At 39.7% G+C, this 72,089-nt stretch overlaps 1 long non-coding RNA gene across 1 annotated transcript; it reads left to right on the top strand.

Moving 5' to 3' along the window:
- The first annotated feature begins 19,184 nt into the window (after positions 1–19,184).
- On the top strand, positions 19,185–43,002 carry LOC107816627 (uncharacterized). The gene is made up of 3 exons (XR_012706007.1): positions 19,185–19,368; positions 39,812–39,872; positions 42,723–43,002. It is a non-coding gene; the product is annotated as an uncharacterized LOC107816627 (long non-coding RNA).
- The last annotated feature ends 29,087 nt before the right edge of the window (positions 43,003–72,089 follow it).

Here is a 72,089-nt window from a genome sequence, read left to right as displayed (position 1 = left end):
AAGGGAGTAGGGGTGGGAGAGACATGATATAGCTAATAAATAGCAGTTAGAGCAACTAAGGGTGAATAGGGAAGGGATGTGCATGTTATAACAAATTTAAGCAAATAAAGGTGAAGAAGGGAAGGGATGTGCATGTTATAACGGTTTTAAACAAGTAAAGGTGAACGGGAAAGGGATGTGCATGTAATAGCAAATCTAACAAATAAAGATGGAAAAGGAATGTGTGTTTTATAACAAAGAAAACTAATCAACATAAGCCAAGTTCATTATGGTAAGAGCCTAAGTGTAACTCCCCAGCAGAATCGCCATGCTGTCGCGCCCCGTTTTCTTGTGAAAGCGGGCTTCGACGCGTGACAACTCTTTTAAACAGGTATTAAAAGAGAAGAGTCACCACCTAACGATTTTTAAGGTGCGTTAGGGCACCTATTATGCAGATAACTCTATTTGACTAGTCAACGCCACCAAAGATCGGGTAAGGGCTCAAGTTACCTCAAAGAGGAGGTTCTAGGCACTCCTCGAGGTCCACAACTGTGGGTCCTGACCGAGCTTAAGATTATGTGGATTACGATTAAAATAGGTGATCAAGTAAACAAAGGGAATTCAGAAGTCAAAGAACTTTATTACAATATGATTAATACAGATCTTAGTGCGAATATAGGGATACGACTATTTAGATCTAATAACAACATATAAAGAGGAGTGGGGTCCTATGTTTTTTAGCCTAAAGGATCACCCTATGCAACATAAATAATACTTCATAACTCCCTCAAGATGGGGTGTTACTCATATTATTCAGCGGGCACAGACTATCATCTCATGCTACCCGATTGCTATGTTAAAGTTGTTACCTAAATGCGTTCTAATTCAATTATAGGTCGTACCCTATGCGTGCACTACCCGTCTCATACCTATGGTCCAGGGGGTATTGGACCATTACTTTGGATGGTTCTAGACCTCACTTAGGCTGCTCAGAAATGTCAAAACTAGGAGACATACAAAACACATTGGACTTCACATATAGGCAGTCAAGGCTCAAGTTTGCCTCCACATTTAAGCAACAAATGCACGCAAGACAAATTGTATGTTAAGCAGTTCAGAATTAAGAACTTAGATCCCTATAGACATGATTTCTATGTGACAAGGCATTAAGGCATGCAAGCAGTTTTAGAAACCAAGCGTCGCCTATAAACAGGATTGTACAGTTGTCGCATATTGATTGTTGAAATTGCAGATTTCCAGTTATTAACCTTGTTGTGTCTAGGTGACTTATGCAGTAAAGATTAATGAAAACCATTGGAATAAGCCTAGAATTACTCATGCTTTTGATAGTGGTCTAAGTGAACAATAAACAATATTGAGAGGGGCATCATTAACAGTTATTAAGGTGAACAATGGTATCCTATAGGTAGGATCTTTAATGATTAACACTTGAGAACCTGATTTTATTGTTAAACCTTATAGGCAAGTTTCCTAGGTGAATCATGCGATGCAGTGACAAATGAGGTGATCAAAGTCCTATAGGCATGATCTCTAGTGGATATGCTGCAGCAATGCAAATTAACGAAAAATTCAACGATGTTTATCTCCTATGGGCAGGTTTTCTAACAACATATAGCAACAAAGATATTGAGGCATTTGAGCTCATGCTTTGCTAATAATCAAGTAATGCAAGTGTGTGCTTTTTTCTAATAGCATGATTTCTACAGTGTGCATAGAGAATGAACAACATAAAGCAAATGCATCATTCAATCCTATAGGCATGTTATCCACCCATCGCATATTAACATTAGGATTTACCCCATCCCCTTTTACTAAGAAGCCCAATCGTTTATATAAAGGATATTATTACAGGCCCGATAATGAATAAAGTAACAATACCACATAAAAGTAGAGAGGCCTATAGTAGACCCAAATAAAATAACTAGATACCCAGCCTTACTGGGACTTCATTACTTCTGGCATAACATACTTTAGGCCTTAAATAAAGAACCATACGATCATAGATCCATAGGGGAGTTCAGACCTCTTTCAATGAGCCACAGTACCAAGTGTTGCACCACTTGGAACAACCAATATAGAACACAATACATGGTAGGGAAGTAGAGTATTAGGGATAGTTTTGGAGGTTAAAGGAATTACTAGGACCAAGCCCTATAGTGTCAGAGTTCACAAGGGCCTCAATTGGACCCCGAGCAGCACTCACACTAGGGATGCCAACAACAGAACCTATGTAGCCTTGGCTTTCAGCCGACTAAGTATAGGAATTTAAAATATCAGAGTAACAAGTAAGGAGAGTGGACATAAATCACCAGACTGAGCATACAACACAACTGGTCAAGTAGCCCAGTAAATTTAGCCAGCTTCACATAGCCAAAGTATCACATAGAAAACCATCATAGGAATTAGGAAAAGAAACAGGTTTTCAGACATACATAGGTTGGATGAAGTTGAATTGGTTGAAACCTAAGGGTCTAAATTAAGTTAAGTCTAACCTAATGCCATATTAATCAATACTTAGCCATGACGGAGGGATACACACATTGATAATCACAGAAAGGATAGAATAGCAAATGAACCAAGACATACTGAAAAAGTATTAGCGTGGGAGTAAAGTCCTAGTCAATAGAAAATAGAGTGTTTGTCTTTTAGAAAATCAGGATAGCATGAAATAAGTTTAGAGCATATTTTAGGGCAGCATTTTGTAGAGTTAGGGCTAATACACAAAGAGCATTCCAATATACACAGAACTCAGTACCAAAAGGTTCATTCAAGTAAAGGGTGATTTCCATAGAGTTAGGGTAATATCTAAACACAATATGCAGAAATTGGTAACTTAACAGCATACAATCACAATAGTCAAGCTCATGTTGAAGTGGACTGGTATTGAAGTCCAAAACTAAACATGTTAAGATGCTACAGGGTACATAACCCATCTCAGAAGACAAGAGATCACAGAGTGCAAATCATAGAGAAGCATAACACAAACAGTAGGTTATCTCACGCGTTTAATTAACACAGACTGACATTAAAATATTGAACATTATCATAGTTGAATCATGCTCATGCAAGTCCAAATACATATTGCAAAGGAAGGAGGTAAATTGAATATTGCAAGAGTTTAGACACTAACCAGTAGCAGAATAAAAGAATGAAGAGTGTAATTCAACCCCAAATCCCCAATGCTTCAGAGTTCACAAGAGCCTCGAGAATGGGCTCCGAGCAGTGCTTGCACCGGAGGAGGTTGTTCAATAATTTAGAGAGTGTTAGAGTGTAACAATGAGTGTGTGAGTGAGAGAAGAGAGTAGTGAAAACAGTAGCAGGGATCAGGATATTCAAAAGGTCTGTTCAAGGGGTTTTAGGGGAGAGGTTTATGTAGTAGAAACTTTAACACATAAAATAGGGAAACACGGTAAATTGAACACAGAATAAGGAAAATATGGCATGCCATAATCAATTAGAGTCAATTTAGGGCAAATAATACATAGAATAGGAAGTTCAGTAAATTAAACGGAGAATAAGGAAAAAGAACATGCAAATAACACTTAAAATAAGAGAATACAATAGATTGAACAAAGAATAAGGAAAATAGCATATGAAAATCAATTAAAGTCAGTCCTAGGGCAAATAAAAGTAAAAATAGGGAAATACGGTGGGTTAAAGAGAAATAAGGAAAATATCGGTCAAACACGAAAAAGGGAGGAGTATCAATCGAAAATCAGTAAAGAATAAAGGAAAATCTCGAACCCTAGTTCAAAAGGAAAGCACAGATGGTCGAAAATCTCACTGAATCGGACCATATAGCCTGATAGTGAGTGCATATAGACGAAATATCGTCTAAATCTCAAAGGTTGGAGGCTATGGAATTCGATTTGAGGTCTTGTACTTGCCAAAATTGGGGCAAGTACTATGTAACACCATAGTCTTGCAAATAATACTAAGGTAACACATAAAAGGCAAGAGAATCATGGAAGGAATCCATGATTGAGATGGATTCCGAGAAGATTGAAAGGGCGGCTAGGGTTTCGATGGGAGAGAGGGGAGAGGATTTTAGGGCGGCGGTTCAAGAGAGAATTGAGTTTAGGGTTGGGGGTTAAGATAATAAAAAGGGGGATTGATTGTGCGCCATTGATCTTAGAGATCAACGGCCAGGATTTTAAAAGAGCTGGGTCGGGTTAATGGATGGGTATAGGGTATTGGGTCTCTAGTGTTGAGCTTGGGGTAATTGGGGTGTTGGGCTAATGGTTTGGGCCAAAATTCGGTCCGTTAATTTTCCTGTTTTGGACCAGCTCCTGAAACCCTTGAAAATTAATTAAAAATAAATTATTAAAACTTCTAATAAATGGTAAAAATTTTATTTATTCTGTAAAACTGTTTTAAAAATAATAACTCAACCTCATAAAAATATAAAATGATACTTTGGTATAAATAATATAATAAACATAATTATTTGTAGAATATAGGCCATTATTATAAAATTAGATAAATAGCTTAAAAAATGCTAATGTAGTTATATGGAATGAAATAAAATATTTGAAACATATATTATAGGTTCAAAACAATTATTTTAGGCAACTAAGTCATCACAAAAATAATTTAAAGGATTTTATCTATAATTAGAATATAAGAAAAAAAATTAATTTAAAGCTCTAAAAATTATGGAAAAATTATAGAAAATGCTTGTATAGGTTTATAAATTAAATAATGATGCAAATATGCTATTTTGAAAATATATATGTATTTGAAAACTATGAGGGTAAAATTGGGTGTCAACATAGCCGTTGCTTGGATACTGGGTGCGGTTCCCCATCTCGAGAACTGGGTGAGGAGCCTGGTTTCGACGTCAACATACGCCGAGCGTGCATGGCACGATTTGTCAATGGGTCGGTGGGAGGCTCGTACTCATGGTAGGCCTTCTTCTTGGATTACCGATTTTCCTATCGTGCGAGCATTTTCTCAAGCATGAATTTACTTACTTTCTCCTTTTGTAGTTCTCGGAAAGGATGCGGCTATGAGACCCCCGTCCAATGATGAAGAAGCTTTATCGCCTATCTCAAAACCGGCGAAGGTGATTAAATGAAAAAGGGCCTCGAACACCGATGGTCAAAAATTCAAGAAAAGAGCAGCCCGTAAACCCAATGGGAACACAATCCCACTAACTATGGAGTCAGTCTAAAGACTAAGGGATGAAGAAAAAGAAGAAGAAGAAGAAGGTGATTCAGGGCTGGTGGCCCGTGCACGAGCTAGCACCGATATTCAGAAGACTTTGGAACCAGTGGGATTCGATACTGCTCCGTCTAGGCTCGACGAGGTCGAAGAGGAGTCTCCGGCCCAAGTTCCCGAGCTGAGGGGAACCAAAGATACTTTACCTCGGGGTGAAGAGACCATTGAATAGGTGGTGGATACTGATGCAGAAACCAGACTTGAAGCTCGTCGAGAGGGAGGCGGTGCCTTAATAAACCTACTTGGGGTAATACAGATCGAGGATTCCCCCTCGTTTCCTTAATTTTCCCAGTCGATGATACGTGACGCTCAAGCCGTGGAGACTTGTCACGGGGAGGGGGACCACAAAGAGGAAGATCCTTTCCGCGGTTATTTTGTCGGGGGTAGAAGATGTCACCGGTCGGAGTGATTTGGAGGCTCCGAAGAAGAGCTCGGGCGAGGCGGGAGTTTCTTGTCTTTTCAACGAAGCTCAACAGGCCCTGAATCGAGTAAGTTTATTTTCTCTTTGTCAATTTTCATATTTGTATTTTTCTTTCCTTGTATAATTCCTTCTTTCTATTTTTGTAGGCCTCTATGCTTCATCACGAGGTGTTTCTCCGATCCCGAGGGGAACTGAGCCGGTACGAAGCCAAATTTCGAGGGCTTACTGAGGAGAGAGATGCCTTTAAGCTTCTCAGTGAGCAGAGAGAAGGAGAAGAAGAAGGACTTCGGGCTGAGCTAGAAGCAACTCGGAAAGAACAAGTCGATTTGTCCGAGCGGGTAAAAAGAATTTTTTAAGTTAACGACACTGAATCGGGCGTGATGGCTAACAGTTCGATCCCACAGGTCCAGTAAAAGCTCAATGTGATCAGGCAGCTTCGTGTTGAAGTGGACGTAGTGAAAGCGGAGGCCGAGGAGTGGAAAAAGAACATGGACCGCCTTGCCTCAGAAAAGGAGGCTGCCCAGCCTCAACTAGCCTCGGCTGAGACCCAACTCCGAGTCTTGAAAGAGAAAGCCTTGGTGCAAGCTAAAACAATCGAGGAGATCCAATCTCGGTTGGGCTCAGCAACTTCTGATCGAGAGAGACTGGCCACAGAACTTGCAAAGGCCAAATCGGAGGTCGAAATAGCCACGGCTAATGCTGATGCAATGATGGCTGTCTACTGGTCTGATTCTAAAGCTAGAGGTTGCCGAGGCTATTCAGGCTCGAGCAAACTGGGTTGCTGAGCATGCTAAATGCCAGCCTCAGAGGGAGACTCTCAAGGAGATCCATGCTCGTGGCTTCGATCTTACAGCCGAGATCGAGAATGCTAAGGAGCTTGAAGCCGAAGTCAGAGTGTTGGCCTTTTCTAATGATGATGATACCGGGAGTATGAGTGGATCCGAAGGCAAAGGAGGCCTCGAAGGCGAAGATGCTGCTCCCGAAGAGGACTAAGTCCTTTAGTATTTTTTGTGTTTCTTTTAAGATCATTTCGGTCTTTTGTAGAAAAACTTGATCGGGCCATGCTGCCCTTGTAAATGATTTTTGAAACATATATAAAACACTTTCTTCCTTTCCGCCTTATAAATTTATGAAGTTGTATTCTAAGATCCGAGATTCAAACAATTTGATGGGAACTGAATTAGTATAGCCCTTAGACTTTATGGTCGAGTGAGTGCTTGCTCAAACTTGAAGTAAGGTAACCCTTAGGTTTTTTATCTGAGTGAGGAAGGTATCTCGAACTCGAGACAAAAGACAACCCTTAGGCTTTTGTAAAAAGATTGTTTAAGGCTTTGTCCCCTTTTCGGCTTGAAAGAGTTTCTTTTCATTTGTATTTGCGAAACTTGTAATGCCTTGGCATGAAATAAGGAATTGTTCGAGAGTTCGAACAATTTTGTACTCATTAGAGTTTTTGAGGCTTCGGTATTTATTGAAGCCTTTTATGATTTTGTCGGGGGTAGCCTTTTTAACCGGTTCATGAAAGATTTCGAAGGCCTGTTTTGTTACGAAATTTGAACGTCTCCGATCCGTGTTAATTCTGTCGTAGCATCTTTAATTTGGGATTTGCCTCTTAGGCTTATTTTCCCATTTTACTTCGGGCTTGTCCGAAGTGACAGTCCTCGAGTGGGGTGGCCATGGCCTATAAAATCGAGGGTTGCCTAAGAGGTCTTATGATCTTCGGAGTTTATATAATTCGATCTTGTTGATTTTTCGGACGGCAGTCCCCGAGCGTGGGGGTAATTATCTGAACCCTGATTATAGTTGGCCCTTAAGCCTGTTTACATAATAGGTCGAGAGTATGGGACTGTAAAGGAAAATACTTCTCTTTATAAATGATTACACATGTGTATATGTTTTGTGCCAGGGCTCGAGCAAACTATACGGGCACAGTTCGTTTAACCGTTTGGCCCTTACAATTTTTTCCTATCGAGACCCTTATGCCGTGAAGTAACTTTCCTCATATCAAAGTTGACATTCGAGGGCAATGCCCCCCAGTGTTCGAGGTTGATTGTAAAGAAACCTCATATGCTGTTGAATTATTCTATGTTAGCACGATCAATGGTTGCCTTATTAAAAACCTCGTCAGAAAACCCATTTGGGACAAAATCGGTCTAAGGGAAAAAGAGTGCAACACGTGCTTTCAGACCTAAAGGCTTCGTGTCGAAGAATCCCTTACTGTTCCTGGTCGAACACCTGCAAGGAATAGTTTTAAAATATAAATGAAAACGAAAAGGTCCGTACCTTAGCAGTAGTATCGTTTTAGGTGCGATACGTTCCAATTGTTTGGCAGTTGTTCACCATTTATCGTGCCGAGCTTGTAGGATCCTTTTCCGACAATTTCGAGAACTTGGTACGGTCCTTCCCAGTTCGGACCCAGTTTTCCTTCATCCGAATTTCGGGTGTTGAGGATGACTTTTCTTAGCACCAAGTCCCCGATGTTAAAATGTCGAAGATTAGCTCTTCGATTGTAGTATCTTTCGATCCGCTGTTTTTGGGCGGCCAATCGGACGAGAGCGGCTTCGCGTCTTCTGTCCAACAGTTCTAAGCTCGTATGCATGGCTTCGTTATTTGACTCCTCTGTTGCATATCGAAACCTGATGCTAGGTTCTTTGACCTCGACCGAGATCAGAGCTTCGGCGCCGTAAACTAACGAGAATGATGTTGCTCCGGTACTGGATTTCGATGTTGTGCGGTATGCCCATAGAACCTCGAGTAGTATTTCTCTCCATTTTCCTTTGCCGTTGGTCAATCTCTTCTTAAGATTTTGGATGATGGTTTTGTTGGTCGATTCGGTTTGTCTGTTCCCGCTGGGATGATAAGGTGTTGATAGGATCCTTTTGATCTTGTGATCCTCGAGAAATTTAGCTACTTTGCTGCCGATGAATTGTTTTCCATTATCACATACAATCTCGGAGGGCATCCCGAATCAACATATGATGTGGTCCCAAATGAAGTCTATGACTTATTCTTCTCTGACTTTCTCAAAAGCCTGTGCTTCAACCCATTTAGAGAAATAATCAGTCATAAATAAAATAAACTGAACTTTACCTGGGGCCGACGGGAGAGGGCCAACGATGTCCATTCCCCATTTCATGAAGGGCCATAGGGAGAGGACCAAGTGGAGTAGTTCCCAGGTTGATGAATCATGGGCGCATGCCTTTGGCATTTGTCGCATTTCCGAAAGAACTCCCTTGCATCCTTCTCCATATCGATCCAATAGTACCCTGCTCTGATTACTTTGTGGACCAGTGATTCAGCACCGAAATGATTTCCATAAGTGCCCTCGTGAATTTCTCGTAGGATGTAGTCAGTATCTCTTGGTCCTAAACATATTGCCAACGGTCCATCGAATGTCCTTCTAAACAACATTCCGTCTTCGGAAAAAGTGAACCGTGCTGCCGTTGTGCGCAGAGTTCTCGATTCTTTTGGATCCGATGTAAGTTTCCCATTCTTTAAGTACTCTATGTACTTGTTTCTCCAATCCCAGGTTAAACTCGTGGAGTTTATCTCGGCATGCCCTTCTTCGATTACCAATCTCATGAGTTGTACGACTGTTCCCGAGTTGAGTTCGTTGTCCTCGATCGACGAACCTAAGTTTGCAAGAGTGTCAGCCTCGCTGTTCTACTCTCGAGGTACATGTTGCAAGGTCCATTCCTTAAATTGATGTAGAGTCACCTGTAGTTTATCTAGGTACCTCTGCATTCGGTCTTCTCGGACTTCAAAAGTCCCGTTAACTTGGTTTACCACAAGGAGGGAATCACACTTAGCTTTTATAACCTCTGCTCCCAAGCTTTTAGCTAGTTTGAGACCTGCAATCATGGCCTCATACTCGGCCTCATTGTTAGTCAATTTTGTAGTTTTGATAGACTGTCTTACTACATTACCTATGGGTGATTTTAGCACGATGCCTAGTCCGGACCCCTTCGTGTTTGAAGCACCGTCCGTAAAGAGGGTCCACACTCCCGAAGATGTACCCGATTTTATCAGTAGTTCTTTTTCAACCTCGGGTACAAGGGCGGTGTAAAGTCAGCCACAAAGTCTGCTAAGATTTGAGACTTGATGGCGATTCGGGGTCGATACTCAATATCATACCTGCTGATTTCTACGACCCATTGGGCCAATCGACCGAAAAGCTCGGATTTATGCAAAACATTTCGAAGAGGATAAGTTGTTATAATACATATTGGATGACATTGGAAATACAGTTTTAGTTTCCTAGAGGCGCTTATTAAAGCAAGCGCTAATTTTTCTAAGTGTGGATATCTAGTTTCGGCCTCACCCAAGGTTCGACTAACATAATAGACAGGGAATTGCATACCTTATTCTTCTTGGACCAATACTCCACTTACTGCTATCTCTGAGACTGCCAAGTACAGGTAAAGTTGTTCGTCCACTTTCGGGGTGTGAAGCAGCGGCGGGCTCGATAAATACCGCTTTAGTTCCTCTAAGGCCTACTGGCATTCTGGAGTCCATGCAAAATTGCTCTTCTTCTTAAGTAGCGAGAATAATCGGTGGCTCATATATAAGGATCTTGAAATGAATCGTCCTAGGGCGGCTTTCTGCCCCGTCAGCCTCTGCACAACCTTTATATTATCCACTATCGTGTTATCATCGATAACTTTGATTTTATCGAGGTTGATCTCGATTCCCTAGCTGAACACCATGAAACCAAGAAACTTGACTGAGCCAACTGCGAATGCACAATTTTTGGGGTTGAGCTTCATATTGTACTTCCTTAATAGATCAAAAGTTTCTTGCAAATGCCTTAAATGGTCATCTGCTCGCACGGACTTAATTAACATGTCATCAATATAAACTTCCATTGATTTTCCTATTTGTTCATCGAACATTTGGTTTACTAGGCGTTGATAAGTTGCACCAACATTTTTTAGACCGAATGTCATTACATTATAACAGTAGGTACCGTAATTAGTGGTAAACGAGGTCTTTTCCTGATCCTCCGGGTTCATCTGTATCTGGTTGTACCCGGAGTAGGCATCGAAAAAACTGAGAGTCTCGTGGCCGGCCGTGGCATCGATCATACGATCGATATTTGGCAAAGGAAAAGAATCCTTGGAGCATGCTTTATTCAGGTCTTTATAATCTATACACATTCTAAGTTTGTTTCCCTTCTTAGGGACTATCACTACGTTTGCTAACCATTCAGGATACTTTACTTCCCGAATGGATCCTATTTTGAGAAGTTTTGTTACCTCGTCCTTGATGAAGGCACGTTTGACCTCGGACTGGGGCCTTCTTTTTTGCTTTACCGAGCAGAAATTAGGGTCCAGGCTTAGTTTGTGAGTGGTAATTTTTGGTGGAATCCCTATCATATCGAGATGGGACCAAGCAAAGTAATCCATGTTAGCTTTAAGGAAATGAATAAGTTTTTTCCTGAGCTCGGGGGTTAGCCCCTTGCCCAGGTATACCTTTCGTTCGAGTTGTTGCTTGGCCAATGCAATTTGTTCCAGCTCTTCGACCGTTGACTTGGTGACGTCGGAGTTATCGGGAACTACGAAGGATCGATGGATCCAGTAGTCATCATCTTCGCCGATCCCTTGCTCCTGCAATTGGGTTGAGGCCGGTATCTGTGGTTGCTATTTGGCCTCATATTTTCCCTTCGATCCTTTCGTTGATGAGAGTGCCGATACTGGTATCACTTCATCGACTAAAAACATTTCCTTGGCGGCGGGTTGCTCCACGTACACTGTTTTGATTCCCTCCGACGTTGGGAACTTCAGAACTTAGTGAAGGGTCGAGGGCATTACCTTCATGTTATGGATCCAAGGCCTTCCGAGCAGGGCGTTGTACCTCATGTCACGATCGATCACATGGAACTTTGTTTCTTGGATGGTCCCGGCCACGTTCATTGGCAAAAGTAATTTCATCCTTGGTGGTTTTGCTTGCCATGTTGAAGCCGTTAAGTACTCGGGCTGCAGTCACAATTTGATCTTGTACGCCGAGCTGTTCTATGACCCTCGACCGAATAATATTGGCCGATCTACCTGGATCAATCAAAACACGTTTAACTTGAATTTTATTCATAAGGACAGATATTACCAGTGCGTCGTTGTGGGGTTTTAATATCCCCTTTGCATCCTCGTCAATGAAATATAAGGTCCCCTCCGATACGTAATCTCGAGTCCGCTTTTCCCTCGTGATCGATACCTTGGTGCGTTTGAATACGGGCCCCTGAGGAATATCAGCCTCTCCAACTATCATGTGGATCATGTTCTACATCTCTTCTTGCTCATTCTGTCTGTTTGAATATCTGTTCTTGAAATGGTTTTTAGCCCAATCACTTAAGAATTCTCGAAGATGCCCTTCGTTGAACAAAAGGGCTACCTCCTCCCTCAGCTGTCTGCAATCTTGTGTTCTATGACCATGGGTTCCATGATATTTGCACATTTGATTAGGATTTCTCTGGTCCGGATTTGTCTGTAGAAGTCGGGGCCACCTGGTGTCTTTGATGCGCCCAATGGCCGATACAATAGCTGATGCATTAATGTTGAAGTTGTATTCCGATAGTCGTGGGTGCTTCTTTGGGTTCGAAATTTCTATCGAAACCTCTTTTACTCATGAGCCCTCGAGAGCTCTGTCCTCGACCATTTATTCTATCAGTTCGACAGGGGTTGTGTCCAGGGCCGCTATTTCTCTGATCTCCACCGTAAGGCTGATATCTATCTCTGTTTGACCGTGGTTCCCGATCAATATCCATTTTAACTATGTGGATGATCCTGTTTGGATAAACAGACCTGGAAGGAGTCCCCAACTGGTCATCCTCGACCCTAATCTTTGACTGGTACTGATTATGCACGTCGGCCCAGGTTACGATTCGATATTCGATCAAGTTCTACTTTAACTGTTGTGAGGCTACCGAACTTCATATGTTTAGGCCTTGAGTGAAAGCCTGAACGGACCAATCATCGGCGACTGGGGGCAGATCCATGCACTCCATTTGGAACTGAGATACAAAATCTCTGAGCATCTCGTTGTCTTACTGTTTTACTTTGAATAGGTCATTCTTTCTACTCTCGACCTTTATCGCTCCGGCGTGCACTTTGACGAAGGAATCTACGAGCATGGCAAAAGAATCAATGGAGTTAGGCGGTAAATTATGGTACCATATCATCGTCCCCTTTGATAAAGTTTCTCCGAATTTCTTCAGCAGTATAGACTCAATCTCATCGTCCTCTAGGTCATTCCCCTTTATTACGCATGTGTAAGAAGTGACATGCTCGTTGGGGTTGGTAGTTCCATTATACTTGGGAATTTCTAGCATGCAAAATTTTTTCGGAATAGGCTTAGGAGCTGCGCTCGGGGGGAATGGATTTTGTACGATCTTCTTTGAATTCAAACCCTTCAAAATCAGTGGTGCTCCCGGAATTTGATCAAATCGGGAGTTATATGTTTCCACTTTTTTGTCATTCGCTTCAATCTTCTTCTCCACCGATTCGATTCGCTTTGTCAGCTTCTCGAACATTTTCAAGATAGCGGGGTCGGTTCTTGACTCATTCCTATTTGACCTCCCCAGTGCTGGTTCGACCCTGTGAACAATTTCCTGTGATGGCTCGGGTTCGACCCTACTCGGCGCGTGGTTTTGATTTTGAAGTTGTGTCTATAGCAGCTTGTTGAGCCTGAAGCTTTTCGAATATTATTCGAAGGCTGATTCTGCCTTCTTCGTCGCCCTGTGAGTTCTGACCGGCTGATCGAACGCTTCTACGGACGCTGTTTTCTGGGTCGATGTCTAGATTTGCATTCAGGGCAACATGGGAACAGACGTCGATGGGGTATGCAACTGGTACTCCCTCGGAGTCAATTGGAAGCACTTCATTTCCTGGGGAGGCTACGTTGTCGTTTTCGCCATGAACACCAAGGCCGTTGTCGATGTGTGTGGGTACTGCTTGAGAGTTTGACATGCTGATCATGAAATCAAAAATGCTTACAAGAATAATTGTAAAGTAGTGTGTGTTAAGAAAATTAGCACTAGACAATCACTATTGTCCTTAGCCCCACGGTGGGCGCCAGATTGTTTACCCTAAAAGCAGATAACAATTGAATTTATATGTGGTTTTAAGGACACATGATTTTACTTAGCATAAACTGAGAAAATATGCAAACTGATATTGAAATTGACTGTAAAAAAAAAAAAGCAAACCAAATGAGATATGTAGCTTGGGCCCTCGAACCAAATGAAACAACAAAGGAAATATAAGCGAAGTAACAGAGTATTGAGAACCTTGAGAAAAGTATATTATATTGCTTTTTTACTGTCTGAGGTCCCTTTTACAAATGATCAGACCCCCTTTATATAGTAGGAGAGTCCTACTCTTGATACAATTCTAAATATAGTAAGGACTCTCATGATGGGCTAATTAATCGGTCTCTTCTTGATACGTGCCGTGATTTTCGCCGAGATTCTCTCCCTAATTGCGACTGTAACGGCTTTTTGTTTCTTGGCTCGATCTTGATCCTGGCCGATCTTGATCTTGGCCGATCTCGATCTTGATCGGTCTCTGAGTCTTCGAGCTCAATCTTGACCGACCTCGATCTTGTTCGGTCTCTGGGTCTCGAGCTCAACAACATATTCTTCGTACCATGGCTCGATATTACAATGATGAACCTTGAACCATCATGTTCCAATCTCAATTAATCATACGAAGGGCAAAACTCGGTTTTGACCGTATACAAGCTCCAAAGTTGAAAATGAAATGCCACTCCTGCCAAGAGCTTTAGCTAATTTATCATTGTTATTAAATAGAGTAACAAAATATTTTATGTAAATTATCTTATTAATAATTTTAAATGATTTTCAAATATCTATTGATCGTCTGAAGATAGACTCCAACATAAGAGTATCTTTTAATAATAAAACTAAAATTGCACTCCAACATTTAGCGGAGAACAAATAAATATACATATTGATACGGATTATTCATATATTTAATTTTGATTTACAAAAAAAATAAAATAGAATAGTCGACTGTTGTAAGTAGCTCCTAAAGGCATTAGTCTATACTATATATAAAATCAACATGTTGAATTTAAATACAGAAATGTGACATTTAAAGTAACGTCAACAACAACACTAAATAGTTGTTGGGCCCGGACACAGCTCGGGCATGCCTTCACTAGTATAAAATAAATTGCACTAAACACCCGTAACTCTTAATGACTAGGCGCAAAGATGCCTCCTTGTTGCAAAGACACTTTAGTCCCCTATGTTTATGAAAATCCGACACATATTAATATATAATATTTTTCATTATACAAAGTACTAATTTTTTATAGCTTGTTTAAAAGTTTCATTCACACAATTTTATTGAAAAGGAGATTAACATATTTTGAAGTGGTTCTGCCTATGAGTCAACAGAGTCGTCTAACCCCTTGAAACCAACGAGTTAACTTAAGCAACGCATTTACCAACAAAAATAAAATAAAAATTAAGCAATGCTAAAAAGTTATGATTTTAAATCTATATCTATTTAAATTTATATTTATAAATATCTATATCTATATAATATTAAAAATACGAAGAATCTTAGTGAAATACAGAGGCGGAGCCAGAATTTGAAACTTATGGGTTCGAGATTCTAGTTCTTTTAAGTTACTGGGTTCTATAATAATAATTTATACATATTCCATGAATTTTTCAAGACAAATACAGAGTCTGCACAAAAGCTACTGAGTTCGGCTGAACCCATAAGCAGGAGGCTAGCTCCGCCCCGGTGAAATGCCATTTGTTTTTTTATCCCTTTAAATTTGAGGATATACTCGTACCAAAAATATAAAATAAATTGCACTAAACACCCGTAACTCTTAACGAATAGGTGCAACGATGCCTCCTTATTGCAAAGACACTTTAGTCCCCTGTGTTTATGAAAATCCGACACGTATTAATTTGTGTAATATTTTTCATTATACAAAGTACTGATTTTTTATAGCTTATTTAAAAGTTTCATTTATACAATTTTATTGAAAAGGAGAATAAACATATGTTGAAGTGGTTCTGCCTATCAGTCAACAGAGTCATCTAACCCTTGAAACCAACGAGTTAACTTAAGCAACGCATTTACCAACCAAAAAAATAAATAAATAAAAAATTAGGCAATACTAAAAAATTATGATTTTAAATCTATATCTATTTATATTATATCTATATCTATCAATATCTATATCTATACAATATTAAAAATACGAAGGATCATAGTGAAATGCAGAGGCGGAGCCAGAATTTAAAGCTTATGGGTTCAAGATTCTAGTTCTTTTAAGTTACTGGGTTCTATAATAATAATTTATACATATTCCATGAATTTTTCAAGACAAATACAGAGTTTGCACAAAAACTACTAAGTTCGGCCGAATCCGTAAGCAGAAGGCTAGCTTCACCCCGGTGAAATGCCATTTGTTTTTTTACCCCTTTAAATTTGAGGATATACTTGTACCAAAAATATAAAATAAATTGCACTAAACACCCGTAACTCTAACGAATAGGTGCAACGATGCCTCCTTATCGCAAAGACAGTTTAGTCCCATGTGTTTATGAAAATCCGACACATATTAATTTGTGTAATATTTTTCATTATACAAAGTACTAAGTTTTAAAAAAATAGCGTATTTAAAAGTTTCATTTACACAATTTTATTGAAAAGGAGATTAAACATATTTTGAAGTGGTTCTGCCTATGAGTCAACATAGTCGTCTAACCCCTTGAAACCAACGAGTTAACTTAAGCAACACATTTACCAACCTAAAAATAAATAAAAATAAAATTAGGCAATGCTAAAAAATTATGATTTTAAATCTATATCTATCAATATCTTTATCTATATAACATTAAAAACACGAATGATCTTAGTGAAATGCCGTTTATTTTTTACCCCTTTAAAATAAAATTTATATTGACACAATAGTTATTTTATTATTTTTCTAATATTTATAACTTTAAACCAATTAAAACTTTTCTTATTGAAATTATCCTTATCTGAATTACTACAAAGGAGAATTTTAATATTTATGATATCAAAATCAATGAAAATTTACCTTATACAGACCAAATAATTTGTTTATAATTTGTATTTTTATTTTTTATATGTACATACACATTAGGAATGTGCATATTATAATTTTATAAAGGATTTCAAAATTTCATTCAATATACACTTTTCTCTCAAATTTAATATTTAAACTATTTTATATAAATAATTTATATAATTATTTTCTTGAAAAATATACTTATGTCATCAAAGTGTAATCCATTTTTACTATAATTTCTTTCATGTCAATTTTGCTAATAGTTAGAGATTTAAAATCAACTAAAATTTATTTATTGATTTTTTATATAATATTAATAACTACACTCAATGATTATTTCAACCAGCAAATATCATATACTAGACAAATAATAATATATGTGAGATTATACTGGGGATATTGTTGTTGTTGTTGATGAGTAGAACTTACTCAATAATTGTGAAATATCATACACTTAATAATTATGTTTTATTAACGTTTGCAATCTCGAAGCAATAAGGATGAAACAGTAGAAGTTACAATATATTTTAAATGAATTATGATTAATTAGTTTTTTTTCTTTTTAAAAACATTCCAATAAATGATAGCTCTCCAAATTTTTCTATATATTAAGTTATTTGTTGTAAATTATTAACTCGATAATAGTTATTTTTAAAGTTTATATTAATTATCATTTATCAATTTTAGGAGCTATACGCCAAGCATTCCTAAATCTAAGACCAAAAGATTCAGATTTTTAATTTGTAGTATTTGACAAATCATCGTGATTAAAATATTTTACTTGTTTCGCTATTTGACGATAGTTTTTATAAGATATTCTTATAAAACTCCGAGGACTTTCATCAGAAATAATTTCATCATTTATTTAACTAGCTAAATGAGATTTGTTTTAGAGTTCAAACATATTGTTCAACACTTAAATATTCTTTTAAAAAACTATTTATTCATTGATATGGGGAACACGCACATACCCTAAAACTAGTAATCATTTAAAAGAACAAACTGAGGTGATACTACTAATTAACTCCTCTTTTTTATTTTTTGTTTCTTATTCGGTGTCCGATGATCACTTTGAGACTCGATCAATTTGGATTATTATCGAAAAGTCCCATTTTAAGGATAAAACGTTCTCATACCAGTAATGACTAAATAACTAGAGTTTGAACCTGAGGCATTTAATTAAGATTGAATGAGTATTTGCCATGCCATTACAAACTCTGCCGGTTACTAAATTAACTACTGAAAAGTATATGCATGGACAGAATAACAAATGCCGATGTATGTATTCATAGCTTAAAAGTAGATGATGATGCATGGAATCGTCGAACACTTTTTTTTGGGGGGACTCTAGATTTTGTAGTTTGTATGCCTGCTGAGGAAAGAATAGTTAAGAGTGAAAAAGGTAGTTAAATGACTATCTGGGAAAACTTGGAATGAAGTAGAGACCATATCAATTACACTTCAATTGATTTCGACCTTTAGATCTAACGAAATAATCATATAAAAAAGTCAAAATAAGTGGATATTACCTATTCCTCCTGTTTTAATTTTTTTTGGTTTTAAAAATTCAATTTATTTTTAAATACTCTACTATATTTTAGAAAAATAAAAATTATTTATTTTCTTTGTCTCATTTTCTATTGCAATATTTATTTCATGTTTAGTCTATCTAAAAAACAATGTTACACTTTTATATCTTGAAACTTTTTAACCTTAAACTTTAGATTTATCCTTAGTGACATGCCCTTCTAGTTATAGAAATATTTCAGTTTGCATAATCTAATGATAATTTTGGAGTATACCAAAAACAAACCTTGTTATTAAAGAATGTGCTCAGTCAAACTACACCATATAAAATGAAACAAATACTTTTATTTTTTTAAAAACCATTACTCTTACTGCTCTAATTAGTAGAGTATTATTTACGTGAAATATTTAATAGAGAGATAAATATATAATTTAGATAAATCTTTTCTAATAAAAGGTATTATTTTTCAGTGTCAATTTATACGATGCACTTTTTTTTGTTATGTCCTAAAAATGATACTTAATTATATTTAAAAATCATCAAATTTATTTATTTAATCTTATTTCAATAATTTATAATTACATAAATATTTATAATTAATTTTAAAAAAAAATTCTTTCTTAAATTATGTATCCAATCAAACACCCACATAAATTGGCATGAAAGGAGACTTTTAAAGAACATATAAAGATCTTTAAATTAAAAACACATAGTAATAGGATCCTAAAGGAATGTAGTTATTAAATTCATGGACACGTGACTCCAGACTTTGTAAGTATATAGTGTGTGGGGAAGTTATACTTTAAATGGATAAGAACGAGAGACGTGAAGCTACCCAATAAGTAACAAAAGACAACTTGTCAGTTCCAAGAGCTATCCTTTATTTTCCAAAAAAGAAAAATACACAAAGCAACAAAATACAGCCTTAAATTCTTATAGGTATGGCGACAGGAAAATTTTACAGCGGTGATCATCGAACTTGTTGCTTATCGCCGAACTTGTTGCTTCTGCTATGGCGACTGGAGAATCAGACGATTCATCACTGTTAGTCAATCTATTCTATTCATTTGGTGATGAGGATATGGACTAGGGTCCTTAAAGGTTACGCAACTCCATATATTTTATGGTAATCTTCCAAGTTTCTAATTTTTAATTTTTTTCATTGCCCTTATCTTTTGGCCTGGTGCTTGTTGTATGTGCCGAGTATACATGTTTGATGATTGTGTTCATATGTGCCTATTATGTATTTATAGGATAATGTTGGAAGAATGTGCCTTTTTGTACTGAATATTGTTTGGAAATTGTAAAAGTAGTTCAGACTGATTGTACCAACATAAAATAGATACTAGAATCGTAGTTGTGATCATTGACGAATCCATAACTTAAATTTGTTGGGTTAAATCTTTATGTTCCGCCGTTAAACCCATTGCACTTTAAAGTTATGTGATCAATTTTTTAATATTTAGTGCAATTTTGATGATTTTTTAGATATGTATATCTGAGAACTGTATTAAAATTATTGGGTTCAATTGAACCTATAGCTTGTCACGCATCCAAGGGTGTGGCCTGCTGGTCAATTAAATGCGTTAGAACCATGAGATTTCAGGTTTACTTCCGAATTGAGACAAAAATACTAGATGATTTCTTCCCATTTATTTAAGTCTTGATGGATAGAGTTACCTCGTATATATTGTTGCCGGGAGATAGCAGTTATCCCGTGGAATTAATCGATATGCGTGCAAGCTGGACTGAACTTCACGATTATCAAAAAAAAAAGATTGCACTCAATCCTGGTTGCGGTCAAGACACCACATTTGAGACTAAAAGAGTATAGGAAGGAAATTAGAGAGTGATCTAAAATCGTGATCATGAGACCAATGGACCAAAATCCTAATCATCAGTTAACGGTCCTATTCATTGGGTTCTAGGTTACACTCACGCCCTTAAACAATGACCCTCGAATATGCTATCACAATGGCAAGAAGTGGCACATTATCCCTTGGCATTGGTGTTGGTGGACTTAAAAAGCAATGTGCAAAGTGTGACAATGCAAATGTTTTCTATCTCTAGTGTGTCGGTGTCACGATCCAAAATCCCAACCTGTCGTGATGACGCCTATCTCGATACTAGGCAAGCCGATAAATTCAATAAACCAAAACTTCTCTTTAAGGTTGAAATTATTAGATTTAAATACAATACAAACGCTCCCCAAAACCTGGTGTCACTGAGTACATGAGCATCTAATATGAATACAAGTCTGAAAAATATAGTCTATAATAGTCTGAGACCAAATACAGTAAACAAAGAGATAGAGAAGGAGAGACAAGGTTTGCGGAACACGACAGCTACCTCAAAATCTCCTGAAAATCAACCGTGCGAAAGGATCAACACCCGCTATGTCCGGGAACACCTGGATCTGCACACGAAGTGCAGGGTGTAATTCGAGCTACACAGTTATGGTTCATTTTTAGTAATTCCAGCAAAGAATAGACATGCTATCAAATCTGACAGTTTAATGTCAAATCAATTTTTATACAGTTCCTGTTCATGTAATCCGTATATCAACAATCTTTCAGAGATTTCACAACAATGACAGATAGCAACTAAGTGCAACAACAAATGGAAATCAAGTACAACCTCTTAGGACAACAATCACTCACTGGGCTCCCAGCCCTCATCACTCCCTAGCATCCCAGCCCTCATCACTCACTCTCAATGAGTACTCGCGCTCACTGGGGGTGTACAGACTCTGGAGGGGCTCCTACAGCCCAAGCGCTATAATATGCACGGACAACTCACGTGCCATAATACAAATATCTGGATCCGCACGGCCAACTCACGTGTTGCACGACCAACTCACGTGCTATAGTATAATATAAGGATTCGCACGGCCAACTCACGTGTTGCACGACTAACTCACGTGCTATAGTATAATATAAGAATCTGCACGGTCAACTCACGTGCTATAGTATCAATGTCTCACAATCAGGCCCTCCGCCTCACTCAGTCATAAATCACTCCAGTCTCTCGGGCTCTTAATAATCATGAAATCAGCCCAAACAACAATGATATGATGTATCAATAATAACAACAGAGACTGAGATAAAATGTGCAAGTAAAAGTTGAGGTTGAGTAGCACCCAAGGGTGTGGCCTAGTGGTCAATGAAGTGGGTGAGAACCTTGAGGTCTCAAGTTCAAATCCCAGCGGAGGCAAATACTAGGTGATTTCTTCCGTTCTATCCAAGCCTTGGTGGATAGAGTTACCTGGTACCTGTTGCTGGTGAGAGGTGGCAGATATCCCGTCGAATTAGTCGAGGTGCGCGCAAGCTGGCCCAGACACAACTGTTATCCAAAAACAAAGGTGAGGCTCAGTACATATATCATTTAGCAGGCAATTCAGCATGTACGCGACCTCTGTGGGTCCCAACAGTACTATCACATAGTCTAAGCATGATTTCTAACATGATTTACAGTCAAATTTTATCAACACATAGAGAGCATATAACTAACAACAAATTATTTCAACTTTACAGTTTTTCGAGACAGACCAAGTCACAATCCCCTCGGTGCATGCCCACACTCCCGTCACCTAGCATGTGTGTCACCTCCAAAATAATCACATGATACCAAAATCCGGGGTTTAATACCCTCAGGACCAGATTTAAAACTGTTACTTACCTCAGAGCGTGAAATTCTTTACTCTGCTATGCCTTTGCCTCGCAAATCGGCCTCCGAATACCTCGAATCTAGTCACAAATAATTCGTTTCAGTCAATAAAGTTTATTGGAATTAATTCTATAAGAAAATGCTAATTTTCCTTAAAAATCTGAATTTTAGCTCAAAAATCGCTCGTGGGGCCCACGTCTCGGAACTCGACAAAAGTTATAAAATCCGAAATTCCATTCCACCACGAGTCTACCCATACCAATTTTACCAAAATCTGACCTCAACTCAACCCTCAAATCTACAAATCTTATTTCCAAATTTCTAAGTTCCAATCTCCGATTTACACCTCAAAATCATGTAATCTAGTTGGATTATTCAATGCTAATTCAATATTATGGAGTAGAAATGATCACAAGGGACTTACCTCAAGTTTTCCTTGAAAATATATCAAAAATCTCCTCTCCTCAAGCTCCAATTTGTCAAAAATGGCGAATGGGACGAAGTCCCTATTTTTATAATTCTGCCCAGACAACCTCGGTTTTGCCTCGATGTTGGCCTTCGATCGAGGTCCTCGATCCTAGGCCTCGATCCTGGGCCTCGATCCTGGCCCTCGATCCTGGTCCTCGATCCTAGGCCTCGATCCGGGCTCTCGATCCTGGGCCTCGATCCTAGCCCTCGATCCTGGGCCTCGATCGTGGCTTCGACCCTGCCTTCGACCGTGGCCCTTGACCTTGGGCTCGATCATGGCTTCGATCGTGGCCCTCGACCTTGGGCTCGATTTGGGCTCGATTCTGGCAGGTTCTGGGCTCGATTCTAAGAGATTTCTGGGCTCGAATCTCGCAGAAGCAATTTCCAACAGAAGGAAATTGTAGCAACTGTTGTATTTCAAGTTTTTGATCCGTTAACCATCCGAAACTCACCCAAGGCCCTCGGGACCTCAACCAAATATACCAACAAGTCCCAAAACATCATACGAACTTAGTCGAATCCTCAAATCACCTCAAACAACGCTAAAACAATGAATTACACCCCAATTCAAGCTATTGAACTTTGAAATTTCTAATTTTTACAAATAACGCCGAAACCTATCAAATCACGTCCGATTGACCTCAAATTTTTCACACAAGTCATAAATGACATAACATACCTATTAAAATGTTCAGAATCAGATTTCGACCCCGATATCAAAAAGTCAACCCCTCGGTCAAACTTCCCAAAAATTCAACTTTCGGCATTTCAAGTCTAATTCCTCTATGAACCTCCAAAAATTCTTTCGGACACGCTCCTAAGTCCAAAATCACCATACGGAGCTACTGGAATTATCAGAATTCGAATCCGAGGTCGTTTACACATAGGTCCATATCCGGTCCACTTTTCTAACTTAATTTTTCAATTATGAGACTAAGTGTCTCATTTCACTCCGAGTTCCTTTCGGGCCTGAACCAACTAACCCGATAAGTTATAAATCAATTGCAAGACATAAATTGAGCAGTAAATGGGGGAACGGGGCTGTAATACTCAAAACGACTAGTCGGGTCGTTACATTCTCCCTCACTTAAACATACGTTCGTCCTCGAACGTGCCAAGGGTTATTCTTAACCTTCAAATCTCTATTCCAACTTACCACGCACATACCCGGGGGTTATCTCACGTCCCCTATTCTATATAGGCCTGACCACACAACATAACTGAAAATCATTAATTAACCTTAGCCCAAAAACCATGGAGCCAAATTTCTAACATCCAGAATTCTTTTCAAGACCCGAACCTCACATCTACTCACTGTATAAGACTGAAGAAGCTGTATCCAGCCATAACCATAATTCTCTCTTAAGCCGACTTTCAATATTATCCTCCCGAATATACCATAATCAAGCCTGATAGTACCCATTCTAGGTCCAATGACCTTATGTTATTAAACACAACTATCCCACAGACATGCCACATCAATATAACTCAAGGCACAACTGTGCAATCTGTGTACCCAAATATGGGAGATATCTCAAGGAAGAGAACCGTATTGCAAGTTCAACAAGCACCACCACAACCGCAATGTTACAACCAACTCCTCAAATTTCGTGAAGAGGATAACCGTAGGTACATGTGCACAATTGTAGAGGAAGGAAATTAATAGATCAGATAAATTATTATAGAAATAGAATTCCCACACACGACACAGACAACTCATGTGCCAATAATATGTATCGCCCGGCATGCTCATAGGCCTCTAGTCCCAGCATATCATACAGGAGCAATTAAACAAGTACACTTGTATATGATAATGAAATAAGATTCTCATGCTCCTGGATTGGTAGAAATAGCACGGCATAGTGTAAGCATGTGCAAAGTCTGCTATCACATTTCAAATCGGATTTGTTTTTAACGCAGAATTAGTAACTATCCCGTTTATTTAGAGAATCATCTTCTTTGTAACCTCAAGTATATCCCAGATGGTTCTCAACAAAGGTATGAATACATGAAATGTTATAATTGTACGCTTAACAGTCAACTCTAGGCATATAATAGCCTCCGCATTCTTTCAAGTATGAATACTTGCTCTATTGACCGCACATGGGCTCAAACCTCACATATATGCGCACTCATAGCTATCAAAAATAATTAACGCAACTAGTGCCTCCACCGAGTTTTAAATAAAATAGTCACCTCAAATAGGGTCGCAACCCCGAAACAATATACTTCTGAGAATTCCCAGTCTCCAAATTCATCGAACACATGAATCACCGTAATTGATCCAAACTCCAGCACTAAAATGACTAACACATCTTCCATTCACGATAATCCCATGAGGAATACTTTCATAATTCTTCTGTGCCACATAGCAATAATTTGAATATCAACAGTCTATCAACTAGGTGAGTACTGCAATACCGATGAACATCCATAAGTCAAAACACAACGCGCCTTCTGAAATGCGCACTCTTATCAGGAATTACCGAGCAGTTATAACATTCATCGAAATATTTGAAACTGACCATGTTGTCCAACATTCGTTACCTTCTCTTCAAGACTGAACTGTCACCTTGTACATGTAAATCCTAATCCCGCACAACACACCACATCTATTATGCCATCATGTGACAAGCACAAGAATCCCATTATCAACTCTGAGTCACCAGCAAATTACATACCTGGTTAATTAGAAACCTTCCTCTTACTTCCGTCCAGGAGGAAATCACAATGCACAACACGTTTCCCACACCAGTAGAAAATATCCGCTTCAAACCATGGTAGAAACCATCAAGAACACTTTGAAATCCATTTGCGCAAAGCCAAGCTATTAGAACTAAATTCCTCTAACTTGACCAAACCACGTAGGTCACCAAACCCAAGAATATTGCCACCAAAACATCTGTAGAGTCTCACCACATCATAATTACCCCTATAAATACCACAACCGAAACACCCACTCTGAAAATACCTTATGCGAATTTAAAAATTGTTCCTTTTTCGTTTCTTATACTGAAATGTAGAATCCATAGTCAAACAGAATTACCGCACGTCCCGATACCATCCAATGTAAGTAACTGATTCTAGTGATATACAAATTCGTAAAATTTTCAATTTCCACATATACATTTTGAATCCATTAGAACCCTCTCGATAGTCATCCATTCTGCTCAAATCTAATTTACTCCGCCCCAAACGGGCCGAAAGACATGTGCTCCTTTAACATAGTCAACACTCAAATATGTAACTCTGCCTTAACACGACCAACCAGATTCATACTTCGTATGCACTAGATCCTTCAAAATAGCAACTTAATCATTCCAAACTTTTCATATTCCTATAAAGTGCCTTATAACCCATATTCAGGAATTTCCTTACTCGAGTCATCCTCAATCTCCATCTCTATGACTCATAACTGATCCACAAGTATGCCTCCGACGAAAACAAAAATTTAATACATAACCATGAAATCAAATTGTCAATAGCAGGCTCCCCCACTTAGGCTTAAGCTGCAATTATATAAAATTAGAACCCGCAAGGATTTCTCCTTCTCAATTACCAATATCTCGCACCGTTAACCCGCCAAACTTGTCGAAGTCTTTTGTTAAGCTTTTCATGAACATTCTGAATCACCAGCTACAGTCACACACTCGACCTCTTACCAGGTAGCAAGTAATATTCCTCGCAGAAGTTTCATCAACATCACGCCACCGCTAACCACTCACGGGAGATAACCCACCTGTGGAATTCCTTACCGACATCTTCCAACGATGCTGCACTGGGTGCAACAACTACGTAATCAGCAAATTCTCTTGGGCTAATGCTCACCCACCATTTGTATAAGTCTGCACTTTCCTTTTTGACATCAACTGAAAGTTCAATAATACCTTCCGAACTCAAGTCATATTGCGCCTGAAATGATAATCAGATCTTCACATCCCTCTTTATTTCAAACAAAATCCTTTCTGCCATATTCAATCATTCTTCGTACAGTAACTCTCACTCCAAATAAAGTCCATAGGCCAAATCACATTCTATCACGATTCCAAATCGTTCTACTCTTTCTCAAGGCACGCAACTACCCTACCACATAATTCATATGCTAATCTGCCACTCTTACTTCGGTTAAACCATCTCCTTTAAGCAACTTCTCAACCTCTACTTCTCCTACTTGACCTGCTAGTACTTCAACCACCGTGAAACACTTCCCGTCATGTCTTCCCTCACACTTTGCTGCCCAACTGTTGCATCAAATCAAAATGCATCTCTGTCGCACCTGAACCAATAAATTGTTACCGACTCTAAGCCTCTACGAAGATCATCTTTATCGAGCCATCAATATTAGAAATACCCATTCGATTCTGAACCTCTGCACACAACTATCTCTAGCAACCGCCCCGCATGCACCATTTCATAACACCCTGCCTCGAAGGCAAAATCCAAGAAGACCGTAACACCGGAGGACTATAATGCGTTCAAACAAGGACGTCGATACAACATCACAATGAAAATTCGACCATGCTCGCAAATACCAAGTCTTATAACTTTAACAACCAACTTGGACATCTATAGTCCGACTGCCTTTCCTCAGCTTGAATTAATTGTTGAACCCCTTAATCATGTACTGATAAATCCTCTCTTTGAGCCATTCACCGCCTCAACACATAACGAGCGCCTTACCATTACACCAATATTGTGCGATAACAACGCATAGCCATCGTAGCAACCCGTGCACAGTCTCGAAATCATATACTGAGCTGGAATAAAAGAACATTCAAATCGTCTTAACACATCCCGTAGTTACATCATACTCATCACAAAGCCATTCCACCGCTCATCGAGCCACAAATTCCACTCGTAAGGACATTACCGGACATATGAGTCCAAATGTACAGGTTACAACTGAAGCTACCGAGCCTAAGATGCAGTTTAAACCTGGCCTCAAGTCCTCCAGACTGGCCCATCACCAAAACATGGAATATACATCTCAAACATCGTTCGTAGAATCACACCCTGGCGATGCACAGCTGATACCAAGCGCTCATGTGCGCATACAAAATGCGTGAAAGGAATTCAAAGAGTTATGTTTCTAGTTTAATCGATTCCGCACGATAGAATACAAGAAGGGAAATTTTCCTAAGTGTTCTACAACCTCTCGAAGATTACTACACACGTCTCCGTACCGATCCGCGAGACTCTACTAAACCTGCTCATGACTCGTGAGACCTATGTAACCTAGGCTCTGATACCAACTTGTCACGACCCAATCCCTTAGAGATTTCACAACAATGATAGATAGCAACTAAGTGCAACAATAAATGGAAATCAAGTACAACTTTTTAGGACAACAATCATTCCTCGGGCAACATCTCAGAACAGTACCAGCCCCTCGGGCTCAATCTCACATCAGAATGGGTACCCGCGCTCACTGGGGGTGTACAGACTCCGGAAGGGGCCCCTTACAGCCCAAGCGCTATAATCTGCACGGACAACTCAAGTGCCATAATATAACTATCTGGATCCGCACGGCCAACTCACGTGCTATAGTATAATATAAGGATCCGCACGGCCAACTCACGTGTTGCACGGCCAACTCATGTGCTGCACGACCAATTAACGTGCAATAGTATAATATAAGAATCTGCACGGATAACTCACATGCTATAGTATCAATATCTCACAATCAGGCCCTCGGCTTCACTCAGTCATAAATCCCTCCAGTCTCTCGGGCTCTTAATAATCATGAAATCAGCCCAAACAACAATGATATGATGTATCAATAATAACAACAGAGACTGAGATAAAATGTGTAAGTAAAAGCTGAGGCTGAGTACATATAGCATTTAGCAGGCAATTCAACAAGTACGCGATCTCTGTGGGTCCCAACAGTACTATCACATAGCATAAGCATGATTTCTAACATGATTTACAGTCAAATTTTATCTAACACATAAAGAGCGTATAACTAACTACAAATTATTTCAACTTTACAGTTTCCCGGGACGGACCAAGTCACAATCCCCTCGGTGCACGCCCACACGCCCGTCACCTAACATGTGCGTCACCTCCAAAATAATCACATGATACCAAAATCTAGGGTTTAATACCCTCAGGACCAGGTTTAAAACTGTTACTTACCTCAGAGCGTGAAATTCTTTACTCTACTATGCCTTTGCCTCCCAAATTGGCCTCCGAATGCCTCGAATCTAGTCACAAATAATTCGTTTCGGTCAATAAAGTTTATTGGAATTAATTTCATAAGAAAATGCTAATTTTCTATAAAAATCCGAATTTTAGCTCAAAAATCGCCCGTGGGGCCCACGTCTCGGAACTCGACAAAAGTTATAAAATCTGAAAGTCTATTTAACCACGAGTCTACCCATACCAATTTTACCAAATTCTGACCTCAACTCGACCCTCAAATCTACAAATCTTATTTCCAAATTTCTAAGTTTCAATCTCCGATTTACACCTCAAAATCATGTAATCTAGTTGGATTATTCAATGATAATTCAATATTATGGAGTAGAAATGATCACAAGGGACTTACCTCAAGTTTTCCTTGAAAATATATCTAAAATCTCCTCTCCTCAAGCTCCAATTTTGTCAAAAATGGCGAATGTTGGCCTTTGATCGAGGTCTAGACAACCTCGGTCCTGCCTCGATGTTGGCCTTCGATCGAGGTCCTCGATCCTAGGCCTCGATCCAGGTCCTCGATCCTAGGACTCGATCCAGGTCCTCGATCCTAGGACTCGATCCTGGCCCTCGATCCTGGGCCTCGATCGTGGCTTCGACCTTGCCTTCGACCGTGGCCCTCGACCCCGGGCTCGATCTGGGCTCGATTTTGGCAGGTTCTGGGCTCGATTCTGAGAGATTTCTTGGCTCGAATCTGGCAGAAGAAATTTCCAACAGAAGGAATTTGCAGCAGCTGTTGTAGTTCAATTTTTTGACCCGTTAACCATCTGAAACTCACCCGAGGCCCTCGGGACCTCAACCAAATATACCAACAAGTCCTAAAACATCATACGAACTTAATCGAATCCTCAAATCACCTCAAACAATGCTAAAACCATGAATTACGCCCTAATTCAAGCCTATTGAACTTTGAAATTTCTAATTTCTACAAATAACGTTGAAACCTATCAAATCACGTCCGATTGATCTCAAATTTTGCACACAAGTCATAAATGACATAACATACCTATTGAAATTTTCAGAATCGGATTTCGACCCCGATATCAAAAAGTCAACCCATCAGTCAAACTTCCCAAAAATTCAACTTTCGGCATTTCAAGTCTAATTCCTCTATGGACCTCCAAAAATTCTTCCGGACACGCTTCTAAGTCCAAAATCACCATACGGAGCTATTGGAATTATCAGAATTCGAATCCGAGGTCGTTTACACATAGGTCCATATCCGATCCACTTTTCTAACTTAAATTTTCAATTATGACACTAAATGTCTCATTTCACTCCGAATTCCTTTCGGACCCTAACCAACTAACCCGGTAAGTCTTAAAACGACTGTGAAGTATAAATTGAGCAGTAAATGAGGGAACGAGGCTGTAATACTCAAAATGACCGGTCGAGTCGTTACAGTCGGCTGACAACTTGGATATTGCAGTTAAGACAAACATCTTATTAAGGTTGGCAAGCAAGCAGGCAAAGGCATGTGCCAAGGCAAGTGTGAATTGTGGGTTGTGGCATGTGCGTACAACATATGCGTGCATTGGTGTTCAGCATGTGCAGGGCATGCGCGTGGCATTATTTGAGGCAGACATGTGGCAAAGCGTTGTTGCCACTCTAGGTGTTCTCCCACAATCTAAGGAGACCCTAAAATGTGGCCAAGTAATTGGCGATGTGAGTTGCATGTGATTCTTCTAACGGTTGAATATCGTGTGTCCCTTGCCCTGAATGCATGTTATTTCTTTATATTGTTGCATGTTAGCAAAGCTGACCCGGATACCAAAGTTATCAAAAAACTACAGCCGGTCCTAATTACGGTCAATGCACCATGTTCGAGACTAAAAGAGTAAAGGAAGGAAAATAGAGAGTGCACTAAAATCGTGATCGTGAGACCAATGGACTACAATGTTGATCCTCAGTTAAATGGTCATATTAGTAGGGTTCTAGGCTACCGTCACACCCTTAAACAATGACCCTCGGACATGCTATATACAATGGCAAGGAGTGGAACGTTGTCCCTTGGTTTTGGTGTTGGTGGACTTTAAAAACAATGTGCAAAGTGTAGGCAATGCAAGTATTGTCTATATCAGAGTGTGTCAGCTGAAAACTTAGGTGTTGCGGCTACGAGAAGCATCTTTTCAAGGTTAGCAAGCAAGCAGGCAAAGACATGTGCCAAGGCAAGTGTGAGTTATGGGTCGTGGAATATGTGTGCAGCGTATGCGTGCATTGGTGTTCAGCATGTCCATGGTGTGCACGTGGCATTGTCTGAGTCTGAAATGCGGCAAAGAGTTTCTGCAACTCAAGGTGTTCTACGACGATATAAGGAGGCCCTAAAATGTGGCCAAGCAGTTGGCAATGTCAACTGTATGTGATTTTTCTAATGATTGAATATCGTGTGTCCCTTGACCCTGTTGACATGTTGTTTCTTTATATTGTTACCTGCTAGCTAAGTTGGCTCAGACTCCATAGTTATAAAAAACAAATTACACATGGTCCTGGTTGCGATCAAGTCACCACGTTCGAGACTAAAGGAGTAAAGGAAGGAAACTAGAGAGTGAACTAAAATAGCGATCATAAGACCAATGGACCACAATCCTAATCCTCAGTTAAACAGTCCTTTTAGTTAGGTTCTATCTACCGACACACCCTTAAACAATAACCGTAGGATATTCATATGCAATGACAAGCAATGTGCAAAGTGTCGACAATACAAGTGTTGTCTATCTTATATGTGTCGGCTGACAACTTGGTTATTGCAGCTAAGACAAGCATCTTATCAAGGTTGGCAAGCATGTAGGCAAAGACGTGCCAAGGCAAGTGTGAGTTGTGGGTTGTGGCATTTGTGTGCAGCATACACGTGGCATTGGTGTTCAGTATGTGCAGGGCATGTGCGACGTACATGTCAAGGCTTTGTTCGATGCGCCATGATCGATTGGATGCCAAGGCTAGCAAGTGGAATAGGCATGCCTCACACACGAGACAATAATGCAGTTATAAATCAAATGGTTATTGGCATTGTTTGAGGCCGACATTTGGCAAAGAGTTGCTGCTAGTCAAGGTGTTCTCCCACGATATAAGGAGATCCTAAAATGTGGTCAAGAAATTGGCGATGTCAACTATATGTGAATTTTTTGAAGACAGAATATCGTATGTCCCTTGCCCCTACTGGCATGTTATTTCATTATATTTGTTAAATAGTTTTATGTAAATAATCCTAGTCCCATATGAAGTAGGAGTAGAACATGCATTATATATATGACTCATTGTATCATTGTTAATAAGTCAATAATATAATTTTTCCGTGTATTATTTCTCACATGGTATCAGAGCGGCAATGAGAAAACATCCGAGAAAGAAATCCAGCCAAAACAATCGTTGTGCTTCAATTCCGGCGATCTTTTTAGGGCTGGTTTTCGTCAAAAACTTTCTGGTGGTGTTGTGCAAAAGACAACACAACCACAAGGTCCCTCACCCCTCGGCAACCAAACCCTAAAAAGAATCTCCGGCAATAGAGTCTTCACGCGCTCATTAGAGGTTTTTGTTTCCCTCCCACACGGCGTGTGGGACCTCTTCCAGCCATATTTTGGCCGACCTTCTTTGAGACAGCTTGTTCGCAAGGCTTTATCAACTCTACCCATTCAAGTTTCATCACATTTCGACAACTTTTTTATTTTCCGGCGACTATTTGCAAATTTCGGCGATAGATTCCAGTTCTCGGCGGCTGCAGTGTATTTTTTGTGCTGCTTCTTAACTGTTTCTATGACCTAACATAATTTTGGACCAACTTTGCCACCAATTTTGTGACTTCGTACATATTTGATCCAACCATGTCTCTCGGACTTGATGCTTTTGGTTCCAAAAATAGTGGAGTTGGAAATTCAGCCTTTATGATTACTTTTGAACCCCTACTTGGAAGTTCAAATTATTTATCTCGGGCTTTGTCTGTGGAGTTGTGGTGTAAAGGTCAAGGTGTTCAAGATCACTTAACCAAAAAGGGTAGTGAGGGAGATGAAAAGGCCAAAGCACAGTGGGAAAAAATCGATGCTCATTTATGTAATATTTTGTGGCGATCTATTAATTTCAAGTTGATACCTTTGTTTCGTCCATTCCAGGCATGTCATTTAGTTTGGGAAAAGGCTCGTGCTTTATACACTAAAGATATATCTCATTTCTATGTTGTGATATCGCGGATGACAAATTTGAAGAAATAGGAATTGGAATGTCGACTTACTTGGGACAAGTACAGGCAGTCATGGAGGAGTTTGAGAAGTTGATGTCAGTTTCTGCTAGTGTTGAAAAGCAACAAGAGCAACAACAAAAAATGTTTCTAGTTCTTACACTCGCTGGACTTCCTAATGACCTTGATTCAGTGCGTGACCAGTCACGATTACTTCGCTTTGCTGCAACGCCCAGTCACATAGTGATCTTATCACAGACAGCTGGCTCCTCTGTTCTCGCATCCCAGACTATGGAGAATAGACGAGGTGGAGGTCGTTTTGGAAGGTCTCGGCCTAAGTGTTCCTATTGTAATAGGCTTGGACACGCCCGTGAGTTACTCTTTGCATGGTCGACCACCTAAAAATGCTCATGTTGCTCAAACAGAGACTGCATTGCTTGAAAACATGGCATACGTTTTTGCTGGGAACCAAGTTTTGTGTGCGGGCCAATTATGTGGGTGAAGTTTTCTTTAGCACACAAAGAAAGTTGTCCCAAAATCAAGCTAGATAGAAATTATTCCTGATGCAATATGGCTTTGTGTGAGCACAAGTATAGCAAGTACAATCAAGTGGCGAACGCTCTTAGTCAATTAAGGTATTTGCTACTATCTACCCTATCGCTATAGTAGAATCTAATATGTTGGGTAACATAAAACTATTACAACCAATGATCCTAAGCATGGGAAATTCATGGAATTAGTGAACAATGGCATTGTTAGACAGTATTGAATCGAGGATGATCTACTGTATTTCAAGGGATGGAGAATTTTCTTCACTCAAATGGGTGGTCTGCAGCGTGACTTACTGAAAGAAACGCATGATACTCCATGGCCTAGGCATCCTGGTGTGGAAAATATGTTGGCATTGTTTTCTTGTTCCTAGGCCAAAAATGGAAGATGACATAGAGTCGTATGTCAAACTTGTTTTGTATGCCAACATGACAATATTAAAAGGAGAAAGGAAACTAGTTTGTGACAACCTCTACCTACGTTGGAACAGGCATGGGTGTATGTTTCCATGGACTTCATTGGTGGACTTTGCCGAAAGTTAATGGAATAGCTTCAATCTTGGTTTTAGTAAATTCTCAAAGTATGTTATATCCATCCCGAACCTTGGTATGTTGTTGCTAATTTGCACCGAAATATGTTGAAGTATTTCGGTGTGCCTCATGACATTGTGAGTGATATAGATGCTCAATTCATTTGGTCGATTTTGGATGTCCGTTTTTAACATCATGGGCACATACTTAGAGTTTTTAACTGGCAATTACCTACAGACTAATAGGCAGATCGAGAGAACAAACCACTTGTTGGAAGAATGCCTTTGGCATTATGTGACAGCAAATCAAAAAAATTGGGGAGTTATTACACACTGCCCAATTTTACTATAATCTGAACGGGTAGTCAGCAATTGAGATGAGTCTCTTAGAGATTGTGTTGGTCAACAACCTACTATCATATTGAATTTGTCAAGGATAAGACTGGTGGAAAGTTTCCCACAACATATAAGTATGCAAGACACAACCAAGAGATGCTTAAGGAGGCTCGAGACGGCTTGAGGAAAGCTTCAAATGCATAGAAAAGTATGTTGACTGAAAGCTTAGAGTTCGATGTCAGTGACAAGGTGTTGCTAAAATTGACTCCAGATTTAAAAGAAAATCAGAAGCAAAGCATTGCATAGGGGATTGATATCTAAGTATGACAGACCTTTTAACTTCACCAAAAAAAAAGTATGACGGACCTTTTGAAGTTACTCTTGATTACGCTCACACCTATAGATACACTATACGTTCCGGGGCCACTAAGATGTACTATGACATGAAGTGATTGTTATTTGTGAGAGGGGATGAAGAAAGATGTTACTAAACTTTGTTTCTAGTTGTTTAACTTGTGAGTAGGTTAAGGCCGAGCTTCAACGATTTGCAAGACTATTACAAATGGTAAAGTATTACCATGTGTGTTGCACTATGCTACATTGGGACCTTAAAGGTTATTATGTAAGTAGTTGTGAATTGGCTAACAAAGTCAGCATATTTCTTACCTGTTGAAACTATGTACACTAGATCGAGATATACACGGATATACATGAACAAAATTTTCGACTCCACAGAGGATACAATGCCCATCATCTTTCACAAAGGTCACAATTCACTTAACGCTTTTGGAAATCTTTCCAAGAAACTTTGGGTACATGAGCAGACCTCAGTACCACATTTCATCCACTGATGAATGACAATCTGAGTGTACTACACAGATCTTGGAGAAAATGTTAATAGCTTGTATCCTTGATTTTAGAGGTAGTCCGGACGAATACTTATTTGTAACTGAATTCGCTTACTATAATAGTGTTGGGGCAAGTATTTAAGATGGCTTCATACGAGTTCTTGTATGGTTGGATTCCTCGTTCCCTATCAAATGGTTTGGAGCCTGAGAGGCTAAGGTGTAGGGATTAAACCTAGCATGGGAAGCTATTGATAAGGTTCAGTTGATCAAGCAAAGATTGTTCAATATACAAAGGAAACAAAAGTCTCGTGCACATAGGTGGAGAAAGGGACATAGTGTTCCTTATCAGAGATTGAGTATTTTTACGGGTTTCACTTATGAAGGGCGTGATGCGAATTAGAAAAGAAGGAAGTTAAGTTTGAGATTTAAAGGGCCATATGAGATAGTTTCTCGAGTGGGAGTCATGCCTTATCATTTATCATTTTCACCCGAGTTGATTCTCATTCATCCAATATTTCATATGTTTATATTATGGAAATATACAACGTACCCTCTTATTTGGTTTTGGCTATCCAACTTGATTTATTTGTCTTATGAGGAAATGCTTGTGGCTATTACTGATAGGTATACTACAAGAAATAAGGTTTTTTAATGACGACGTTCTGTGACAACCTTTATAGGACAGGGGTAAGACTGCGTACACACTACCCTCCCCAGATCCCACATATGGGATTAAGCTGGGTTTGTTGTTGTCGTTGTCCTGTGACAACCTCTTTAGTCACCACAAAAAGTAAGTGTCGAGTTACCACAATAAGTGATGGTTTCAGCGGCAAACTCTACGTCATTGTTTTTAGTAGCGACCTACCTTAAATTTATTTTGTGGGGCATTTGTTTACTTTTTGTACCAAACTTAGTCGCCACAAAGCTAATAATAAAACAACTTAGATTTTGTAGCGGCGAAGCTCTCCAAAAAAGTAAATAAATGCGCCACAAAATAGATTTAAGGTAGATTGCTACTCAAAACGGTGACATATAGATCACCCCTGAAATTGTGGTGACTAGGCACTTACTTTTGGTGGCGACTTAAGAGGTCACCATAGAACGTCGTCACTCAAAATCTTATTTCTTGTAGTGGTAGTAAGGAAGTGTCATCAAAAGACATTGCATCAATAAAAGTCATATGGAAGAACCACATCTATGAAGAGGCTACATGGAAAGATGAAGAGGAAATGCGAGCCAAGTATCATTATATTTTGGTCCACGAGTTGGCACTTGTTCTTAAGTTAGATTTTCATAAAGGAGGTTTGTAATACCAGATTAATAAGGGCATTTACGCCATTAGCTAAAAAACCAAAGTGTGTGTGTGGGGGGGGGGGGGGGGGGACCTAGCATACATATCAAAATGGGCTTGCTGGAAATAAAACTGGGAAAGAAGAACATCTAGAAAAGCTTTGGTTAACGAAGAGATTTCCATTTTGATATGTGTTTTAGGTCAAACATGAAACTGAAAGGGTCGGTATAGTGAATTTGTTCTGTTTGAGTCTATATAGGGATACAATGATAATATTCCTAAACATTTTGACACTAAATCAATATCATGTGTTATAGATTGGTTAAAGAAAGTGCTTTGGATTGCTCCTGGATGATATACTTGAGCTATACATGATTCTAATGTGAGTGATGAACCTTGCTGACGAGCGTAAATTCATTGTACAAAAGATAAAGTTTGTGCTTGTCAAAAATAGTATAACTCATTGTCAATTCATGAGGATTGGGTTTCTAATTAACTAATGGATGTTTTCTAAACACGACTTGAGAAATTAGATAGGATTGTGAAGGATTCTAAAATAAAATTTAACAACTACAACAATATACCCAGTGTAATCTCACAAGTGGGGTCTGGGAGGGTAGTGAGTATGCAGCCTTACCCCTATCTATTGCAGGTAGAGATTGTTTCTAATAGACCCCCGACTCAAAGCAAACATGCATTATCACAACAGTATAGAAAAAGAAATGCATTAGTGAAAAAGTCAAAGAAGCAATAACAACAACAAGATAATAGAAAACCAAAACAAAAGCAATATCATGTAGTAATAGGAATCTAAGAATAATGGATTACGAGAATAATGTTACTGCTACTAGAATGAAAGAAAAGACGCTCAACTGCCCACTAACCTTCTACCCTAATTCTCGACCTCCACACTCTCCTATCAAGGGCCCTATCCTCGGTAAACTAAAAATGCGTCATGTCCTACCTAATCACCTCTCCCCAATACTTCTTAGGCCTACCTTTACCTCTCCTTAGACCCATCATTGTCAATCCCTCGAACCTTCTCACTGGGGCATCCGGACGTCTCATCTTTCACATGCCTGATCCATCTCAGCTTCATACCCCGCATCTTGTCCACCACGGAGGCTACGCTTACATTATCCCGAATATCTTCATTCCTAATCTTATCTTTCTTGGTATGCCCACACATCCATCTCAACATCCTCATCTCCGCTATTTTCATCTTTTGAACATGAGAGTTCTTGAGTGATCGACATTCCGCCCAATACAACATGGTCGGTCTAATCATTATTTTGTATAACTTACCTTTAAATCTTCGTGGCACGTTCTTGTCACACAAGACGCTAGGTGCTAGCCTCCATTTCGTCCACCCCGCTCCAATATGATGTGTGCCATTATCGTCGATCTTCCAATTGCCTTGGATTACTGACATAAGGTACTTGAAACTTCCTATCTTAGAGATGACTTGTGAATCCAGCCTCATTTCCACGTCAGCCTCCTGAGTTACGTCACTTAACTTGCACTCCAAGTATTCTGTTTTAGACCTGCGCAACCTGAAATCTTTAGACTTCGGGGTTTGTCTCCAAACCTCTAGCCTAGGGTTAATTTCGCCCCGCGTCTCGTCAATCAGTACTATGTCATTCGCAAATAACATGCATCATGACGCATCCCCTTGAATGTATGCGTCAATACATTCATTTCCAAGGCAAATAATCTAAAATTAAATTTAACTGGAAAAAAATTAAAGTAGTTAGTTAATTTAACAAGCTCGATATTGATATCACCTATGATTAACATATGGTCTCCATTCCTCCTTCATCTAATTACTTTCTAAGTTATGAGCGCCTCTCTTGATTACACCAAATTATTGTACCATATTCACTAAGTGTAACTCTCTCGATTATACAAATAGTAAAGGTATTACGCTCTATGTGTTGTAGATGGTTGACTAACTAACTCTAGGTCTGACGATTAGATATGGACCCTTTCGAGGTATATATGATCACAAGTAAGGGCATGACTAGTCTCTACTACCATTTAAGACGAACAAATAAATTATGATCAATCAAGAAGTAAAGGATTCAGACACTTCTTTCACTTACAAGTTTGAAATTGCTCTAAGAAACGTCAATCAAATCAACAATAGATGCAATGAAGAAATTAATCTATATAGTTAAATCATAAGATTCATCTAAATCCTACGACAAGAAAGCCACTCTATAGCAATGGTTCAATTCAAATAAAAAGTACGAAAGCCACAAAAGTTCGTGGGTGCAAAGAGAAAGCAAAATGTGAGAAGAAAGTCCTCTTAGATCTTGAACTCCATCTTTGTAACCTTGACTTTTGTGATGGATCCTTGAATCCTAGCTTTAGCCTACCAATGTGTGTCAAAAGTTCCTCAAAAAATTCAAACTTCTATACCTCTTAAAACTACCATACCTTGGGGTTCGACTCTACTGTGATAAAAATTGGCACTGCAACACCATTTGTTGTCACTGGAATATTTTTTGAAGTTTGGCCACCACCATGATGGTGAAAATTGGTGTTAATGCTATTAATATTACGGTGCAAAATAGGACCTTCATAGTTTGTTGTTTTTCTCTTTTTCAAATTATTTTGGTATTCATTTCCATAGTATCCAAGCAACAAGATGGATAAAATCTATAGATTCATAACTTGCCAAAATTTGTATTCTACAATTTACACTCATATTGTATTGGTTTGGATTTTAGAGACGAAATATCTTATCGTATAACTTAAAATATTGAGACCAAGTCTTTTAAATTATATGAAACTATTTTGTAACTATGTTGATGTTTGAAACAGGTCTGAACTATGTTGATGTTCTATACTAGAATGTTTTTTGAGATGCTTTACCGTTATTTTAAATGCTTTTGTCGTCAATGGAGATGTTTTTCCGTTGCTGAAGATGTAACTACAATTACTGAAATGAATTTACCAATATTTGAAATTTATTTATCGTGGCAAGTATTTTTGCTAAAATTTGTTATTTAGCTTGATATGATATGACCTAATAACTGAGTTGTATCAGTTTGAATATTTTTGATATGGATACTTTGTATTTTACAGTTATAACACTCGTTAGTAGAAAGTAGAACTTGTATACCACTGTCGATATTCCTTGAGTGAGGACCACTCCCATGATTTGACTCCCCTGCCAAGACGCTCCGCAACTTGTTTTGGTTATCCCTCGATGTATGAAGCATGTCCTTTACTTGGTTCGCTCTAGTAAACCTCTCAATGTACGTAGTTGATTATGACACTGTATTGTTACCTTGTACATGATTTATTCATGATACAATATATGCACATTTATCGTTATTAGGGAAACACATTTCTATTATGTTTTATGAATATACACTCTAAAAAAAAACTATGGTTTATGAATACTATGTACTGGCATGTTTCCTGGCTTGTCTTCATATAAAATGGTTGTTGGTAAGCGCTATCAACTCAATAAGCTAGCTAAATCACTTTATAATTATTATTGTTTTACAGAGACATCTACTGACATAGACGAGGACTTCCCAATCTAGAACTCGTGGAGTTGATTGTACTGGTGAGCCTCGTATTGTTTTGCACTATGGAAATTTATAGTTTATTGTCGTCCTTTCATTTAAAATCTTAGAAATGCTCATTTGGTTAGTATTATGAGTACTTTGGTTATGGTAAGACTTTTTGTTGAAGTGTGCAACTATCTCATCTAAAAGGTTAAGCTGTTAGAGAAAGCACACTTTATTTACTTAATTGTCTCTTCAACACACCCCTCACGTGTATGCTTCATTCATTTTTTTCATTGGCCAAGCGCGTAGAGATTCTTTTTTTATAATGGTGGTGGTGAGACTCGAACCTATGACGTATGCCTACTCTAACAGCTATTTCACTGATTTAAGGCATGCATGTGTGTTTATTGGATGAAGATCAGTTTAAATTATTGATTTCGCTGATTTAGCCGTTGATTTTACTGATTTCTGCCGTTGATTTCACTGGTTTACCCGGTGATTTCACTGACTTAAGACGTGCATATGTGTATCTGGGTGTGGATTAATTTAAATCACTGATTTTAGCCGTTGATTTTATTGGTTTAGCCGTTGAATTCACTGATTTTAGCCTTCGAATCCACTGGTTTAGCCGTCAATTTCATTAGTTTAGGCGTTGATTTCACTGATTTTAACGGTGAATTTTACTGATTTAGCTGCCGATTTTACTGGTTTAGTTGTTGATTTCTCTCTTTTGTTTGCTAGGGTTCATACATGCTTGGTAGTATAGTAATTTTCCCCCAATTTCCGTTTTAATGGTTTTATTTCTCCTTTCTTTTAGTTTTGGATCTAGTTTTTGTTAATTTTCCGTTTAATTGGTTTGATATTTAGATTGTACTCATATTGTATGTACTTAATTTGATATTTTTAATTGTTCTTCATTCTAATATTAACCTAAATATTATATATGGGCTTGATAGGTAGGCGAGGGATCAATTTTATATGGGCTTGATTTAGAGGACATCAATTTTGGTCTTTGCTATCTTTCTTTTTCATTCCTTCGTTATGTGAGCACATCAACTTTTGATGAATTTTCTCTCCAAATTCAGTCATATTCAGAGGAAATCGTGTTGTTAGCCTTTAGTATATGACTTGAGACTGGCCCTCAAGAGTGTGGCCTAGTGGTTGATGAAGTGGGAGAAGAACCACGAGGTCAAAGTTTCAAAATTCTAATCTAGGCAAAAAACCACTAGGTGATATCTTCTCATCTGCTTAAGTAGAGTTACATGGTACTTGTGCTTGTAGAGTAACCTGGTACTTGTGCTTGTGGGAAGTAGCATATACCTGGTGGAATTAATCAAGGCGTACGCAAGTTGGGGCGTACACCACCATCATAAAACAATAACTTGAGACCAAATAACTTAATTATTTTGGTTAAAGAAAAATTTACTTCTTGAGCAGAGGGTCTTTCGGAAACCACCTCTCTATTCCCTCGGGGTAGGGATAAGGTCTACGTACACACTGCCCTCCTCAGACCTCACTAGTGGGATTTTACCGGGTCGTTGTTGTTGTAGTATTAACAGTGGCTAGTTGTTGGTATGGGACAGCAGGACATAGGTAGATGTTGTTATGGAATTTAAAGTGCATGTCATGTTTGGTACAAAAATATTAACCAGAACTTTCTACTCAAAAAAAAAAAAATGAATGTCTTGTAATTAATGGTTTAGAATATAAACCATACAAAACTTGTCACACTGGAAAATAGAGGCTATCTTAGTTGAACATCTGGATAAATGTTTAGGAGATGGAAATATCTAGCGGAAAGCAAAAAACTTGTCACCCTGGAAAATAGAGGCTATCTTAGTTGAATATCTTCTGTACATTTGGATGTTTTCTGCTGAATATTGGATAGTTGAAAATGCAAGAGTTTCTGGTAACAATGCTTGTTTGAATCCAATTTTGCATCAGAACTTATTCTACTGTACTTTCCCTCTGCAGAATATTTGCCTAGAATTGACACGTACTGAGTACCATCAGCCCTAGTAGGAGTTTGTGCTTGATTGGCTGTGTTGTGACAGTGTTTAAAAAATTGCATAGGCTGCCATCTTTTTGTGGTTCCTTTAAAAATAGGTTTTGTGCACTTGCTACCTATACTTCCAGCCTGTATTCATTGTTATTGATTAGCAGCTAGCTGAATTTCCTGTTTTCTTCATAAAACTTTTTGGTAATAGCTATCAGAGAGGAGGAGTTCTGAAAGGACCATCAGTTTACTAGTTTTATGTGTTTTCCTCTTGATTGCTGGCAGTAGTACTTTAGGTTCTGCTTTTCTCTCTCAAGTAACACACATATCTGATCGTTGAACTAATCGAAAAAATGTAGCCCTCAAGTAAGATGTGGAATCTGTTTCCTCGTGCTGTTACTAATGTGATCAATTATCATACTCCTTTCTTCTGCTTTCTTTACTTTTAATGTCACTGTTTTACACATCTTCCTGTTTTATGAGTGAACCCAATGCCTTTACTTTGCGGAGCACATCATATTTACTTTTGATAATGAAGATTGTGGCTTTTCAACTTTGCTTGACATTTTAAGTTTTTGTCATTAAATTCACTGGGTATTTAATTTGAGTACTCTGCTGATGGCATAATGAACAGACTGTTACATCTTAAGAGTTATTGTGCCAGCATATAGAATTTGTATACTTTTTGCTCTCTGTTTTAGTACCCTTCAGCCTTCAATTCAAATAGGGCAAGGGTTCTTATATCACGCACATTTTGCATATAAGTTGTTTATCCGTGCATTTTCCACTTCTTGACAATTGAAGTTGGCTAATAGATTACATTGAAGCACGCATGATCTTAGGATATTATTAAATCATTTTTGTGTTGATAGCTAATCTTTTTTTTTTTTTTCTTTCTGCTGCACAATAGGAAAAGGTGGAGATGAACCAACATTGATTACAGATATTTTCAGCCATTAATTTTATATTGTAAGGATGAGCATCTGCCAGGAGCCCGCCCTTAATTTGTATCAATTGTACTGGTTGGTATTAGTTATGTACTTTATTGTGTACATGCAGTGGCTTGTGACCACTACATGTGTAAAATTTTACTACAACTTTACATCAGTACTTTTGCAATCTTATACTAGTACTTGGTTTTAATCACACTGTTGTATTAGATGTACATGAAAGATTGCCATTTTCTTTGATACCATTAGCTAGGGTTGGCTATTTGAATGCTCTATATTATCATTAGAAGATTTATCATAGTTATACACCGTGATACTCGCATAAAAGGTTTGTTGTTCTAAACGAAAATGAAATTAGTATAATTAAGCAGCTAAAATGTGGAAGAGTCATTACTACCGGTGTTTTAAAAGGCGTGGGTGTAAGGCGAGACGTTTTACGTATGCGAGACACGGGGCGTAAGCCCCATAGGTATTTAATTTTTAATATTTTATAAAATAATATAATTACAGTAAATATTTATAAACAGGTAAAATTGCATAAAAAATGAAGAAAACTATAAATATGTGAAATAATATATATATATATATATATATATATATATATATATATATATATATATATATATATATATATATATATATATATATATATATATATATATATATATGTCTGTGTGTGTGTTTCATCCCTACAAAAAATTAGTCAAAACAATCTATTATACGCTACTTAGAAGCTCTAGTAACTTGAGTTGAAAAGAATAAAGTTTTATACACGGAGGAACAAAAAGGATGACTAATATGCTATTTGAACTTTGAACGTGTTGTTATGAAGGAGAATGAAGTTCTCTTTGTATTTGTTAAAAAAATTGAATATTCGTTGCTTTTGAGAGATATTAGCAGATTAGCGGACAAGATAAAGAATTGGGAAAGGCCATGAATTGGGGCTTCAATCAATAAATAAGGTCTTGACTTTTAAATTTAATACATTTCAGTTCCTTTTTAAAACTTTTGAGTAATTATTAAGCTGAATTTTGAGAATTTAGATATTATATGAAGGACTTATTCAACAAATTTTGCTTTAATTTAAAAAAATCTAAAACAATGCGCCTCAAACGCCCCGAACGCCCAGGCGTACGCCCCGAATTGCTGGGCGTATGTCTCTTGAGACTTTCGCCCCACACCATTGCCCCAGAGCGTTTTTGGTGCGCCTCACCCCAGGGCTCATCCCGGGGCTCGCCCCGAAAACGCCTTGATTACTACCCGTGCTTTCAGAAATTTACTACTCGTTTCAAGTATTACACATTATGACATCGGGGGATATGGCAATTATATGACGTGAACAATCTGACGTGAGCATTTCAAATTCCCTCCACTCACTGCCTTAAACTTAGTAGTACGAGGAAAAGAAAAGCGTTGATGGGAACATGTTGACGTGTGGGTGGAAGGTAGGAGGAAGCTTCAAGACGAGATCACCTAAATGTTTATTTAGATATTAGAAAAATGTAAAAGAAGAAACTTTAAGAAAATGATTTAACTATCTAAGTACAATAATATATGTAGCAATGAGATATTGTAAGTCACCGAATTTCCTAAATTATAATCAAATAATTAAAAGAAAATTTAAAATAGAATATTTTTGTACATTCTAGGCAGACTAATCAAGGTGTAAACACGAATGAGACATTGTTGGGGTTGAAGGACAACGTAAAATATACATAGGGCTCATGTTTCACTTGCCGAATCGTTAAATTCCCTTAGATTTAACTTGCCTTAGGGCATTTAAATGCTGACTCAGCCCCGAGGCAAGTTCGAACGTGTCTCAATTTTGCCTTTAAAACATTGCTGAGAACTATATATGCGCAATCTAGCCTCCATGGGACTCTACTACTGTTATTGTGTGTGTATCCATAACCTGCATTCTCTCCTCCTCCTTTGCTGCTTCATGCCACTTCTTTGATTTAAGTTATATACATAAAAACATATACTAACTTTTTACTATCATCAAGGTAATCTAATTTGTTATATTTATTTCGTTTCAATTTATGTGAACATATTTGACTGGAAACGGGATTTAAGAAAAAAAAGAAGATTTTTGAACTTGTGGTACAAAATAAGACACATATATTTTGTATGGCTATAAAGAAATATTGAGTTATTCATTTTGGCATGAACCAAAAGGAAAATAGATTCACATAAATTAAAACGAACGGAATAATAGCTAAGTTACTTATCAATCAATGCTCTTACCTTAAAAGTATCATAATTGTGCAAATTTTTCTTTTCATCGACAGGTATTGCATTTAAACTCACCTTTTTAATGATAGACCTGATTGTCAGCTAGTAGCTAGTCTTTAGTCCTATGATACTATTCATTGGATCTGTTGAATATTCAAATGTATTAAATGATTATTCATTGAAGATTCTTGCAGTTAATTAATAAAGTATGTAGTATGATGGTGTATAAGCTGCAAAGAAAACATGGATTTCTCCGATTCATTTTAAGTGATTTTTTTGGCTCTTTTCATACATATTAAAAAATTTAACTTTTAGCATTAATTAACAATAAAATTGATCATATTAACTTTAATTTGCTCATTGGAAATATAACAAACTACTCCTGGGCTCTTTACTTCAAGGACAATTTTGGAAAGAAAAAATTAATTTTTTCTTGATATCTGAAAAAATCAAATATTGTAGACAACAAAAAAAGGCCAAAAAATTACTTAAATTGGAGCAGAGAGAGTATTCTTGAAGAGTAAATACCTGATGCCTTTGAAGCAATTGTTAATTATGTAGCTAAACTTTACCAAAAAGAAATGAGTAAGAATTGTTGATATAGAGTACTTTTTGGCTTATTTTGATATTTCGTCAAACTCAATAGGTGCTTTTAAGTTAAAATAACTCAAGAAAATCTGAAAGTTATAAGTTGGTATATCTCAACTTATTACTACATCCGTTTCAATTTAGATGAGATAATATGATTCGGTACGGACTTTAAGAAAAAAAAGAAGACTTTTGAAACTTGTGGTCTTAATATAACGACCCGACCGGCCGTTTTGAGCATTTACTCTTCGCTCTGTGGTTTGAGGGCATGATCAGCTCCGTTCAATGTATTATGACGTTTGTGTATCGTCGGTTCTGGTTTTCAGGTGTTTCGGAATTAGTATGGAAGAATGAATTTCATGATTGAAGCTTTAAATTAGAAGAGTTGACCAAGTTTGACTTTTTAGTATTTGATTTCGGATCAGAGTTTTGATTCAGTTAGGTCCAGATGGTGATTTTAGACTTGGGCGTACGCCCAGATTTGCATTTGGATATTTCTAGAAGGTTTCGGCACTTATTTGCGAAAGTTAGAATTTTAAGGTTTGGAATGTTCATGAGTTGACTGGAAGTTGACTTTGATGATACAGGGTTCGAATTGTGGTTCCGAGAATTGGAATGGCTTTGTTATGTCATTTGGGACTTGTGTGCAAAATTTGAGTCCATTCCAAGTTGATTTGATAAGATTCGACACGAGTTTTGAAAGTTGAAAGATCCAAAGTTTATTAAGTTCGATTTGAGGCGCGATTAGTGGTTTTGATATTATTATATGTGATTTGAGGCCTCAATTAGGTCTGTATTATGTTATGAGACTTGTTGGAATGTTCGGACGGGGTCCCGAGGGGCTCGAGAGTGATTCGTATTGATTTTGGACAATTTTTCTTTATTTTGGCATTGTAGGTTTTTGCTGGTGTCCGGTACACCAAACATTCTTCGCGATCACGAAGTAAGAGGTGCGATCGCGTAGGGAAATATCTGGAGATGAGTATTTCTTCTTCGCGTTAGCGAATATTCATCCGCGTTCGTGTAGGTTATTGGAGATTAAGCATCGCGTTCGCGCAAGTGTGTACGTGTTCGCAGTGTAGAGGTGAGATGGACAAGTCTTCATGACTTCTTCATTGCGTTCGCGAGCCTGGGGCTGCGTTCGTGTAGAGACTTTTCGAGGCTGAGCATTTTGTGCTTCGCGATCACGAAGCTTGTTCCGCGATCGCGTAGAGTATTTCTAGGGTAGTGCATTTTTATTCTTCACGATCGCGATGGTATTTTTGCGATCGCGATTCATTAATTCGTCAGGTTTTTATAAGTACTCTATTTTCGGGGGTTTCGGCCATTTTAGCATATTTGGAGCTATGGAGCTCGGATTGAGACGACTTTTGAAGTAATTTTCACCATATGGATTGGGGTAAGTGTTCTCTACCCAGTTTTGATTATATTTTATGAATCTATCCTAGTTTTTGGTATTTGGTTGATGATTGCAAAAGAGAAATTGGGGATTTTTGTCTAAAACTTCATAAAGTGAATTTTCGAGATTTGAGCATTGATTCGGAGTTGGATTTGAGTGAAAATAGTATGGTTGGACTCATAATTGAATGAGTTATCGTATTTTGTGAGTTTCATCGAATTCTAAAGTGCGAACTCGAGTTTGATTTTTTGGTTGACTTTGGGCTTTTGATTAAACATTCGACCTTTATCGATTGGGTTTGTTTCCTTAGGCATTATTTGATGTATTTGAGCTGCTTTTGGCTAGTTTCAAGCCGTTTGGATGTTGATACATGTGGGATGGAATTTCTAGAGTATTGTTTGGCTTGCTCGATATTGGATTCGGCTTGTTTGAGGTAAGTAACACTTCTAAACTTGGTGCTGAGGGCATGAATCCCTGAATATACGTGTTATGGGTTTGGTGTTGAGGTGACATAGATGACGAGCATGTAGGCGTGCACTGTGTGAATTGTGACTCGGTTGATTCTGTGGTACTGTGTAGCTATCTAATCTTGTTTTTATCCATGAAATTTCTACGTGTTAGAGTAATTGAGTTATGATCCATGTTAGAAACCATGTTTAGGCTATATGCTTATTCTGTTGGGACTCATTGAGGTCATTTCTGTTGATGAGTTATTTGCTTAAATTTCAATCACATACTCAGTCATATTCATTCATTTGCATATCATATCTCAGTTTCTATTATCATTTGTTTCCACATCATGTTATCATTATTTGGGTTGATTGGCATGAGATTTATGAGCCTGAGAGACTGGAGAGATTGATGACTGAGTGAGGCCGAGGGCCTGTTTGTGAGTGATATTGATGGGATCAGGCTGCACGCCGCAGCGGGTACTGTTGACTTATGATGGAATCGGGATGCACGCCGCATCAGGTATTATTCATTCATGATGGGATCGGGCTATGCGTCGCAGTAGGTTTTATTAGCGCTTAGGCAGGATCCGCCCCTCCGGAGTCCGACATACCAGCAACGAGGCACATGTTTTATTGATTCATGATGGGATCGGGCTGCACGCCGCTGCAGGTACTATACAGTGCTGAGTGACTGAGTGTGCCGAGGGATTGAGCATGATTAGTAGGAGTGCAAGACAGTGAGATTGAGTACTCTGAGAGTATGAGTACATGAGTTTATCATGGTGATGCATTGCATTGATATGTATATTTGACATACAGGCCTAGAGATGCACTTCCTCATGCTATGCAGTATTGTGATATTCATGACTTCACATGCACATTTATGTGTAGGTATAGAGATGCACTTTCCTCATGCTATTTGAGATTGGAATATCTTATATGTTGTTGAAAGTTTATGAGAAAAATTATAGATTTCTGACTTACTCATATTTTTTGGTGATTTCGGTGAAAGATTTGGGTTTTTTACTGTTATACTTGAAAAACATGCCTATTTTTCTGTAATTGTGAACGAGCTGAGCATCATATTTTTGAGTTGTTTCTTATACTACTTTTATTATATTGTTATGAGTTATTATTGGCTATTGGTGTTGGACTCTGACCGTTGTCCAAGCTCGTCACTTCTTTCAACCTACGGTTAAGTTTGTTACTTATTGAGTACATGGGGTCGGTTGTACTCATACTATACTTCTGCACCTTGCGTGTAGATTTTGGATGTTGATGTTGTTGTTTTGACGGGAGTTGGCATTGAAGACATACCTGCATTTTGGACATAGCTGCCTCTTGTTCTTGGTAGCTTTAGAATTATTAATCTGCTTATGTATATTTCAAACAGATGATGTATTTATTTCATAACTAGCTTTGTAAACTCTAAATCTTAGCAGCTAATGATTTGTACTACCAGTCCTTGGGAAGTGTATAAAAGTTCAGTTATTTCATCATTTATTTTCTTAGTAAATCTCATTTGAATTGGATTGGATTGTTGCTAATTGGCTTACCTAGCGGGTTGGGTTAGGTGTCATCACGACTAGTTGGATTTGGGACCATGACAAGTTGGTATCAGAGCTCTAGGTTCATAGGTTCTACGAGTCATGAGCAAGTGTCTAGTAGAGTCTTGCGGATCGGCATGATGACGTCCATACGTATCTTCGAGAAGGTACAACGCATTTAGGATAAACTTCCAATCTTTCTTTCCTTATCGTACAACATTGATTCAGCTTGGAGCATATCTCTTTGAATTTCCTTCCACTCTCTCGTATGCATATATGAGCGCTCGGTATCAGTTGTGCATCGACAACTTGTGATTCTATGATTGACAACTTGGAGACTGGGAGTTCTCCGAAGCAGATTGTTTCGCGGTTGCGGACTATGAAGATGTGGCCAAAGTTAACTAGATGATGGTACGTGTTATAGTTAGATCATTGTGAACTTTTGGAGGGCTATTTATCCATTTGGGGATGACCGCAATTGATTTGGGGGCCCATTGGTAGGCCCGAAGAGGATGTGTATTCCACACCGGGTCAGATTGTTTGACTCAGAACTATTAGTGTTGAGGGGTGTGTCATTCGATTAGAGTTGAGCTTGTTCGTGTTCTGATATGTTCTACGTGTTACTCTTCTATGCCACGAGGGGTTGTGATTTGTTGGTTATATGCACACATGGTGCGGTTCTGTTTGGGTCTTGTAGCAAAATTCGAGCGAGATGGTGATTGGAGTGTGGAATGGTTGATTGCGCCTCGGTTATGGTCTTTTCGGGTTATGGTATATTGTATTTGGGGGTTCTATTAGATGTTCACAGTTGTACTAAATATTGTTACTACTTCATTCTATGTCTTATTAGTACTCTGTGATTTGGTAAGAAAGGACTTTCTGTTTCTACGATATCTAGATTCATTTCCATTTATTTAATGAAATTCTGATTTTTAAAAGTTAAAAATGAATAATTAAGTTAGAGGCATACTGTTGGCTTGCCTATCAACACCGTTGGGCGTTATCATAGTCTATGGCGGGAATTGGGTCGTGACAACCATTTTGTATATTAGAGCTATTTATTCCTATTTGATACTTTCTGATTGTTATACTGTGACTTGCGGGGATGATTGATTTAGTTTTCGGAAGGTTTGAAAGTGAATTGAAGCAATTGTTTTATTTTAGAGATCTTAAGTTGTACGAGTAGACCGATGTTTAAATTTTGAGTAAATGACCTCAGATTGGTTATCTAATAGTTCCAATAGGTTGTATGGTGATTTTGGACTTAGGCGTATGTTCAAATTTGAATTTGGAGGTTCCTAGAAGGTTTTGGCCTTACTTGCCGAAAGTTGGCAATTTAAAGAATTAGAGAGTTTGTAGGTTTGACTGATAGTTACTTTGTCTCATGACCCAAAATCCCACCTTAGGCCATGATGCCGGCTAACCATACTTGCTAAGCAAGACGACTCACAATCAACAGAATATAGTCCAGATTCCTTTAATTAACAGTCATATCATAGTTAAAGACAAGAATAATCTCAAAATAACAAAATATCTGAAACAATCATAACATGGTTCGAACATGACTAAAACAGTACAACCCCCAAGGACTAGGTGGCATAAGTACACAAGCAACTACTGAATAAGTACAAGTTTGAATACATGACCAACACTGTTTGAGATAATTAAAATAGATAGGAGATAATAAAAGACAGGGATTAGGGAACTGCAAAAAAATGGCATTTAAGATGTCATGCTTCAATCAATGAAGCCGAGGCTCCCAACTAGCATATATAACTGACATGCAATAATTAGCATTTAAGTGAATGCTTCTAAATGATTCAAGGATGTCTAAGCATGCTCAAGACTCTATCACTCACCATAACTGGTACACAATCCATGTACCACGATACACAATCCATGTTACTGAAACCTGATATACAATCCATGTATCACTAAAATTCGATACACAATCCATGTATCAGTGAATCTCGATATGCAATCCATGTATCGACCTGATACATAATCCATGTATCGACCATGCTCAATGGACCCAAAGTAATATAGGTTATCACCTGACTCTAGAGGGACAGATCCTTATCCAAGCGCAACAAGAAGCTTGATAGCTCACTTATAATCAAATATCCGCTAATTATGTCCTATGTGCCATAACAATATTTCAACTGCATGGCATTATCTTTCTTGTCACAATATCAGTCCAAATCAAGTATCCATATATAAAATATATGCTATCACGATCGAAAATCCCACCAAAGGTCGTAATGGCGCATAACCCACTCACTAGGCAAGCAAACACAATAACATTCACAATTCTGAAGTACATTTATCAGATCTTTAATAAATTTCTCATTATAATAAGATACAATAATAATCCCAAACTGATAACATAGATAAAATAGTTTAGACAGGGTGTACACAATCACAATTGTCTATATAGCCCAAAACCTGGATGTCACAACCATCACAAGTATCTAACAAGAGTATGTAAGACAACGAAATCGTATTATTTTTCTGAAAAAGATAGAAAGACATGATAGATAGATAGATAGATAGATAGATAGATAGGGATGGGGACTCCATGTGTTGTGAATCGAGCAAGTAGAGCAGCTCACCACAAACTCTACTTTAAGGCACCTATTGCGCACGATGAATGCCACTAACACCGGCCTCAGAACCTGCACAATAATTTGCAAAAAGTAGCATGAGTACGAAACACGGTACTCAGTAAGTATCAAGTCTAGTGTCACGACCCAAAATCTAACTATTCGTGATGACACCTAACCCAACCTACTAGGTAAGCCAATTAACAATAAACCAATTCAAATTAGATTCATTAAGAGAAGTAATGATAATACAACTGAACGTTTATACAAAGAATTCCCAAGGACTGGTAATACAAGTCATGAGCCACTAAGACTTAGATTTTTACAAAAACAAAACTGAATTGAAATAATTACAAAATCTGTTTGGAATGTTAATGAACAGAATCCGAATCTAATGCTACCAAGGACAAGTGATAGCCGTAACTGGAATGCAGGTACATCTTCAATGTCAGCCCTCACCGTACATAACAACATCAACACAAGGATCTGCACGCAAGGTGCAGAAGTATAGTATGAGTACAACCGACCTCATGTACTCAATAAGTATCCTAACTAACCTCGGCGAGATAAAAGAAGCAAAAACTATAGATGATACTCACTAACACATGTGTAGTTCAAAATTCCAACAAGTATAGAGCACGTATATGATCAAATCAGAAAAATCTCAAGTAAAACCATTGTTTTCTTTTGATGCTCAAAATTCTTGGTTTTAAAGTATTCTGCTCAAACAACAATCTAGCATATAAGGAAGATATGCAAATAAATCAGGTAATCAGTCAAGGGATTTGCAAGTAAAGATGAAATGCAATTACAAAATATCAGCCCGTTGCGGCATGCAACCCGATCCGATAACGGTAACTAGCTCTCCCAGAGCTCACGTCAATATCAACTGCACGGACAACTCACGTGCTGCACGGACAACTCACGTGCTATAGTATCAATATCGGGATCCGCATGAACAACTTACGTGCTGCACGGACAACTCACGTGCTATAGTATCAATATTTAGATCCGCACGGAAAACTCACGTGCTGCACAGACAACTCATGTTCTATAGTCTCAATATCTGGATCCGCACAGACAACTCACGTACTACACGAACAACTCACGTGCTATAGTATCAATATCTGGATCCGCACAGCATGGTCACAAGCATATCAACACAATTCGCCTGGCATGGTCACATGCATCCAATCCAAATCGTATCACACTGAAACAAGTATACAAGAACACATGTATATGATGGATAAATATCATATTTCATGCTCCTGGACTGGTATAATAACATGCTAAAGTGTAGGCATGTGCAATGTGTGCTATCATAGCTCAATCGGTAATTTATCACAGAAATAGTAATTACCAAGTTTATTAAGGGAATTAGCCTCTTCGTAACCTCAAGTATGACTCAAATAGTTCACAACAATGGTACAAATATGAGAAATATTATAGCTTAAAGCTTAACAATCAACTTTAGGCATATCATAGCCTAAGCACTACCCCGAGCATAGATAATTACCCCGGTGCTCGCACATAGGTTTCACCCCCACACATATGCGCACCCATAGCATGTAGCTATCACAAATAATTCAGGCAACTAGTTTATCAACCAAGTTTATATAGAATTCTTACCTCAAACAAGCCAAGAAAAATACCGAGCAAGCCAAACGACACTCTAGAAATTCCATCCCGCGCGTATCTACCTCTGAACAGCTCAAAACTAGCCAAAAACAACTCAAAAACATAAACTATTGCCAAAGGAAACAAACCCTATCGATAAAGGTCGAATCTTTAATCAAAAGTCACAAGTCAACCAAAAGGTCAAACCTGGGACCGGACCTCGGAACCCAACGAAACTCACAAAATCTGACAACCCATTCAATTACGAGTCCAACAATACTAGTTTCACTCAAATCTGACTCCGAATCAATGTTTAAAACTCGAAATGTTATTTAATGAATTTATAGACAATTCCTCCGATTTCTCTTTCAAAATCAATAACCAAACGCCAAAAACGAAGATTAATTCATGAAATATAATCATAAGCGAGTCAAGAATGCTTACACCAATCCATGTGGTGAAATTCTTCTCCAAAACCGAAACCGAGCTCCAAAATCCAAAAATGTGAATATACGACCAACCCCTCGAATTATAGCTTCTGCCCAGCACTATTCGCATATGCGATCAAATGAGCTGCTTCTGCGATGTGGCGTCCGCTTCTGTGGAATCTGTAGGATAAATGTCCCTCGCACCTATGGAAAAATATCCGCTCTTGCGACATCGCAGGTGTGACACCTAAACGCGTATTTGCGCAAACGTTCGCTCCTGCGCTCATGATCTCGCTTCTGCGCTCACGCAGGTGTGCTACAAATTTCACTTCTGCGGAGGTAGCCCAACGCATCCTTTGTCATAGGTGCGACCATATTTCCGCTTCTGCGACGATCCGAATAATGTCCGACACTCTCCCGAGCCTCTCGGGATCCCGCATGAATATACCAACAAGTCCCATATCATAACACGGACTTACTCGAGGCCTCAAATCACACATAACAAAATCGAAACGATGAATCGCACCTCGAATCAAACTTAATGAACTTTGAATCTTTCAACTTCCAAAACTCGTGTCGAACCTTATCAAATCAACTCGGAATACCCTCAAATTTTGCACACATGTCCCAAATGACATAACGAAGCTATTCAAATTCCCAGAACTACACTCCGAACCCGATATCATCAAAGTCAACTCCCGGTCAAACTTATAAACTTTCCAATCCTTCAAATTTCCAACTTTCGCCAATTAGTGCCGAAACCTTCTAGAAATTTCCAAATGCAAATTCGGGCATACGCCCGAGTCTAAAATCACCATCCGGACCTAACGAAACCATCAAAACTCCGAACCGAGGTCAAATACTAAAATTCAAACTTTGTCAACTCTTCCAACTTAAAGCTTCAATCATGAAATTCATTCTTCCAAATCAATTCCGAATAACCTGAAAATCAAAACCGATGATTCACACAAGTCATAATACATCATACGATGCTGCTCAAGATTTTAAATAGATGAACGGAATGCAAATACTCAAAATGACCGACTGGGTCATTACGTTCTCCCCCACTTAAATATACGTTCGTCCTCGAACGTGCCAAGAGTCGTTCCAAAGCCATCAAATCGCCGTGTAACCTTACCATTCACATACCCAGGGGTGATCTCACGTCACCCTAATCCATATAAGCCCGATGACACAACATAACTGAAGATCCTTAATTCAACCTTAGCCCATAAACCTTGGAACCCAATTTCCAATATCCGAAATTCCTTACAAGACCAGAATCTCGCATCCCACAGACTCATAAGGGGCTTCTACAGCCCAAGCGCTAATCCGCACGGACAACTCACGTACTACACGGACAACTCAACTACTATAATATCATATCTGGATCAGCACGGACAACTCACGTGCCATAGTATAAACATAAGGATCCGCACGGATAACTCACGTTCCATATAACAATACCTCACAACCAGGCTCTCGGCCTTACTCAGTCATGAACCTCTCTAGTCTCAAAGCTCTCAATAAAGAAAGGGAAAATAGCCCAAATCAAAGCTTTACAGTATATTATCAGGGAAAACATATAACAGAGCTTGAGGTAAACATGTACAGGAATCACTATGACTGAGTATAACTACCATGAGCAGGAATATAGCCTAAGCATGATTTCTAACAGGAAAACAATCAAGTTCTAGTAGAGAGGAATGCATATAAACACAATTAAAGGCTATTAGACTTCACAGTCTCCCGGGACGGACCAAGTCTCTGTCCCTCACAGCGTACACCTACACGCCCGTCACCTGGCATGGGTGCCACCTCCAAACAGTCACATTATACCAAACTCTGGGTTTCATACCCTCAAGACCAGATTTAAAACTGTTACTTACCTCAACAACGTAGAACTCCTACTCCGAAATTTCCTTTCCTCTCGAACTGGCCTCCAAACGACCCGAATCTAGCCACAAGCAATACAATACAATCAATAAAGGCTAAAGGGTTCAATTCCACAAGAAAACTACTAAATTAGAGCCAAAATCCGAAATCGACTCAAACCCGCCCCCGAGGCCCACATCTCGAAATCTGACAATAGTCATAAAACCTGAAAGCCCATTCACTCACGAGTCTAACCGTATCAAATTTATCCAAATCCGACCTCATTTGGTTCCTCAAATCCCCAAATTACTCTCTCCAAACTCCAAACATCCTACTAATTAGGTGAGAAATTAAAGGGAAAACACCATAGCTAATGATAATAGAGCTCAAGCAACTTACCTCAGTGAATACCCTTGAATCCCCTTCAAACATCTCTCCAAAAGCTCCCAGCTCCGACTTGAAAATGGTGGAAATGAACAAAAAGTCGCGAAGTCTTCTATCTATATTCTGCCCAAGCTTTTCGCACATGCGGCTGTATTTCCGCATCTACGGACTAAGCTCCACTTCTACGGAGAATCAATTAAACGCAGTCCCCGCTCCTGCGACCAAGAAACCGCATCTGCGATCATCGCAGGTGCAGAAATATCATCGCACCTGCGGACACGACACGCACCTGCGCTCAATCCCATGCGTCTGCGGCCATCGCAGGTGCGGCAAATCCTTCGCACATGCGCACTCTACCCAACCTTCTCTCTTTCGCTTCTGCGCCCAATTACCCGCTTCTGTGGGATCGCACCTACGGTTCCCATTCCGCAGGAGCGGAAATACCAGTAGCAGCAGCTTCAGCTGCATTTTTCCAACTTCAAACAATCCGTTAACAATCCGGAATCACCCCGCGCCCCTAGGGACCTCAACCAAACATACCAACAAGTCATATATCCATATACGAACTTAGTCGAGCCTTCAAATTACTCAAAACAACATCAAAACACCAAATTACCCTCGGATTCAAGCCTAAGAATTTTTAAACTTCCAAATTCCGCAAAGGACGCTGAAACCTACCAAACCACATCCGAATGACCTCAAAATTTACATACACGTCACAAATGACACCACAAACCTACTCCAACTTCCAGAAATCCATTTCGACCCCGATATCAAATTTTTCGCTGCCGACCGAAATCGCCAATTTTTCAACTTTAGCCAATTCAAGCCTAATTCCACTACGGACCTCCAAATCAAATTCCGAATGCGCTCCTAAGTCCAAAATCACCTAACAAAGCTAACGGAACCGTCAAAATTCAAATCCGAGATCGTTTACACATAAGTGAACATTCAGTTGACTTTTCCAACTTAAGCTTCTAATAAAGAGACTAAGTGTCTCAATTCACTCCGAAACCACTCCGGACCCGAACCAACTAACCCGACATATCATAATATAGCTGAAGAACACAAAAAAAAAGCAGAAATAGGGGAAACGAGGCTATAACTCTCAAAATGACCGGCCGAGTCGTTACATCCTCCCTCTCTTAAACAAACGATCGTCCTCGAACGAGTCTAGAAACATACCTGGAGCCTCAAATAGGTGTGGATATCTGCTCCGCATCTCCCGCTCAGTTTCCCAGGTGGCCTCCTCCATAGGCTGGCCTCTCCACTACACCTTCACCGAAGCTATGTCCTTTGACCTCAACTTCCGAACCTGCCGATCCAAAATGGCCACCGGGTCCACATCATACGTCATATCACCCTCCAACTGAACCGTGCTGAATTCCAAAACATGGGACCGATCGCTAACATACTTCCGGAGCATGGAAACATGAAACACTAGATGCACACTCGATAAGCTGGGTGGCAAGGCAAGCTTATAAGCCACCTCCCCTATTCTCTAAAGCACCTCAAAAGGCCCAATGAATCGGGGGCTCAACTTGCCCCTCTTCCCAAACCTCATAACACCCTTCATGGGTGATACCTTCAGCAAAACCTTCTCCCCAACCATAAATGACACATCATGGACCTTCCTGTCCGCGTAGCTCTTCTACCTAGACTGCGCCGTGTGAAGCCACTCCTGAATGAATTTTGCCTTGTCTAATGCATCCTGGACCAAGTCTGTATTCAAGAGCCTAGCCTCACCCAACTCAAACCATCCTATCGGGGATCTACACCTCCTCCCATATAAAGCCTCGTACAGAACCATCTGAATACTCGATTATAACTGTTGTTATGTGCAAACTCCGCGAGCGGCAAAAACTGGTCCCATGAACCCCCAAAGTCAATGACACAAGCACGCAACTTGTCCTCCAATATTTGAATAGTGCGCTCGGACTGTTCGTCCGTCTGAGGGTGAAAAGCTATGCTCAACTCCACCCGAGTACCTAACTCTCGCTGCACGACCCTCCAAAACTGCGATGTAAACTGAGTGCCCCTATCTGAAATGATGAAAACTGGGACACCATATAGGCGAACAATCTCTCGGATGTAAATCTCTGCCAACCGCTCTGAAGAGTAAGTAGTACCAACTGGAATGAAGTGCGCGGACTTGGTCAGCCGATCCATAATCACCCAAATAGCATCAAACTTCCTCGAAGTCTGTGGGAGCCCAACTACGAAGTCCATGGTGATTCGCTCCCACTTCCGCTCTAGGATCTCTAACCTCTGAAGCAAGCCACCCAGTCTCTGATGTTCATACTTAACCTGCTGACAGTTGAGACACTAAGCCACAAACCCAACTATATCCTTCTTCATACGCCTCCACCAATAGTGCTGCCTCAAATCCTGGTACATCTTTGCGGCACCCGGATAGATGGAATACTGCGAGTTGTGGGCCTCTTCAAGAATCAACTCCCTGAGCCCATCCATATTAGGCACACATATCCGGCCCTGTATCCTCAACACACCATCATCACCAATGGTCACATCCATAGCATCACCTCGCTGAACTCTGTCCTGAAGAACGAGCAGGTGGCGGTCATCGTACTGATGCTCCCTGATACGGTCATAAAGAGAAGACCTGGAGACCACACAAGCCAATACCCGACTTGGCTCCAAAATATCCAATCTGACAAGCTGGCCCGCTAAGGCCTGAGCATCCAATGCCAAGGGTCTCTCTACTACTAGGAGATATGCTAAACTTCTCAAACTCTCCGCCCGGTGACTCAAAGCATCGGCCACCACATTCGGCTTCCCTGGATGGTACAAAATAGTGATATCATAGTCCTTGAGAAGCTCTAAGCATCTCCGCTGACACAAATTAAGATCCTTCTGCTTCAACAAATACTGCAAACTTCGGTGATCAGTATAGATCTCATAATGAACCCCATACAAATAATGACGCCAAATCTTCAAGGCGTGAACAATGGCTGCTAACTCAAGATCATGGACAAGATATTTATTCTTATGGGTTTTCAACTGGCGCGAGGCATAGGCAATCACCCTAACCTCCTGCCTCAGAACACATCCAATACCTACCCTCGAGGCATCACAATACACGGTGTAAGAACCAGAAGTTGATGGCAAAACTAACACTGGAGCTATGGTCAAAGCAGTCTTGAGCTTCTAAAAGCTCTCCTCACACTCATCCGACCACCTGAATTTAGCACCCTTTTGGGTTAATTGGGTCAAGGGCGATGCAATAGACGAGAAACCCTAAACGAACGGTAATAACCAGCCAAACCAAGAAAGCTCCAAATCTATGTAGCTGAGGATGGTCTGGGCCAACTCTAAACCGCCTTTATCTTCTTCGAATCCACCCGAATACCCTCACTGGACACCATGTACCCCAAGAATGCTACAGAACCGAGCCAGAACTCACACTTGGAGAACTTTGCATAAAGCTTCTCCTCCCTCAATCTCTGTAATACAATCCTCAAGTGCTCGGCATGCTCCTCCTGGCTACGAGAGTACACCAGGATATCATCAATGAATACAATAACGAACGAGTCCAGATAAGGCTGAAACACACTATTCATCAAATGCATGAACGATGCTTGGGTGTTAGTCAGCCCAAAAGACATCACAAGGAACTCATAATGGACATATCGGGTCTTGAAAGCTCTCTTAAGATCCGAATTCCGAATCTTCAACTGGTGATACCCTGACCTCAAATCAATCTTGGAGAACACCCTAGCCCCCTGAAGCTGGTCAAATAGATCATCAATACGTGGCAAAGGAAACTTGTTCTTGACTGTGACCTTGTTCAACTGCCTGTAGTCAATGCACATCCTCATAGAACCATCTTTCTTCTTTACAAATAAAACCGGCGCACCCCAAGGTGACACGCTAGGTCGAAAAAACCCCTTATCAAGGAGTTCCTAAAGTTGTTCCTTCAACTCCTTCAACTCTGCCGGTGCCATGCAATACGGTGGAATAGAAATGGGCTGAGTGCCCAACACCAAATCAATACCGAAGTTAATATCCCTATCAGGCGGCATGCCCGATAGGTCTGCAGGAAACACATCCGGAAAATCCCGTACCACCGGAACAGAATCAATGGTAGGAGTTTTTGCACTAACATCCCTCACAAAATCCAAATAAGATAGGCAACCCTTCTCAACCATACGTCGAGCCTTCAAATATGAAATCACCCTACTAGGTACATAATCTATAGAACCGCTCCACTCAACCCTCGGAAATCCCAGCATCGCCAACGTCACGGTCTTAGCGTGACAATCCATAACAGTATGACATGGAGATAACCAATCCATACCCAATATCGCATCTAAGTCAACCATACTGAGCAGCAAAAGGTCCACCCGGGTCTCCAAACCCCCAATAGTCACCACACATGACCGATATACGCGGTCCACAATAATAGTATCGCCCACAAGAGTAGACATATGAACAGATGAAACTAAAGATTCACGGGGCATATCCAGAAAATGAGCAAAATAGGAGGAAACATATGAATAAGTGGAACTAGGGTCAAATAATACAGAGGCATCTCTGTGCAAACTGAGACAATACCTGTAATCACGGCATCTGAAGAAATAGCATCTGGTCTGGCAGGGAGGGCATAGAAACAGGCCTGGCCACCCCCTGATCTGCCTCCCCCTCTCGGGCGACCCTTAGCTGACTAGACTCCACCCCTAGCTGGCTGAGCTCCACCCTTGGCTAGCTGGGCGGGTGGTGAAGGAATTGGTGCTGGTGCCATCGGTCGAGTACTCCGCCATGGAGTCCCACCCAATAGCCTAGGGCAATCTCTCATAATGTGACCAAAATCTTTGCACTTGAAACAACCTCTCCTCTGACGAAACTGCTGCTCCTGATGCCCAAAAGAACTACCCGAGGATACCTGAGCGGGCGGGGCATGATGAGAACTCTGCGCCGGTAGTGCACTGAATGATGACTGGCCCTGCTGATGACTGTGAGAACCATGGCCAGATGATGCACCACGGGGAAATGGCCGAGCTGATTGAGCCTGTCTGAAATGACGACCTCTACCGTGCTAGAACTGACCTGCAGAAGGAGCAACGCTGAATCCACCCTGACCATGAGGCATCTTGGACTCCCTATCAACCTTCTCCTGACTGCGAACCACCTCAATCTACCGAGCAATGTCGACAACCTCATCAAAGGTAGCACCAAACACCCTCTCTTTGGTCATAAGAAACCATAGTTGAAAAGTGAGACCATCTATAAACCTCATGATCCTCTCCCTGTCTGTAGGAACCAACCAGATAGCATAACGGGCCAACTCCGAGAATCGCATCTCATACTGCGTCACATACATATCACCCTGGCAAAGCTGCTCAAACTATCTGCACAGCTCATCTCTATGGGACTGAGGCACGAACTTCTTCAAAAATACCATGAAGAATTGCTGCCAAGTAAAGGGGTGCTGCGCCAACAGGCCTACGCCTCTCGTAAGTCTCCACCATCTGAGTGCAGCCCCGGAAAACTAAAAAGTAGTGAATGAGACCCCACAAGTCTCCAGAATACCAGCTGTACAGAGTATCCTCTAACACCTGTCCAAGAACTCCTGGGCATCCTCTCTCTCTATGCCACCGAAAGGTAGAGGCTGTAGTCTCTCCAACCTACGCTGATCATCCTCAGGCATAGCAGGAACCACATAATCATGAGCAGCTGCAACCGGCTGGGCTAGTGGTGCCTCCGGTGTCTGGAGTCCATGAATAACCTGCTCGGGTGTGCGAGCAGCGGGAGTTTGAGTGCCTCCCCCGCCTGAAAAGTGGTTGCGGATGTCAAGATAGAGACCGCCTGAGAAAGGCCGGTACACCCTGTCAGAATCTGAGATAGGGCCTCTCGGAGGCCTGGAATCACAATAGGCACAGGTGGTGCCTGAGCTGGTGCATCAACAACTGGAATCTGGTCCTAATATGGGCAACTGGTGGATTTGCAAGTACTGCCCCAGCTGCTGTGCGGGCGGCACCTCTGCCCCTACCACGGCCTCTACCTCGGCCTCAGTCTCTCGCGGCCCTGGCTGGTGGTACTGGTGGCTGGCCCTCCTGACTAGTAGCAGTCTTCACCATCTGTGAGAGAATGAAACAACAGGTGTTTAATTACCAGAACAAATAGATTCGCACGACAAGAATCCAAGAATGTGAAATTTTCCTAAGGGTTCTGCAGCCTCTCGAAGATAAGTACAGACATCTCCGTACCGATCCGCAAGACTCTACTAAACCCGCTCATGCCTCATGAGACCTATGTAACCTAGGGTCTGATACCAACTTGTCACGACCCAAAACCTAACCCGTCATGATGGCGCCTATCGTGGTACTAGGCAAGCCGAACTTTCCAAAACACTTTCAAAATTTAATAGAAGTGAATTGAGATATTGAAATTAACCGGAGTTTCTCATAAATACGGGGTAAAACCCAAATAAAACATAATTACGGAAAAATAGCCCGACATCGGGGTGCCACTAAGTCATGAGCATCTAGATAACCAAATTAATACAACCAGTGTCTAAGTATCAATACAAGACAGAAAGAAATATAGAAGGAGAGACAAGGTCCTGCGGACGCCGGCAGCTACCTTGTAGTCTCCGGTATTCGATCGCATCAAACACACCTGGATCTGCACATGAAGTGTAGGGTGTAGCATGAGTACAACCAACTCAGCAAGTAACAAAAATAAATAAGGAACTGAGAAGCAGTGACGAGCTATACAGTACAGTTCATTTTAAAAGTTTTCAGTAAAGAGTGAACATGCTTTCGAATCCTGTGGTATAAGTCAAATCAGTTTGCGCTCATGTAAAACAGATATGAATCTTCCATAAATTTCATAACAACAACAGATAACAACTGAGTACAATAATAAATAAAAGCAAGTACAACCCTCTCAAGGCAGCAGTCACTCAACCCATCTCAACAACTCACACTCTCGGCTCTCAGCCCTAAACACACACGCTCAATAGGTACCTGCGCTCACTGGGGGTGTTCAGAGTCATGAGGGGCTCCTACAGCCCAAGCGCTAATCCGCACGGACAACTCACGTGCTATAATGTCATATCTGGATCCTCACGGACAACTCACGTGCTGCACAGACAACTTATATGCCACAGTATAAACATAAGGATCCACACGGACAACTCATGTGCCATATACCAATACCTCACAACCAGGCCCTCGGTCTTACTCAGTCATGAACCTCTCTAGTCTCACAGCTCTCAATAAAGAAAGGGAAAACATCCCAAATCAAAGTGTTATAGTATATCATCAGGGAAAACAAATAACAGAGACTGAGGTAAACATGTACATGAATAACTATGACTGAGTATAACTACCATGAGCAGGAATATAGCCTAAGCAACATGAAAACAGTCAAGTTCTAGTAGAGAGGAATGCATATAAACACAATTAAAGGCTATTAGACTTCACAGTCTCCCGGGACAGACCAAGTCTCTATCCCTCACGGCGTACACCCACACGCCCGTCACCTAGCATGGGTGCCACCTCCAAACAGTCACATTATACCAAACTCCGGATTTCATACCCTCAAGACCAGATTTAAAACTGTTACTTACCTCAACAGCTTAGAACTCCTACTCCGAAATGCCCTTTCCTCTTGAACTGGCCTCCAAATGACCCGAATCTAGCCATAAGTAATATAACACAATAAATAAAGGCTAAAGGGATCAATTCCACAAGAAAACTACTAAATTAGAGCCAAAATCCGAAATCGACTCAAACCCGGCCCTCCGGGCCCATGTCTAAAAATGTGACAAAAGTCACAAAATCCGAAAGCCCATTCACTCACGAGTATAACCATACCAAATTTATCCAAATCCGACCTCATTTGGTTCCTCAAATCCCCAACAAAAGTCCTACTAATTAGGTGAGAAATTAACGGGAAAACACCATAGCTAAAGATAATAGAGCTCAAGCAACTTACCTTAGTGAATACCCTTGAATCCCCTTCAAAAATCTCTCCAAAAGCTCCAAGGTCCGACTTGAAAATGGTGGAAATGAACAAAAATTCGCGAAGTCTTCTATCTATATTCTGCCCAGGCTTTTCGCACCTATGGCTGTATTTTCGCATCTGCGGAGCCGAATCTGCGGACCAAGCTCCACTTCTATGGAGAATCACTTAAACGCAGTCCTCGCTCCTGCGACCAAAGAACCGCATCTGCGATCATCGTATGTGCAGAAATATTATTGCACCGCGAACATAACACGCACCTGCGCTCAATCCCACGCGTCTGCGGCCATCGCAGGTGCGGCAAATCCTTCGCACATGCGCACTCTGCCCAACCTTTTCTCTTTCTCTTCTGCGCCCAAGTACCCTCTTCTGCAGGATCGCACCTGCGGTTTCCATTCCGCAGGTGAGGAAATACCAGTATTAGAAGCTTCAACTGCATTTTTCCAACTTCAAACAATCCGTTAATCATCCAGAATCACCCCGAGCCCCTAGGGACCTCAACCAAACATACCAAAAAGTCATATATCCACATACGAACTTAGTCGAGCCTTCGAATCACTCAAAACAATATCAAAACACCAAATAACCCTTAGATTCAAGCCTAAGAATTTTTAGACTTCCAAATTCCGCAAACGACGCCGAAACCTACCAAACCACGTCCGATTGACATCAAATTTTACACACACGTCACAAATGACATCACGAACCTACTTCAACTTCCGGAAATCCATTCCGACCTAGATATCAAATTTTTCAATGCCGATCGAAATCGCTAAATTTCCAACTTTAGCCAATTCAAGCCTAATTCCACTACGGACCTCCAAATCACATTCCGGACGCGCTCCTAAGTCCAAAATCACCTAACAAAGCTAACGGAACCGTCAAAATTCAAATCCGATATCGTTTACACATAAGTCAACATCCGGTTAACTTTTCTAACTTAAGCTTCTAATAAAGAGACTAAGTGCCTCAATTCACTCTGAAACCACTCCGGACCCAAACCAACTAACCCGACATATCATAATATAGCTGAAGAACACAAAAAAAGCAGAAATGGGGGAAACGGGGCTATAACTCTCAAAACAACCGGCCGGATCGTTATACATAACATGATATACAATATAACTCAGATGCTCACAACAATAATCGGACCACAATAGCTGCTAAAAACAAACCTAATACAGATAATAAACCTCATCTCAAATAAAACCTTGTTCAAAACCTTCGTACATTGCTGATGATGAAAGAAACACGCAGAAACTCATAACCACTCATCAGATCAACAAGTCATGGAGTCCTCTCGCCTAACCAGAACCATAGCCCAAAATTCTAAGCAATCACCTCAAGCCCAAAGACTTCATCTCAACAAATACAAGCTACTCTATTGATATGCCACACCAATACTACCCAGAGCCACAAACCATGCAATCTGTGCACCAATACGCAACAATTCAAATGCATTCAAAAATGAAAAATGACTTAAATAAGAGAACCGTTCCGCAAGCTCAACAAGTACCACCACAACGAAATACTAAGAACCCATCACACATAGTACAACCAAAACACACGAATCTATCACAAAGGGTCATATACTATCATAACCCAATTGCAATACGTGACCCATCCAAACACCAATCTATACGAAATACCTCATGCCCCCAATGCTTAAAATCAGCAACCACTAGTAATTCGACATCAAGTACATAAGTTCATAACCATAACCAAGGCGCAATCAACCATTCAACACCCAAATAATTATCTCACTCAAATTCCGATACAAGGCCCGTACAGAACCACATCATGTGTGCATATAACCAACAAATCACAACCTCTCGTAGCATAGAAACATAACACATAGAACATATTAGAACATGAACAAGCTCACTCTAGCCGAATGACACACCTTTTTGCAATAGCGGTGCCGAGTCAATAAACTCGGTGTAGAATACGCATCCTCCTCGGGCCTACCATTGGCCCCCCAAATCAACTCCAATCATCCCTAAATGGATAAATAGCCCTCCAAAGGATGACAATGACCTAACAATAGTATGTACTACCATCTAGCTAACTTCGGCCACAGCTTCATAGTCCGCAACCCCAAACAATCTGCTTCTGAGAACTCCCAGTCTCCAAATCCATAGAACACATGAATCACCATAGTCGATCCCTACTCCACCACTCGAATGACTAAAACATCTCTCATACATAATTATCCCCACGAGAAATACTTCTACAATTTTTCCATGCCACATAGCAAAATCTGAATATCTGTAGTTGATCAACCAGGCGAGTACCACAATACCAATGAAGCATCCGTAAGTCAAAACTGAGTGCGCCTTCTGAATGTACACTCTCCTCACGCAATACCAAGTAGTAATATCATTCATCTAGTCATCTGAAACCGTCCATGTTGCCTAAGAATTCATGACCTTCCCTTAAAAACTGAACCATGACCTTGCACATGCAAATCTCAATCCCACACAACACACCGCGTCTATCATGCCATCATATGAAAAGTAGGAAAATCTCATAATCAACTCCGAGTCATCAACAGAATACATACCCGATCATTCAGAAACCTTCCATTTGATCTCATCCAGGAAAAAATCATAATACGTAACATGCCCTTCATACCTGTAGATAAATCCCTCTCAAGTTATGGCATATATCGTCGAGAACACTTTGAAACCCATTTGCACATAACCAAGCCATTAGAATTGAATCCCTCTAATTCAACCAAGCCACGTAGGTTGCCAAACTCAAGAGTATTGCCACAAAACACCTATAGAGACTCACAACATCATAAGTACCCCAAGAACCGATCATATCCATTACCGTGCTGATCCAACCTACCGCCAAGTTGTCCTATTTCTCCGAGTTCCTTTCGAATTACCCTCAAGTTGACACTTTCTCCTTGCCAGAACGTCACGATCCTTACCCAAAGCTCACCACAAGAGATCCTGTCATAAAATCGCACCGCCCTAAGGCCCATAAGCCGTTGTATTCCCTCTTAAGCACCCCAAAAGTACCACAACTAAGACACCCATTCTGAAGAGACCTTCTATGAATCTAAAGCCATTTCCTTCACCTTCCTGATACTGAAATGTAGAATCCATAATGATATAGAAATACTGCGAATCTCGACACCATCCAATTTAAATCTCAGCTTCTAACCATGTACAAATCTGTAATATTCTCAATTGCCACATATAAATCTTGAAACCATTAGAACCTTGTCAAGAGTCATCCACTCCGCTCAAATCTCAATTGCACCGCCCAAACAGGCCGAACGACCTGTGACCCATTAGCATGACAACACCCAATAAAGTAACCCCGCCTTAACACAACTGAACAAATTCCTACTCTATGCGCACCACATCCTTCAGGAATAACAACTCAATCAATCCATAAATCCCATATACCCGTAAAGTGTAATGCACTATAAATCCAAAACTTTTCTTGCTTAAGTCATCCTCAAACCAGCCTCTACAAGTCATAACTGATCCACAAGTATGCCTCAGACCGAAACCAATACAACACGTAACTATGCAATCAAATCGTCGATAGCAGACTCCCTCACTTGGCTCAAAGCCACAGATCAAAACACTCGATAACTCGCAATGCCCATACTCTATTACTGTCATAATACCGTAGTGAGATTCAACTAAATCCTTCATAAGCTCATGTAACATAAACCATATAATGCCTCAAATCACCTGCGAAGCTCGCATTCATCTTTGTCATAATCAGGTCAGCTTTCACCACTGATCAAAACTAAAACTGCAACATATATAACCCACTGGTAGAAAGAAACTCCCTACACAACATCATAAGGATTACACGTCTGTAGATCACCGCGCAAGTGATAATCCACCTGCTTAGCCCCAAACAGATATCTCTCTATGCCCTTTCACGGCTAAAACTATTGCACAATTACTTAATCTCCCTGAGTCTGAACTCATCAACAAGACATGAGAATGTACTTCGCTCCACAAGTGAACAACATTAAAGTTTCCTCAATACGATCATAACGCTAGACAATACAACACATCAGGAAAAAAATCAAGAACCCAATAGTCCTTTTTACATCCCAATCAATCTCTTCTCGTTACATTCAAACCATCCGAACATATCCCGCAGTCACATCATACTAATCATATATCCATCCAAACTCTCATCGAGCCACAAATTCCACTCATAGGGACACTACTGGACATATAAGTCCAAAAGCACGTGCTCATACAACCGAAATCCCCGTGCTCAAGCTACAGTCAAAACCCGGCCTCAAGTCCTCCAAACTGGCCCATCATCAGCACACAGAAAACATATCTCTCACTTCATCCAAATAATCACAAGTTGTTGATGCACAACTGATACCGAGTGCTCACTTACGCATACGAGTGAGTGGAAGGAATTCAAAGCGATACTCTTCAAGCTGAATCAATGTCGCACGATAAAGAAAGAAAGATGGAAAGTTTATCCTAAATGCCCTGTAGCCTCTCGAAGATAGGTATGGACATCATCTTACCGATCCGCAAGACTCTACTAGTCACTTGCTCATGACTCATAGAACTTATTAACCTAGAGCTCTAATACCAACTTATCATGACCCAAACTCCAACTAGTCGTGATGGCACCTAACCCAACTCGCTAGTTAAGCCAATTAACAAAAACCAATTCAAATGAGATTCATTAAGAGAAGTAATGATAATACAACTAAACTTTTATACAAAGAATTCCCAAGGACTGGTAGTACAAGTCATGAGCAACTAAGACTTAGATTTTTTCAAAAACAAAACTGAATCGAAATAATTACAACATCTATTTGAAATGTAAATGAACAGAATATGAATCTAATGCTACCAAGGACAAGTGATAGCCGTAACTGGAATGCAGGTACATCTTCAATGTCAGCCCTCGCCGTACACATCAACATCAACACAAGGATATGCACTCAAGGTGCAGAAGTATAGTATGAGTACAACCGACCCCATGTACTCAATAAGTATCCTAACTAATCTCGGCAAGATAAAAGAAGCAAAAACTATAGATGATACACACTAACACCTGTGCAGTTCAAAATTCCAACAAGTATAGAGCAGGTATATGGTCAAATCAGGAAAATCTCAAGTAAAACCATTTTTTTCTTTTGATGCTCAAAATTCTTGGTTTTAAAGTGTTCTGCTCAGATAACAATCCAGCATATAATGAAGATATGCAAGTAAATCAGGTAATCAGACAAGGGATTTACAAGTAAAGATGAAATGCAGTAACCAAATATCTGCCCGTTGCGGTGTGCAACCCGATCCGATAACGGTAACCAGCTCTCCTTGAGCTCACGTTAATATCAACCACACGAACAACTCATATGCTGCATTGGCAACTCACGTGCGATAGTATCAATATCTGGATCCGCACGGACAACTCACGTGCTGCACGGACAACTCACGTGCTGCACGGATAACTCACATGCTATAGTATCAATATCTGGATCCCCACAAATAACTCACGTGCTGCACGGATAACTCACGTGCTATAGTATCAATATCTGGATTCGCACAGATAACTCATGTGCTGCACAGACAACTCACATGCTATAGTATCAATATCTGGATCCGCACGGACAACTCATATGCTGCACGGACAACTCACGTGCTATAGTATTATTATCTTGATCCGCACGTACAACTCATATGCTATAGTATCAATATCTAGATCCGCACGACATGGTCATAGGCATATCGGCACAATTCGCCTGGCGTGGTCGCAGGCATCCAGTCCAAATTGTATCACACAAAAACAAGTATACAAGAGCACATGTATATGATGGAAAAATATCTGATTTTATGCTCCTGGACTGGTATAATAACATGCTAAAGTGTAGGCATATGCAATGTGTGCTATCATAGCTCAATCGGCAATTTATCAAAAAAATAGTAATTACCAAGTTTATTCAGGGAATTAGCTCTTCGTAACCTCTAGTATGGCTTAAATATTCCACAACAATGGTACAAATAAGAGAAACATTATAGCTTAAAGCTTAACAGTCAACTTTAGGCATATCATAGCCTAAGCACTACCCCCGAGCATAGATAATTACCCCGGTGCTCACACTTGGGGGCTCAAACCCCACACATATGCGCACCCATAGCATGTAGCTATCACAAATAATTTAGGCAACTAGTGCCTCAACCAAGTTTAGATAGAATTCTTACCTCAAACAAGCCAAGACAAATACCAAGCAAGCCAAATGACACTCCTGCCCGTATCCACCTCTGAACGACTCGAAACTAGCCAAAAGCAACTCAAAACATCAAATAATGCTAAAGGAAACAAACCCTATCGATAAAGGTCGAATCTTTAATCAAAAGCCAAAAGTCAACACAAAAGTCAAACCCGAGCCCGCACCTCGGCACCAGACGAAACTCACAAAATCTGACAACCCATTCAATGACGAGTACAACTATACTAGTTTCACTTAAATCCGACTCCGAATCGATGTTCAAAACTCGAAAATTCATTTTATGAAATTATAGACAATTCCTCCAATTTCTATTTCAAAATCAATAACCAAATGCCGAAAACGAATATTAATTCATGAAATATAATCACAAGCAAGTCAAGTATGCTTACCCCAATCCACTTGATGAAATTTTTCTCCAAAGTCGCCCAAATCGAGCTCCAAAATCCAAAAATATGAATAAACGATCAACCCCTCGAATTATAGCTTTTACCCAGCATTGTTCGCATCTGCGATCAAATGAGCCGCTTATGCGGCGTCGCTTCTGCGATGTGGCATCTGCTTCTACACTTAAACGCGCATCTGCGCAAACATCTGCTCATGCGCTCACAATGTCGCTTCTGCGCGCACGTAGGTGCGCTACGAATTCCGCTTCTGCGGAGGTAGCCCAACTCAGCCTTCGTCACAGGTGCAACCATAATTCTGCTTCTGCGACCAAAACACATGCGCAAAACCAGTCGCAACTGCGATTACATCCGATCCTGCTGTAAACCAGCCTTAACCAAAAATTTTAAAAATGATCTGAATCATGTCCAAAACTCTCCCAAGCCTCTGGTACGCTGTTTGAATATACCAACAAGTCCCATATCATAAAACGAACTTACTCGAGGCCTCAAATCACACATAATAACATCGAAACGATGAATATCACCTCGAATCAAAGTCAATTCCCGATCAAACTTATGAACTTTCCAAACCTTCAAATTTTTAACTTTTGCCCATTAGTGCCGAAACCTTTTAGAAATTTCTAAATGAAAATCCGGGCATATGACCGAGTCCAAAATCACCATCCGGACCTAATGGTACCATCAAAACTCCGAACCGAGGTCAAATACTAAAAATCAAACTTGGTCAATTCTTCCAACTTAAAGCTTCAATCATGAAATTCATTCTTCCAAATCAAATCCGAATAATTTGAAACTAAAACCAACGATTCACACAAGTCATAATACATCATACAATGCTGCTCAAGACTTCAAATATCTAAACGAAATGCAAATCCTCAAAATGACCGACTGGATTGTTGCATTCTCCCCTACTTAAACATAAGTTCGTCCTCTAACATGCCAAGAGTCTTTTCAAAGCCATCAAATCACTGTATTACCTTACCATGCACATACCCGAGGGTGATCCCACGTCACCCTAATCTATATAAGCCTGACAACATAACATAACTGAAGATCCTTAATTCAACCTTAGCCCATAAACCTTGGAACCCAATTTCCAATATCGAGAATTCCTTACAAGACCCGAATCTTGCATCTACACAATGTATAGGTCTGAACAAGCTGTATTATGCCATAACCAAAGCCCAAGATGCCGTCACATGATGTAATAGATAATTCAAATTCTCACAGCAATAACTTCTGACCATAATAGCTACTAAAAAAAAACCTAATACCGATAATAAACCTCATCTAAAATAAAACCTTGTTCAAAACCTTCGTACACTGCCGATGATGAAAGAAACACGTAAAAACTCATAACCACTCATCAGATTAACATGTCATGGAGTCCTCTCACCTAACTGATCTCGTCCAAGTTCACATCTCAATTCAAGTTTATGAAAACGCTCGATGCAATAATAATACCCAACAAGAGTCGGGGTCAAATTTCGCAGGGAACTATATGTGTGGGAGTTAGTAGTATATATCGTAGCGTGTGGGTTCTTATATCTAGATTTAGACTT

Source organism: Nicotiana tabacum, chromosome 23 (assembly GCF_000715075.1).
Source record: "Nicotiana tabacum cultivar K326 chromosome 23, ASM71507v2, whole genome shotgun sequence".
In the NCBI taxonomy this organism is placed as follows: domain Eukaryota; kingdom Viridiplantae; phylum Streptophyta; class Magnoliopsida; order Solanales; family Solanaceae; genus Nicotiana; species Nicotiana tabacum.
Note: the sequence above shows the minus strand (reverse complement) of the source record. Positions and strands in the feature narration are given on the sequence as shown.